Source organism: Pelecanus crispus, chromosome 1 (assembly GCF_030463565.1).
Source record: "Pelecanus crispus isolate bPelCri1 chromosome 1, bPelCri1.pri, whole genome shotgun sequence".
Classification (NCBI taxonomy): Eukaryota; Metazoa; Chordata; class Aves; order Pelecaniformes; family Pelecanidae; genus Pelecanus; species Pelecanus crispus.
In genome coordinates this window covers 62047050-62107997 of record NC_134643.1, presented here as the reverse complement: position 1 = coordinate 62107997, position 60948 = coordinate 62047050, and the positions used below count along the sequence as shown (strand labels likewise).

Below are 60948 nucleotides of genomic sequence, written 5' to 3'. Positions count from 1 at the left end.
GCAGGGAGCTTCGGAGAGGCACGGCTCACCTCCGCTCTGCCACCGCAGGCTCTGCCCGCCCTGCGCCCCGCCGGCTCCCGCACGACACACGGCAGCGGTGCGGCACTGCAATCTCTGCCCTGCACCGCCCTGCTTGCTCACATCAACACCCTCCAGAAAGCCTGTTGACCCCTCTGTGAAAGGATGCGCGGGGGGGTTTTGGGAAGGCAGCCATGATGTCCCTCAGAGACGGAGTTTTGTCTCCAAAGGGAGAATCTTCGTGTACCCCCACCACGCTGGTGGCTTGGACTTGAGAAAAAGGGGTTTGTTTTTTGCTGCCGGACGTTACGGCACAGGCTAACGAGGAGGGCGCGTGTCGAGGGGTGCGTTGCGCCACTGAGCAACCCGAGGGCACTCCCCCGGACGGCGGCGGCCGATCGGGGCTCGAACCCGCTCTTCCCGCCCGCCGTCGGTCCGGGCAGCCCGGCGCGGCCTACAGCACCCATCGTGCCCCGCGGCAGCGCGGCCCGCAGCTCCCGCCGCGCCCGGCAGCGCCGCGTCGCTCGGCATGCTGGGAGTCGTAGTCCTCGCGCCGCATTCTCCTGCCGGCGGGACTGGGCGGGAGGGCAGCCAATAGGAGGGCTCGGGGGTGCACGCGGCCGCCCCTTTCCAGCCAATAGCGCGCCGGCGCTGCCTGCCAATCCGGGCGGTTTCCAAGGGGAGCGTTGCGTCACGTCGCGTCAGGGGGGCGCGGGGTAGGAGGTCAGGGCGCGGCGGGGCGGCGGCTGCAGCCGGCGGAGCGGAGCGGAGCGGGGAAGCGGCGGTCGGCGGGCATGGAGCTGGGCGCGGCGCTGGAGGCCGTGGAGGGGCGCGGCGGCGCCGAGGCCGTGGAGCGGGTCCTGGCGCGGTACAACGAGGAGGTAACGGGCCGATGGGGAGGGCGGGCGTCCTCCCCCTCCCCCCGCAGGCCGAGCCGGCCCCTCCGCCCCCGCTCCCCCCGCCGCTGTCGCCGCCCCGCCCCGCCCTCGGCGGCACCGGCCCGCGGGGGTCCCGCCCCCGCTCCCCCGGCCTGCCGGAGCTCCGCCGGCTGCGGCCCCCCCCGCCCCGCCCCGCCCCGGGCTCGGCTCTGCGGCGGGTGCCCTGCGGTCACCGCTTCTGCCGCCCTTCCCTCAGCTGGCGGCGCCGGCTGGGCGCCGGGGCGGCCCGCCCGGTTTGGCCCGCTCGGTGCGGCCCCGCCGCGTCCCCTGCGCTTCCCCGTGCGCTCTCCGCCCGCTGGCTGTGCGGGCACGGCGGCGGTGCCGGGGGGGTGAGCGAGGGCGGTGCCTGGAGGACGCGGCCTCACGGCAGCGCCAAGCCCGCGGTGTCGCGGGGAGATGAAGCCGGTTGCCAGGCTTGGCCCCCCGCGCCTTCTGTCTTGCCTCTACGTGCCTGACGTGTAGCATAGTGGGTCATCGGTGAGCGAGCTGTAAAAAGACCTATGCCACGGTGTAAGTTTGCCTCGAAAGTCTCTTAACCCGGCTGTACCTCTTGGGAGAAGCCGGGCAGAGCAACACTGAAGTCTCTCGGATAACAAGGTTGCGTACCTGCTCGCCTGCCCGCGGCGCTGCCCTTTGCGAGCAGTCCTTCGTCGCCAGGTCTGGCTGGCCTGTGGCCTTCGTCCCACGTCGGTAGCGACCCTGTCGACTGCAGCGGGAGGGGACGTGTAAAATGGACTGCCAGACCTCAGTTGTTTTTTCTGCGTTTGTGGCCAAGCGAAGGGAAGAGGGGAGACAGCTCAAAGCAGGGTTACAACAGGTTGAGCTTTTCATGCTGATGGGTACCTAGTGTCTACTGCCATTACAGTGTGATATGTGCATGCTAAGTCAGGAAGTGAAGGGATTTCCTGGTGATGTTGGGAAGCAGAAGTTGGAGTGAAACTAGATGTTACGTGGATTTATCCCCCACCCTGATAGGGACGTTTTGACACCTAGATTTCAGTAGAGCAGTATAGTCCACTTCTAAAGATCACATCTCAACCCATCAGGTGTCTGTGCTTTGTGTAGACACTTCTGTGACTGGCACACAAGTCCCTAAAGCTGGTGCTGACTCAGGAGTTTGGCTTTGGATGTAATTTCAATGCAGTTGTGTTGAACTAACTGCTGACATGTAGGAATCTGTTACGGGAACAAACATTCAGGTTTTTAGTTGAAGATTCCTAGCTCTGTGATTAGGAGAAAAGCCAAATGAATGTGGATTGGTGTACAGTTATTCTTCAGCCTCCAAGGGATGACTTGAAGTTTGGTGTCTTGCGTGCGATACGTTTTAAGTCTAACAATGGCAATAACTGATATCTTCACTCAAACTTTTAGAAGAAACTTGAGCAACAGTCTTGATGTAGCCTGCCTTTGTGCACATGAAATCCAAATGTAGAGACTGATGCAGTTGCAGGGCACTTTCTTGGAAGGATTGGTAGGTCTAGAGTTCCTTAGACACATCTAACTATTTTAACTTGCTGACCTCTAAGGTACAGAGGAAGGATTCTGATTGAGGGAACCTTTTATCTCCTGTCTTTACTGTTGAAAATGACCCTTTGTTAAATGCGTTCAGTCAAAAAGCGCGCACAAATGTTATTTCTTAATTTTGCTGTACTGGATTTTATGCCTACTCAGCAGCTTCCCCAGATGAATTATTTAGGCTTAAGTTGAATTCTCAAGGACAGAGTGAGAGCTGTTGTGGTTTCTATTCTGGCATTTCAAGTCTTTGAATGAGGTCTTGGAGGTATGTGTGTAGCTAAATACTTCTTTTGAAGTGGGATGGGAGTCTTAATGCTGTCTCAATATAACATTTCTCTTATTGTTTCTTTCTCTCTACTATTTCTTGTTAAGAAGTTTGCCTTAATGTTTCCTACATCTCTCTTCCTGTGCAATGTGTTACTAACTCAGATAAGTTGCCTGTAGGCCGGCAAAGACTGGACACAGTACTCCAGGTTCCAGATCTTCACACATGCCTTTTCTGGGCTTTAGGTTTCCTTAGATTTGTTATTTGGAAAAACCTAAATGTGCTTTAATTGAAGAGAAAGAATGGATTAAGTGTGGTTAAGGTGCAGGTGGCTATAGAATAACTATAATGAGAGAAATTAATATGTCTGTTCTTGCTCCTCTGTTCTGTCCCATTTGCAATGATTATTCCAAATCTTTGTTCCTGCAGTGCTTAGACTACTTGCTATCACTACATTTCTTCTGGAAATTTCCAAAGATATGCACATGCACATGCAAATGCAAAGATTGCCTTCTCTTTGCTAATTGCTCATCAGTTAATGTTCACCTGCTTTTGGCTGGTGTTTTGCTGGACTTGTCTGGTTCAGTAGTGTTATTGGGAACACTGTAAGAGAAAGGAAAGGAATTATTTTCCTACCATCCTCAGGGATCTAACTGATATTGGTAACCCTTGATGGTAGGGTAGATGTCCAAGACTTTTCTGTGTAATTATGAGCTTGTGTCTTGAGAGGTAAGATGCCCACTAATGTTCTATGGAGGGTTGCTTTTGGTTTTCAGTCACTTGCATGATGTAGCAAGTTGTGTATTAGAAATAATAGAAGTGGAGATTTTTGGTTTTTTAGAAGCTGTTCATCATGCTTAATCATTTAGCTTGGGAGTTTTAAAATGTCATTAAAATAGCTCTCTGGTGTTACTGCTGTTTTCTTTGACTGGCAGAATAAACTTTGTGTCATACAAGTGATATTTCACTAATAACATACTTCAGGATACTAACATAGGACTAGACTCAATTAATATTTGAAGTGTTTAACAGGAAATAAGTACTTGTTGTTAGACCATGTCTATCTGGTGTTTAACTGTACCAGAGAAACAAATACTTTGGTAATATGTTTTGGAAATTGCCACAATACAGAAACTGGTAGTTTTTGTAGTAAGGTTCATTTGATTTGTACTACTTGTTTTCTGGGCAAGATTACACTATGGTTGTTCCAGTTTGGATCACTTTAAAGTGCAGTCAAAAGCTTGTGAACAAGAACTGCTTGGGGAAGAGTCTGAGTAATAAGGTATCTGTAAAACACAAGACTATAGGTAATGTTTTTCACCTTGTAAAGTGCCGTGTGTGAGGCTGTTAACTCGTGTCAGAAACACAGCCCACAGGTCAAGGTTTGCTCTGCACCAGCTGTGAGGTAATTGTGAAATCATTAGTTGGAGCCACGTACTGAAGCTCTTGCTGTTGGGTAGAATGGAAAAGGACACGAGCTGATGTGGTTATGGCCTCGTTATCAGAGGCTGATTTCAACCAGACTCCTAAAGTTTTATAACAGTTTCACAGGTATTACATACTTGGCAGCTGATGTTCATGTAACAAATGCAAACTCTTCTCTTTTTTTACAGAATCGGGCCATGTTCAGGTTTGATCCAGCAGATGAAGACAAAAGAAAGGTAAGTAAAATAGGCTGTTGGGCTGCATACCTGCTGCGGTTCAAAGTATAACAAAGGAAAAGCAGTGTCTTAGCTGCCATTGTGAAAGGGTGCAATCAGTGATTAAAGTTCTGTTTTCAATTTTGTTTCTTTAGTGCAAGAAACATGACAAGTACCCATTCCCCTTTTTTCTGAAAAACAAATCTGCCTAACAAAAAGCCCTGTCTTGAATAAAAGTAGTAACAGAAAAGCTTATAAAGAATTTTGTTGGGTACAGATTTGGGGTGGGGGAATAGAGTAAAGATACTCTTTTCTTCTGGATGAGAGATAAACATTTTGCAATATGCTTTTACATTTTTTTCTCCTCTCAGCAGGTAGCAATTTCTTGTCTATGTTAGATACTTAGAGAATATTAGAGATTAAGATGAAGGGATAAGTACAGAAGAAAGCTATGGAGCTTTAAGGGAGACAAAGCTACAGAAGCCTGTTAATCCAAAGGTAGCTGTAATCAGCAGAATGTGTAATGTGCATGTCAGGTTCCAAAGATGGGAAATGTTTGTGTGTATAGCATAGAGCTCTACAGGTCTGTCAGGGCTTAACAGGTCCCTTGAGATCCATCCACAGCCTCATATTTAAAGCTTGGGATGGCCTTGATTTCCTCCCCTCCCCCCTGTTATTTTTATGGCATAATATGTAATGACAAGACCCTTCCTATCTTTTCTCTAATTAGTTTTTGGGCTGATTTGCATATTTATTCAGAAAAATGTTCATCAGTGAATGAAGCTGCATGTTTCCTCTATTCTGGAAATAAACTCAAAGCTTGAAATCAGAATTGCAACATTCCTGCAAGGATAGCTTGTCTCATATTGGACACACATCAGTTCATTCCATGATTTTGTGTAAAATCTAAATATTTTCAGGTCTTAAGTCTTTTTCTGGTAGAAATGGGTGGGATAAGTCTCTCTGTCCTTTGCATTTACAAAACCATCAGTTATGTGTACAGTAATCTTAAGTGACAATTGTTTATTGCACAGATGACTTGAAGACCTCTTAGCTTGGCTTCACTCTTGTCTGCAAGTATGCAGTTAAGCACAAAAGTAATAGTGAAAGTTACATAAAACTTATGGTATATATTGCTGTTGTGTCTCATAAATCAAACTAAAATAAAACCAGGAATGTGGCCTAGAAGCCTTCTTCAGTCTTCCTGTAGAATAAGTTTGTTTCACAGCCCTGGGAGCTCTCTGAAAACACCTTTCCCTGCTTTGCTTTTTATATCTTACAGAACAGCTGTTACAGACTTCATGAGATTACCCCCCGCCTTGCCCCCAGCTGATATATGTAGCTTTCTTGATTGGGATTTAGCTATGTGTTAAATGCAGAGTTATAACATGATTTTAATGGGAAATACCTTTAATTTATTATAGGATATGGAAATTTGAATCAGCGTTTAAAGCTGTAGTTGAGCAATAGCCAGTGTGGCAAACACTTAAGTATGATTGACAGTTTTGCAAGCTGAATGTTTTAGAGGTGTGCATACAGTTGAATAATGTTTTGTTCAATGTTTTAAGCCTGTTGCTGTAGTTGGTTGTGGCTTCTGTCTTGCTAAGAAGTATTCAGAAAATCCTTGATAGAATTACTACTTGATTGGTTAAGTTTTTGATGCATTTTCTGGGCAAATTGTTGTTCTTTCTGTGACATTAACTTAAAGCTGAATGAAGCTTATCAAGGAGTGTTTAGGACAGTAGACAGACTTAACAATTCTGCTTAACAATTTTTTATTCTAAAAAGAAGTTTCTTTAAATTACATTTTCATAGCGTTACTTCCTTACTGGAAAAGACGTTAATCATATGTGATCAGAGTCACTAATATAAAGGCAGCTTTTGTGTGCACATACTTGCTAATCAACAGCTGTGGGGCTTTTTTGTTCCTGAATCTACCCTCATGGTTATCTGGGAAGTAGGTAAGAAAAATACACCTCTGAACAGATGCCACTGAAAAATTCTACAGTTCCAAAGCCTCAAAAGACCTACATACAATTATTAAATATTTGGCTTTATCTATTGCTTTACTCAAAACTGATGTTCAGTAATGTAGTGACAGGACTATGCATGTCATTTTTAATCTACATATTTGCTAAATACCCTTAGTGTCTGTAAAACATTCAGCATTCTCTTGTTTACACTTCAGTTACGGTAAAAATAAAACTGCTTTAAATTGAAAGGTAAAATGCTACCATGCTCTTGCTAAGAGCAAACTACTGAAATTGTCACCACAATTAATGGGGGTTGCTAGAAGACTTCATGATGTAGGCTTGTGCTAATACAGAAACAAGTTCCGTTTTTTTGTTTAGTAATGCCAAAATACACTTGAGTTGACGGTATGCACAGTTCTGCTGCTATTAGCTTAGAATGATTGCAGTGAAAGAGAGTTCAAAGGATCACAATCCATAATGAAGTCATGTAGTAGAATTGACGTTCAGGTATGGGGGCAAATACAGAGGGACTTCAGGATTTTGTCTTTGGTTTCTGGTGCTATTGGAAACTTGCCATGTAACCCGATGAATGCGATACGTACTTATCAGTCTCTTGCTGCATATTGGGTTTGTTCATGCCTGGGAGTAAATTTTCTTTTAGTTATTTATTCCAGCAAGCCTCACAGACTTTGTCAGTCATTCACGTCTATGCAAGAGTTCAAGTGAAAGATCAACAGTAGCAATACAAGTTTTTTCTCTGCCTCACCACACAGCTTCAGCCATGACCTTAGAATTACAGCAAGGTTGTGTCTATAGTGTAACTGTATTGTAATGTAGGCGTAACTGAGCTTTACACTTTTCTAGATTGGATACTGTTAGGGAGAGGACAACCTGTATAAAACAGTGATACGCTGTAAAATATAAAAGACAGAAAGGTCAAAACTATGGCTTGACTATAGAAGCTGGGTAAATCGGACAGCAAAAGCTGTTCTGCTATAATATGGCTAGCAAATAATGATGCTTTAGCCTGTAAAATAGCTAAATCAACAATCAGTTTGTAATACTGAGCTCTAGGAGGAAAGTAGGTTGTGTCCTCTAGAAGGCAGGAAGAGAGGTAATGTTGTCAGGCTTGTCTATCTGGACAGAGCCACAGGACTTTAATACATCACAGGATGATAAAAACCACAAGATTGTAATGTGAGCTGTTACTTGTCCTGGTTGTTTTGTTTAATGATGGATGTGTCTGCATTGGCCTATGTGATGGGTGCTATGGGTATAAATGAGTTGGCAACCTATGTTGTACTGTAAGATCTACTCGGATACCAGGCAGATCAAGTTGGTGCCATTCCTTCTGAACTTATCATATGCTAACAAAAAAAAAAAAAAAATTCTGAGAGCCTGTTTTCAGTTCGTGTGTGTAAACAGTATAGAAGTTGCCAACCAGAGGTAAATGTGTTCTGGAATAGCAGCTGAAATGAAGGCAATGTAGTTGCTTCGAAGGAGCTTAACCAGCTCTTAGAAATCTAAAATATTTATTTGCCTTGACCAGCCAAGAAGTTCTTGACAAGTGTTTTGCTGGGAAAGGTTGAGTCTTCAGAACTCCAATGCTTCACAGCAGCGTGGCATGGTTGACACAAACAGTTGGTTCTTTAGGTCTGTGCTGGAATCAACTATAGAAAATGAATATCTGGTAACTTGACTGGGCAGTCACCTTGGGGAGAGGTGTCAGGCGTAGTGTCTCCCTCTCGATGTGACACAGCAGGCACTTCAGCTCAAGCCTCACCTGTCCTAGTACAAAAAGGGAAGGTTTTTTTAGAACCACTTTCTCATTATTTAATAGCTTTGTGCTCCGTTATTTATACCTTGACAGGTCCAAATCCTGCTTCTGCAGTAGCAACACATTTGTGCTGGGTACAGACATAGAATGGTAAGAAAATCCCAGCACTGTTTGTGTCCTGGAAACATCTGTCAGTACTGATTCCCTAGTTAGCTGTGGCATTCCACAACTGGGAGGAGCTACAGCACCATTTGCCTAGGGGATATAATGGAAAAAGTAATCTGTCCAAGATAGCAAGCAAGACTGACTTTAAATTGGATGAAGATGCTGAGTTTGGGGGAGGAAGAGGAAAAAAGGAAGCAGCAGCCAAATGTGAGAATTTTGCTCATAAGCCGTATCCTTACCTGAAATGGTAGAGTCTTCATGATTGACCTATTTCCTCTTCAACTCCTTATGTTTTGTCTGCTTCACCTCTTGTAGTACTCATAACATCTGGCTCTGGCTTACTGTGTTGGGTCAGTCCTGTAATATAAATCTTTAAAGTTTGAGATCAGTTTTCTTGATTTATTGTTCTTGATTTATTGTTCAGGTTCAATTTGAACATAATGGATCTAAAATTCAAGGCCTCCTTTAGTGGGAAGAAGATCACCAAAACAGTCTTTTCCCCTGCATTGCTGAATGTTTTAAAGGTGTTGAAATAGATGATGGTAAATCATATCAAATGTATTGTGGGACTTTCTCTCCTAATTAAATTCATGATGTGGGGAGATTCCTTAAGGCTGTGGACTGTACCATATTTGAACTTTGGAAGGATGGAAGCAGTAAAGTATGTTGATGGAGCAAGATGCTGTCATGCTCTAAATCTCAGAAGGACCTCGTTATTAGTGCTGTTGACGCTGCAACACTTCTGGGAGGTCTGAAGGTTCCTGCAGCCACAAAGGCACAGAACTTTTCTCCTCCCAGTAACTTTGTTGCAAGCTTTTAAAGTCTGTTAGTGAGTGTCCTATAAAAATACTAAGCTCAAGGGCTCCTGTGGGCACACTGTGTGGTATCTTAGTATTAATTATTGTTGTTATTGTTCTGACTTTGCTGAAACCACTTAAGGGAGTATCAGTCTGCAAGAGAAGAGAAGTTACTAAGTATCCTTCATTAATACTAAGCATTTGTTCTAATTACTGCTGGTCCTGCCCACTCCCATCCAGCATTTTTTTGTTTTTACATCTCTTAAAGTTTATGTCAAGCCAGTGAAACCCACCTCTCCTTTTAAAACCCATCTTTCACCATAGGGTTACAGAGGTGATAAAGGGTTTTCTCTCTCCCTGTTCAGTGGGGAGGGCAAGGAGGGCTGCTGAGAGTGCAGCTATGCAGCATTTCACCTTTCTGTGACTCTGAACCTGTTGGGGAAATACAGTTTCTTGTGAACTCTGTGTTTGGCACTACAGTTGATTTCATTAACCATTCTCACCACTGAACAGCTGCAGAACTAGGTTGAATTAAATTAAGAACGTACTTCTCTTGAACCCCTAGAGACAATTTAATTAAAATTGAAATTTGAAAATGATGAAAAACATGGGTCAGAAGACAAAGTGACCTAGAGGGACTTGAGCCAGTGCAGGAGAAGGAAAGCATGACCTGGTACCACTTATGATGTTCCCATTCTTCTAAATAAGTGGTGTGCTCTGGCAAGTAATACTTGATGAGGCCAAAGACATGGCAGCTTCTGGTTCACCCATGCTAAGAGAGTGAGCAAGCACTCACTGTTAGGTCTGTGACTTTTCTTCCCCAGCTATTAAAGAAGAGTGGGGAGGACTCATTTGATTTTTGTGGACAGTTCTTTAAAAAGCTTGATTTTTGTTTAAGTTAGGCCTAACAAATGTAGGAAGAATTTCCTAAGTCTGACATACTTGTTTTGCTCCCTGTGTGCTAATATCACTTGCTGTTCCATCAAGATGGGTGTATTTATGCCTTGAAATATACAAAGAAGTCTCAGGAACATTGATCTTGAGAAATGAGTGAAGGTGATACAAAACCAAGCACAGCTCTTGTGTTCTGCTGTTGTAGAATTTCTGTTCTTGATGGACTTTTCTGGCAATTTTGTTACTAATATGCTCTGTCACTGAGGAAAGTGGAAAATAGGAGCAACATGTATTTCCAAGTCATTTTGACAACAGGTTGGGTTTTTTTCCCTTGCTTTAATTAAAACTTGATTGCGAAGAAGCATACCTCTCCTGGTACTTACAACATTTATGGCATAATTCAAAAATAAAGGTGCAGAAAAGAAGAGATAAAGTATGCACTCTGTTTCTGTAATGTTTAGCAGACCTTTTGTTGTTCACCTTTGAATTGCAGCTTCTCTAGCACTGAATAATCTGTGTCTAAATTAAATGCTATATTCAATAAAGCAGTGGTGTTTGCCTGGATTTGACTATTTGCAGAATGGAGACTATATTCTCTTGTTCCTGCTCTAATCCAAAGGCCTGTATAAGTAAAGAGAACGATTTGCCAAAGAGGAAGAAGCAAATAAAGGGAAATCATCTCCTTTTCTCACCAAGACTTTTATTACTCTGGTGTTGAGAAGCTACAGTAAATTCAGCTGACATAATGTAGCCAAAGTTTAGTAGTCTGTGAATTGAAAAAAGTGAATATAGGTCAAGTGTGCTTTCTAAACATCTTCAAACACAAAGAGGGGAGGTGGAAAAGGACCTTACATGCAGGCACCCCTGGACCAAAGAGCAAGATCATGAAGTACCCTATTTTTCACAAGCACCTAGCATCCCCAGCTGAGGCTGAGCCCAGAAAATGTAAGCACCTGCTAATAAGTACTTACAGTGCTCCCCTGTCCTCCCCCCTGCCCCAGTCTAATTAGCCTATAAACAAAGATGGCGAAAGAAAACGGCAGTAAAGAGATGATACCTTTTTGCCCAAAGTCACACAATAAGCAAAATAGGCTGAGCAAGGGAGAAAATGCAGGTCTCTTGTATATCAGGAGATTGCTTTTTCTGTAGGACTGTGTTGCTTCTTAGCATCAAGCGTTTATGCTGTCAAGATAAAGGCCCAAAATGGATTAATATTTTACTTGTCAAGACAAGATGACAAATGAGTAGGTGTTTATGGGCTTCCTGTTTTAACACACAATAAAATTTTAAAATATTTTACCGTTATGCCCACTGCAGCATAGACAAAAGGAATGGTGCGTATTACTCTGTCTTAACCTTATTATTAGCATGAAAGCTGAGAATTCTTGAATTTTAGAGCAGTGAATATATTTTGCAAAAAATTTAAAAACTAGAAAATGCCTTGATTCTGTGGAAAAGTATGAAAAACACTTCTTGCTGTAGCATGACTGATGAAAGTCAAACTCCTTTCTGAACATTGAAAGAATAGAACTCAAAAAAAGAATTGTTAAATTCATACAGTAATTTAGGGGGTAGCAATAAAACCCTGAAACTAGGACAGTCGTATATTTTGTAAAAGGGCAGGTACCTTGATGTCTGAATTCTTTCACTTGCTTTCATTTCCAACCAAATAAATAAACATCTGTGCCCCTTAGTTTATGCCATGCTAATGTCCTACAGGGTGGTAGAAAAAGCACCACCTAAAGAAAATGAAAAGGATAATAATGCTTTTGTGGTCACATCCTTTCCTGTGTCTCTTCTCTCTGCACATCACTTCCCTCACACCGTCAAGGAGAAAGCAGATGATGTGCTGAATGGTATTGGGTTTTAGTTGTCTCCAAGGCAATTTCCTAATAGGATGAATTTTGTTTCATTGCTTCAAAACTTTCCATGCATAACTCTTCAACTATAATCAGATGTTCTATTTTTCCTAAGCTCCTATTGGCACTTGAGATCAGCCAGCGGTGGTTCGCTGTCACAGATTTCAGCAGTATTGCAAATGGCGATATCATAGCAGAATCAAAATTTCTTTAAAATCACTCTTGATGGCTCACCAGGGTCTAACTCCAGAGAACTTTGTCAGCAGTTCCTATGTGTTTTTCACTTATGTGAGTCTTGCATCTTTAAAAAAAAAAGTATTTTGCTGTAATGGCTAGGAAGCTTAGTAACCTGTTCTTAAGTGTGTGGTGGCTTAGTTGTCAATATAGTATGCATAACCGTGTATAATTAATGCTTTTAAAAATAAACTCTAGCCTTGCTTATATTGTGGAATCTTTTGTACAGCCAAGGCTTCAGGATCATGTAGGAAATGAAGCACCTTACAAGCACACCAGTGATTTGTTTTTTTAAAGTTGTAAGTAGGGTGCTAAATCTCAAAAAAAAAAAAAAAGTTTGTGTTCTATTTAGTATCTGTCTTTAGTACAGCTATTCAGAGTTAAGAATCTTCTGTTGCTGCATTTCACTAAGATTTGAAGCTATAAGATGATTTTTTTTATAATCTTTAATTAAATTGTAAGAATAGTCTTCAAATGTATGGAGGGAGGGTTAGGCTTCCACCTCCCATGGCAAGTCAGTGGGAGTTTGGTGCCCTTTGGGATCTCCCCTGCAGAGCTTTTGACATTTTGCAGTGACACTTCCATAGCAGCAGGTGGGTGCAACTTATGGGGGGAAAAAAAATCAGTCTGAATTTGGGAGGATTGGTCTCTTTGTAGTCAAGTGAGTGTTCAGGATTTATCTGACTGAGATTAAAGATCAGAGCAGCAGATGCATAAGCTCTGCTGCTAACAAAAATGAGTGGAAACTCCCCTTAATTTCAGTGGGTATTGATTAGATCAGATAATTAATGAAGTGATCCTTGGTATTTAAAGTCCTAGAAGAAACCTGCAGCAATGTTGTTAAAAATCAGATATGTTTTTGTGTTGTATTTATTTACTGATAAGGCAGTCTGTCTGGCCCAGTATGTCTTTGAAGTGTTCATTCAGCATCTTGGTTTGGGGAAGGCTGGTAACTTGGCTCCTGGTGTTGCCAATACGGTACTGCTACACAGTTCCTGAAGAGAGGGAGAGTCCAGTTGGTGAACCAGCTGTTGAATTTGGGTAAATTATTACAGACCACCTTGTAGCAGCTGATGTCAACAAGGAAGACTATAACTGCTAAGTCTAATAGAAGTGTGCTTAAACAGGGAACAGAATAAAATGGCCTTTTCCTGGAGGTCTCTGAACTGTCCATTCAGTTCTGTGTTACTCCTCAAAACCAAACAGACTTCACAACTGTTGCTTCAGCTTGCAAAGCGAAGTTAAGTGTATGGAAAACTCTCTTAACAATAGAAACAAAATTCTTGTAAGAAGTTGAGCTGTGACCAGGTAATTTGGCTGTGGATCTAGACTGGTCATTTTTTGTTCCCTAGGCATTTTTAAAAAAACACACTTCAAAGATGCCACCTTCAGAAACATATAGTGCAGGTCTAGCATACTATGCTCAAGTCAGGGGGTTGTACAGATCTGTGGGAACAGCATTAGGTTAATGTTGAAGAACTCTGAAAACCTGTACTTGAGTATCTTTTTCCAGGTACTTGTCTATGAAATTCCCACAGTACGTACCTATGTGCCTGTACAGGTGGTCAAATGTGGGGTTTTTACTGTTGCAGTGTTTATAATATTCTGACAAAGATTTCTCATGTTGTGTGTGTGATAGTAAGAGGTGGAGCTCACTCCTTGTTTTCAAACTCTTACTGAAATTAATCTAGTCAGGGCTGTGGAGATGTAGTCAAGATCTTGGTCATCTGGGTGGTGCTTTTGGGTGGGCTTCACCCCAGGAGAAGCACACTAGAAATCATATTGTGAGTTCCTACTGTCTGACTTTGTTTACAGATTGTCTTTTAACATTGTTGAAGACTTTTGTTGTTTTCTCCCTTATTCTTTTGGAGTGTCTGTTCTAGATTTGCTTTAGACTTAACCTTTTTTCTTTATTTTGGCTTTAATTGTAAGTGATCACAGTAACAAAACTTGCTTGGATGTCCCAAGTGGAACTTTTGTTTTGAACTTTGGGTCAGGGTGATGGGCTGCTGTGCTCCCAGCCTTTTTGTTGTGGTGGTGGTGAAACGTGCCATTCCAGACACCGTTCTCCAAGAACTATTTTTTACTTTACTAGTATTCCTATTCTTTTTTTAAGTAACTTTCTTATTGACATATACTGCCTGAGACCACAGTATGAATTTCAGGTCCTAAGCGGACTTCTGCACTAGGGCTAGTCAACTCAGTTGCTACTCTGGCTTCTTTGGTAATTTATTCCTGTCAGTGGTCAAGACACAAAGCTTGCGGGGGGGGGTGAGAAGTGGGGAGGAACTGTGTGTGCTGTGAGGTACAATCCAGTTTGTATTGCCACTTGTCTGGGAACTTCTTTGTAACTATACTTCTGGCTCTGGTACCCACGAGTAGTAGTGTTGTGCTGAGCTTAAGTCATAAAAACCATATGGAGTCCTCCCCATCAAGCAATCTCTTCTGTCCTCTCTTTTCTCCCTTTTGATTGATCACGATTGTCCGTTTCTGTCTTGTAAAAGGTAATTCTTCTGTAATTCAGATGTTACTGTTCTGACCTGCAGATTCTTGGAGTGTTGTATTTTCTCATGCTGCATTTATATGATTAATGTTTACCCCTGCAGTCATGTTGCTATAAAGTATCAGTGAAGTATTTTGAGTTCAAGAACAATCTGTGTTGACAAAGCAGTAGTTTTGCTAGTCTGGTAAAACTGCTACAGCCTAAGTCTTCCAATAAAACTGCATTATGTTTCTATGTCAGAGGTAATATTTCTAAGCATCTTACTTAAGATGGCAGAAGTCTGTAGACTAGGTTGAAGTGACAACACACATTATAGCTGTTACCAAACATGGAGTACTAATTTTTGTATGTCGAGCAGCAGTTATTTTGGTTTGGTTTCTTTTCTCCCAGCCTCCTGACTGAAACAACCTCAACTTATAATTTTGCAGGTGCCATAGGTGTGACTGTTCTACTTTGATGCATTTTTAAAACCTTTCACTCCTCTTTAGCATTGTTACTCTGGCTACTCGAGTTTTTAGTCCTGATACTGAGAAAACTTCATAACTGGCAATGGCAGATAGCATCTGCCATTTTGGCTTAATGCTTTTGCCAGTGTTGATGTATTTGGATTGTATCCATGAAGAAAACTGCTTTTGATGATCTTTGGAGGTCTTTTGCAGTAGTTTATGTTTTGAAGAGCTAATACAGAATACCTAGTTTCTCAAGTCAAGTCAGCTGAAAATTCAGAAGTTATATAGAAGCTTAGCAAAAGTAGTTTCCTATTGCCACCAATATTTTGATGCTAAAACTGTTCCTTTTTTGTTTGTTTGTGTTTGCATAGAAACTGTGTGAGGGAATTCTAAACATCCTTGAAAAAGACACAAAAACTTCATGTCAAGTTGCCTGCCTGGAGGCCCTCCGGATTCTTTCCAGGGACAAGAAGGTTTTAGTGCCTGTAACCACGAAGAGGAACATGCAGATCATTATGAGGCTAGCAAAGCTGGGCGCTGTGGAAGATCCTTTGGAGAGAGTGTCTGAATTTCCTGTTATAGTAGAAGCTTTAAAATGTCTCTGTAACATAATTTTTAATAGTGCTGTTGCACAGAAGCTCAGTTTGGAACTGAATCTTGCAGCTATGCTCTGCAATCTTCTGGAAAAATGCAAGGAGCAACAGTTCGTTGATGACATTAAATGCTTTGATTTGCGTCTCCTCTTCCTCTTGTCGCTTCTGCACACAGATATTAGATCGCAGTTGCGTCAGGAACTACAAGGGGTGCAAGTTTTGACTCAGGCTTTGGAAAGTTCCCTGAGCGTAAGATGGACAGAAGAATATAAAGCAGCAGAAGATCATGACAGGCCTCCTCTATCTTTGCAAGAGACAGATTGCGCCATTGAGGCACTAAAGGCTCTTTTTAATGTAACACTTGACAGTTGGAATGTCCACAGCAAGGTAAGGCTTAGTTAAAGTGTTTTTTAAGTTGGTTTTGTTTAGCCTGCAAGAACCCAGAACCAGCAGGTGGATACACAAGAGGCAGTTGTTATCCAAGCCCCAGAGCAACCATTTAATACTTAACTTTTGCTGCTGTAATTTTGATGGAATATGATTGCATTTTTCAAAATACCAGCTAAGGTAGTCTTGAAATTTTGTATCATAATTTCTCTATGTGCAAAATTAGTCTGAGAAAATTTGTCTGTTTGAATTCTGATTGTGTCATGTATTGATGATCTTGGGCTTTCAAGAGGTGTTGAATCTTTAATACTCATTGCTTTGAATACCAAAATAACTTTTTTGTTCTTGTTACTACTTAGGCAAAAAATCTAATCCATACATTTTCTGTGTAATGGGAGAATAGCTTGGATTATAATAATGCAAGTTAGAACTGTATGTTTTCAAATAAAAAAAGGAAAGAAGACTATTTCATAAGAGTCTTAGATTTCCAAAAGAAAATAAATGCTGTTTGCTAATAATTATCTGGCTAGGAAAAACTTTTTAATGTAAGTGTATCAGATGGCTACATCTCTGGAGATTGTGGGCTATCGCAATAGGGTAATAATTAGAGCTGAGAAGCCTCCCTACTTTTCTTCTGTTTTTCTGGGCATGATGATAAGCGCATCAACTCTGATTTTTAACAAATAACTCTGAAGAAAGAGTGGTACTGTTTTTAATATCTGTATCTCCCATCCTCCCAACACCAGGTTTGGACTTAAACATGATCTTTTAAGATGAGGTCACGTACGAGAACCAAATGCCCTTTCATTGTTATGTCTTATGACTAAGATTTATCTTGGTTTTTTCATTATAATATCAGATCTATTTTTTTTTTTCTTAGACAAAGATGCTTCCTATGTGTTGCATCCCTAAATTTAAAAACATAAATGATAAGGATAAGGTTTTTTTTATTGAATAACCTAAGTCTGTGCTACAGTTAATAGACTTGTATAGGGAATCTTTCTTTTTAGTCCACATCATATTGACTCTAAAACAGTGTTGTTAACTTTTCACTGCGCATTGTAAATACGCAGCATATAAAGCTAAGCAGAAGTTTACTGTAGTTAAAACTGACAGATAATTGTTCTCTTTAGTGTATTGGACTAAACAGCAAATAAGACATTAATCATAACATTAAGGAATGTAAAACTTGAGAAAAGTCTGAAGCTTAGTCTTTGCTTTAATGTCTCAAGGATACACTGAATAAGAAATCCTGAAATTTAAGATTGAGTGAGTGGGGGGAAAAAATCAGAGAAGCTAATACTTTGAATTTCAAGGAAATACAAAGAAAGCAAGGGACTTTTCTCTTGTTTATATTCCTGACTTAGACCTTTACTGAAAATGTCTTTAACTTTGTCAGAGAAAGTTCTTTGTATAGGCAAGTGATTGTTTTGGAGGTAGAAACCTGAGCGGAGAAAAATTACCTGAAGTCAAGCATGTAACACAGCTATATGAATGATATGAATGTTTGCTAGTTCAGAGTTTGAGAAGTACTATCATTGCGATTAAGTTCTGTGTGGAGGAAATTATGTCAGGTGTTAAGTTGGAAAATGAAGCTATATTACATGTTCACCTCTTGAGAAGTGGGCTCTTGAAATCTGGATCTTGAAGTTGGTGTGCTCTTACAAAATACTGGTAATCTTGAGAGATTAAAAGCCCAGTTTACCTCAGATAGGTGGGAGGGAGGTGGCACACAGTTGTGGCGTTGCCTGATGAGGTTTTGTGTGGCTGCTCTCTGTGGAACGAGAGGGGGTTTGTCCCACAAAACTTTTCCTCCCTAAAGGGCGCAAGCATGCAGCTGTCAGAAAAATTTCCTTCAGATTGAAGGAAATTCTGGTGTTAGTAACCTTTTTTTTTTTTCTTCGATGAGAGTTTAAGACATTCTGGGATGGGAGAAGCTTATTTTGTGTTTTGAGATAAAGCTTATGTAATGACTCTTTACTAAAAGTTCCTAAAAGCAAGGAACCTTTAAATTAAAGAGCTCTTCAGTAGTTGTAAACTGTCAGCCAGATATGTTAGGTGACATTCTGCTTAGCAAGTTTCCCTGTGGAAATATTAATGATCTGTAAGAAGAGTAAACAGCATGTTAATGAAGTGGGCTGAAGATGCAGAATTTGAAGAGATTACAAACAGTAGACAGGAAGGAAAATAAAAGGAGAGCAGGGAGGTTAGGCATGTGGGTAGAAAACTGAATGAGATCCATCCTAACGGGGAGAGAACCATTTAAAACACCAGTATTTAATGACTGGAGATGGTTTCAAAGTAGCAAAGCCAGACAAGAGCCGCAGGTGGTACAGTTGGCAGATTTGGATGCTGATGTTACAAAAGATGCATTGGGGTGCTTTGTGCTAGGTCAAACACACCAGAAGATACGATGGATGCCAAGAAGAGCTAATGAAAAAGGATGAGGACAATGATACACACAGGCAAATGATTGCAGCTACGGGTGTACTTTTGTGTGGCTGCTGTCTGGTGGGAGTTTGGAAGGGGGAATTGCTTGGAGAGAGCAAAAGTAGGGCAAATAAGGTTGCTGAGAGTAGAGAAGTTGTTAATGAAATGGAGAAAAGGTATCAAGGGAACAGAAGCAAGTGGATTAGAAAAGGAAACAGACTGGGTGGGGGAATGAAACTGTTGGCAGCAAAAGGTCTAAATGAGGAGGCAAATTAAATGAAGAACATATGTAATCTAAATGGATGAGGAGGCGGCCGGCTGTAAACACAGGAAGGAAGATAGTAGTGGTATGTTAGGAGCAGTGGTATGGAATTGAGCAAATGCTTGTAACAGGGTTTCCTGGTAGTGAAGGCTCATTTAACTGGAAAAAAGCAACTTTTACCAGGCCTAGTTAAAAGGCCAGCATATGACAGTTACGTTGCATTAAGCATTCAGTGAACTCTTAAGGTACAGTCCTTTTATTGATAGGGATGGATGTTATGATCTAATAGGTATTTTCCATCTTTAATTTTTATTATTCTAGTGACCTGAAACCCCCACTTGCAATCTTCAAAATGAAAAAATATCTTCATAATTTATATTTATATAGACTGAATCTCATCAATTTCGTTACATGGCTGCCATCCTTCGACACTGCTTATTAACCACGGGCCCTACTGAAGACAAAACTGAAGAGTTGCACAGGTTGGTAGAATTGCAGAACCAATCTTTTAGAAGGTTATTTATTTTTTAAGAAAATAGGAAAAAAAAATTACTTTGCCTAAAATCTAAAGTGGAAATCTGGGAAACAATGAAAGCTATGAATTTTGAGTAAAATATTATTAATCTTTTTGGTGAAAGCTGTTTGCCTGAAATATTGTTTAAGCATGTCCACTATTCCAGAGGGAAAGTGGCTAGCATGATTGTTATTTTTGATCAATAATAATGAAGCTGACCTTTTTGAAATCTGTTTTGTGTGTGTGTAACTGAGGATGAAAATACATATGGAAGTTCTAGGGGCAGTGCAAATTGGAGTGGAATGCAACTTCTGTTGTTTTGCACAGAAGCTGATGGATAAACTGCATTTTGAGATTTTTGTATGTAACTTTTGCAATTCTGATGGATTGGGATAGAAGTAACAAGTTGATATTTTATCTCCAATAGTTCTAGGCAGCTTTATTAGAAGTACAAATACCAGTTCCCTGGTAATGATGGTTTGGGGTTTTTTGGTTTGGTTTTTTTTTTTTTAAAGATAACTGAATCATCTTGTAGTTTTAGGTGCGTTGGTTCTTTTTCCCTCAGTCCTGCACCCAACTGTTTGTTACGTATTTGCAGCCAATAATTAAATCAAAATTCAGACTATTTTTAGTGAGGTGGTGGTTCTCTGTTCAGTATTACAGTTTTTTTTTTCTGTGACACCCTTACTTTTATCCAAGTAGGTCAGCTGTTCATGGGGCCTGACAGTATGGTAGCTTCAAACACTACCCCATGTTATCTCTCAGCATTGAAAATTAGTGTTGCTGTTTTCTTCTTCAGAGATGTCCGTATATCTAAGTGTAGGATCTTTTGAAGATCTTCTGAACCAGCAGTCTCCAGGAAGAAGGATATAGCTTTTCACACCCAGCAATCTTGAAAGTGTTAAATGAACTTGATTAAAATCTTGCAAAGCTTTTAGAGATCAACAGTCTTAGTAGGTGAACACTGAAATCCTACATCAGAGCCCTTCTCAGTTGGCGCAGACTAGTTTGGAATAATTTAGGATACTGCCACAGTAGTTGCCATGACTAAAGTTAGTGCTGAGTGTGTCCTAAAAGGCAGTCAGTGGTTTCTCTTTGCTGCTGCTTATGGTGGATGTTTTGCACTCTCATCCTCCTTTAAGGGAGGGACTGGTGGGAATACGTTCCCCACTGCTGGGAAAATGGAACAGATTTGGATAAATTCAACAACTAAAGAAGACAGAGATCGGCCTTTAGCATTTAGGTTTGTACATAGCCAGCAAGACTGCCTGATATTTTGGTGAATTATTATACAGCTGATGCTGTTTCTGTGAAAACATGTTCTGTTTCCTTTTCCAGGAATCTGACTAGTCTAATCGCCCTGTAAAATTTAATAATCTTGTGCTACTGCAAAAGGATGCATGTTATGCAGGTTCTTTTGGTTTTAGCTTTTGATGCATGTTATGCAGGTTCTTTTGGTTTTAGCTTTTGCAAACACTTGCAGATGAGATCCAAAAAGGGCTTTACATATAGAAGTAAGCAGCTGTGGAGAATGCGTAGTATCGGTGTGATTTCTGTACTTGCTTTTTTCAGTCAGAAGGGATATTTTGTGTGGAGATCTTGCCCACATGGACCTTATGGAGACACCAAGTCAAGGCAAGGATTCTCCATAATTCTGAGAGGTGGAAGCAGAAAAGAAATAAGGATGGTTATCACTGCCTTGTGTCACTTCAGTTATTTCCCTGTCTCCATCAGCACTGCATCAGTCTTCCTGTTATGCTGGGAAAACAACTTTCTCCCTCTGTTAGCCAACTGTAGCTGGTTTGTTTAGCTCAAGTTGATAGAAGAAAGAATGCAAGTGTAGTATTGCTGCATGTAGTATTCAGTCTTGATTTATGTCATACTCGGGGTTTTTTTGATGTGCTAGAAGAGCACTGCACAGGTTTTGACTTTTGTGATTCAAATATTTCAGCCCGTTTGCAGAACCTAGGTTTTGTCTTTGCTACAGGATGCAATAAAAGCTGAATAATTTAATATGCTTTTCCACCAAGACTATTCATTGGAAGGCAGCTCTGGAATAGAAAAGGTATAGTCAGAAGTAATGGCCCTGCAAATCCTCCGAGGGATCAGGAGCCTGGATCAGAGGGCCCCACTTCAGTCCCCTGATGTATTTGGTCAAGCAAAACCTTCATTCCTGACAGGAGCTTCAATAATGAATGAGTAAACTTGTGTTAGTGGTCTATAGCTAACATAGCATAGCTAAAAACATGAGGCTGTGTCGTCGTTTGGGCTGTTCAGCATGCTGGACTTTGACTGTGCAATCTTTATTGCTAGAGATGAGGTGTGAGTTGGAGAGCAGAGTGCAACTTCTCGCTCTGCTTTCCACATGGAGCCTATCAGTAAGGCAATTACAAAACTAATGTTAAAAAAGGAATAAAATACAAGCAGTGTTGAATGCAGAATAAACTTTATGAAGCATCAGGGAGGCATAAGTATATTTCTTAGAATTGCTCATCACTTGCACTTCTCAAAGTTTGTAAATCTGCAGAATGCGAGATGCTTAAATGAAGGGTTCAGACAGGCTGTTAAAGCACATTGTATGAATGCTTGCGCTCTGAATGTGTAAGCTGAATATTTATTTTATGTGAGCATCAGGTGTTGGATACATGCCCTGAGCTGTGATGTACTGATTGTCAGTGTGACTCTATTTCTAATAAATAAGCTGAAGTTACCTATAAAAATATCTTAACTAATTTAGTACCTGGTATTGTTGTCATTATTGTGGTTCTGTCATGTCATTACTTAACGTTTGAATATGGACAGCTTAAAGCACCACATATTAAGAGTGAGTGCCATTTTTGCCCACTAACAAGGTTTTAATCAAGGCATTCAGCAGCTCTAAATAGGCCTTTGCTTCTGAATTTGCATATCAGGAGGGGGCTGGGAGCATGAGTGGGTGGATGTCATGTCCCAGTGATTAATGATCTCTAGGAAGCCGAAAAGGGGAGAGTAATATACACAGTATTTCTACCCCCTGGAGTAGGAATGCAAACACTATTGTGCAGATCTGTGCATAGTCACTGACTTCCTGGTAGCTGGAGAATTTCATACACTCCTCTACCACAAATAAAACTGTCAGTGGAGTGACAAAGATCAGAAAGCCGGGCTTCATTTATTGAAAAGAATAGCTCAGACACAGTGATCCAGAAAATTAATTTTGTAGGTGTTTGGGAACTTGGTTGTTTAATAAGAAACTGGTAAAAAGAGAACTTTTGATGAAAGGCATGAAGCCACCAAATTTTTGTTGCATTGCAGTCTGTTTTGTTTCTGACTGTTCCTGAATTATTGGAGAGGAATAAGTTCCATGATATAAAAGACATATCTTAAGCAGGAATTAGAAACAAAACAAAGAGAACAAGCTTTCCAAAAAGTAGAAGTTGTCTGAATTTCAATTGCTAAAAGAGCAAAAGGGAGATGGCACAATGTGGAACAGCCACCCAGTCTGATCAGACCAAAACCAGCATGTTTGTTAGAAATCCTGTTACGTTTGATTGCCATGATTTGCTTTCTCTTTTACTGATTCTTGGTTAGAATTGTATTAATAACATAAAGACTGAGGGCAGCTTCTAAGTAGGTATTATTAAAAGTGTTAAATGAAGTTGCTTGAACAGTTTTCTCTATTCTTGGAACACTTCACCAGTCCTTGAAACATCCGTGCTCATAGTTTTGTTGATAGCTTTGAGGTCTGTATATGTAAGCCTAAATAGTTCTGTAGTATTTCTAAATATATCCGTTTATAAGTTTTGTTGGGCATCAGCAGAAATAATGACAGAATTCTAATTTTTGCAGCATCTGTGTAATTTAGCCCCGTATTCAGGAAGATTACAAATGCAAGTCTGTATAATGAGAACAGGATAGGTAGCAAACTCAAGGGATGTGTACCACAAAAGAGACCCTTGCAGAGTAAGTTCCATCTTACTCCATTAAAGAAGAGAGAGGGACCTTGTGGTCTAATTTAAATCACTTAAGGGATATTTGGGAAGCGCTCCTCTTTGTGCTCTGTAGAATGCAAAGACTGCCAGTTATTGAAAGGTAGCGCTTGGTAAATAAGCCTGAATCTTTTTTTAATGTGTTAAAAGCCTTCTGGATTTCCTACATACTGTAAGCTAAGTAAAAATGAAAATATTTCAGGGGACCTGAGAAATTGCCACCACATCCCACTGTTATAGGAGGAGGAAATGTTTTCTGTGGTGCACTTTGTCACATTAATGACGGTAATATGGGTGTGTTGTAAAATGTTTTACGTTTCAAGGAGGAAAAAGCTCTGACAGCTGCAAATCGATGTGAGAGTTCCCCCTGCTGTCCTGCAAGATCAGCTGCTGTAACACACTGCTGGAAGCTGTGCCTTATCTACGGGATAGGGTGCTGTGGGGGCTGGAAGTAATAATGCACTGCTGCAGTGTAGCTTTTGGAGCTTTTGTCTTTCTTTTTCCTTGTTTGTTCCAAGAGCCAGCACTCAGGCGATAATGCATGCCACCTTCTTTAAAACCCAGGGAGTAGAAAATAAAGCATTGTTTGAGTTGCATGGCCTCTTTTTGGTTGCAGTTGTACAAACAGTTTATGGTGAGTTGTACTCTGGTTTTAATTCTTCCTTCCAGACAAATAATTAATTTTTATAATCTGTTTCAGCAATGCAATCAACCTCTTAAGCAATGTTCCCGTTTCTTGCTTGGATGTTCTTATTAGTCCGTCATCCCAAGAGGAAACAGATATAAAATACAATGGTATGAATATGGGAGCAATTCAAATTTTACTGGATTTCATGGAGAAAAGAATAGACAAGGTATGGACTGCAAAGATTCTTCACAACAGGGGCCTCTTTCCTTAAAGCAAAAAGTGCACATATGTAAAGCTTCTTACAAACCTTTCACACAGTATTTAGCACAAATATGGATGTCCTTGCTTCTAGATTGTGAAACACCTCAAAATTGAGAACAAATTCCTGTGACTATCTGAAGTGTACTTGCTTGTGTGTGTGTGAGGTTGAATGTCTGGCTCTTTGTTCTATGTATCTATGTAAAGGTCATGTTCTGGCTGTCATACAGGACTTTATTGAAGGGTTCGTAAGATTTGAAAAGGAAAATTTGCTCTTAAAAATATTTTATTTGTATTTGGTTTTATTTTAGGGAAGCAGCTATAGAGAAGGTCTGACTCCAGTTCTCAGTTTATTAACTGAATGCTGCCGAACTCATAGGAATATCAGGAAGTTTATCAAAGCTCAGGTAAGTAAAACATTCATCAAAATTTGAATATGAAGCTAATGATAAACCTTCTGAGGTTTGTACATCAGTGCAAGACACTGATACTTTAAAAGTATGAATGGTTTTGTATTAAATTACCCACAAAGTTCTCTGCAGTATTTTTTTCTGTTAGGTCTCTGACAACTGTCAGCTATAGAAATATTTTTTTCCGTCATGTAAATCAATAGATATTCTGGCTTAAGTTCCATGATACATTTTGTAGAGCTGTTAAATAACATTAGGGGTATTGTAAAGCTGTGTTAATGTGGGTCACCATGGATCATGTGACACAGGGGCAAAGAACTCAGTGAGGTCTGTCCCCTTACATGCAGCATATCAAAAAAATTTCAGTGCAGTTAATAACTTTGCAAAGCTTTGTGGTAGCCAGTGAGGCTACAGGTGTTTTGAGGGTTTCTGCCTGAGCTTTAGTTTGACCTTCAGCAGGCAGGCGTCATTGGAACTGAAATTTGTGTACCCAGTAGTGTGCATCAGCTGTTCTGTCAGAGTAAAACTCTGTCCCTGAACAGAGGCACACTTCATCACTTGGTCTCTTAAAAGAGCTGTTTAATACAGTACAGACCGTGGGTAGGCTTTTTACAGGAAAAAAGATTTCCATGCCATGCTTAAAGATCTAAAGGATCTCTATGGCTTGGTGGTTGGGTGCGGTGTTTTCTTTTTGTTCTGCTGTTTTCCCTTAAGCTGAGTGGATAAAAGTTAGAAGATCAGCACGGGAGAGACAGCTGAAACCACCTGAGAAATGTTCTTTTTCCTAAGCTGCAGTGATTTTTGGGTTGCAGCTTAGGTGCTGCTCCCAGATCAAAGCTGTGCCTGAATTCATAAACGGAGTTTATAATGGAAAAGAGCACATTTTGTATGCATTTTCTGCTTCTTTCATCTGTACCAGAAAAGTGGTTATGAGAAATTTAAGAAACTCATTCTTGGTGTTTATTGTTTTTGTTTACAGTAGTTCTTTCCTAGGATACTCTTCTAATCTGTTAAGTTAACAAAAAAAAAAAAAAAAAAAAAAAAAAAAGAGCTGCAGAGTCAAATGTTCAGAAGCTAGAAAATGAAGTTTGCATGTTTTTACAACATCACGGTGTCTAGGTGTCAGGATATAATTGCATGCTGTCACTTACCACAGGACCACTGCCTCATATAGTGCACAGAATGGATGGATGCTGCTAACTGCATGACCGGATGTTTGCTATTTTGAGTTATGCTCATTGTTAAGTGTTGTCCTGAGGCTTTATTTTTTGTGCACTATTCAAATTCTGATCTGAAGACAGAATGATTAATTTCCTCATGGACTGTCCTATGGCACTCATCACTGTATTAGTATTAGAATATTCTAAAAACATTAATTCATTCTTACAACACTCTGTGAAATGGCAGTCATGGTACTATCCCCATTGGGGAAAGTAAGCAGGGACAAAGTAAAATATTTTTGCTAATTGTTTGAATAGTTAGTTTGAGAAAGACAGGGTCTGTTTTTTTCAAAGTAGTGAATACTGTAGCATTCATTTGTTTAAGTATCGGTTCCCAGTGAGTCCAATTTCAGTAGTAATTGTGCAGTAATTTTGCACAGAACATGACATTTTTACATTAGCCACCTAGAATACAAAGGACCTGCAATTTCTTATGACAATCAGTGACATCTTTGGTTTCATTCCCTAGTAAAACATTGAAGATCCATAATTCTTATGGGAGTCTTCAGGCTATTAAATATTTCATATTATGGCCCAGATTTGTTTGCAGATCATATGATATCCTGTGAATGTGAAAAAATCAATGTAGGTTTTGAGTCTGAATGCATATGCACAAGGAGGCAGAAGTTAGGTTGCAAAACCAGCCATATTTCAGGCACCTCCTGCCTTTCTTGAGGGTTGAAGTTAACAATATGAGTGACATTTAATGAGAAAATAGTGTTTGAGGAAATGTTAAATAGTGTTTTCTCCACATTCTTTCTGAAACTTAGCTTCAGCTTTTAAAAGAGAGTTTTCTGGGAGAAGTATGCATTTGCTCTATACACATAGAGCCAATTTTTGAAATTCATGGTAGTAGGACTTGCAGTGTGACTTAGTTTCCTTTTTTTCACTGTAAGCATATTCATTGTTCTGTATAAATTACACATCATGTTAATATTGTAAGTTTCCTTAAGCTGGTATTTTTAGTGTTTTTGCCAGATATTTGAGCAAAACAGAAGAAACAAAGAACACCAGGTTACCGCTGCCTGTTAGGCCAATTATTTTGGGACACTCATTTGTGCTCTTAAACTCCTAATAGTTGTCTGGTTTTTTAAAGTCTGTGTTTGGGACTGACTACTATTCTGCCCAGGATGGCAGACCAGAAGGCCTGAGTATGTTAAGAAGCAAGAGTCATTACTAATGCAAGCAAGCATAGTTGGGTTGATTTTATTCCTTTTTTCCAAGGAGCAGAGCTTACAGTATTTTCTTGTTCTGTTGACTGTGTGTGTTTCTGCAAGGACTGGATAGGTATTCCCATGCATTCTATGCTGGTTTTCCTTTTTTTTGTGCTGCTAGGTATTGCCACCGTTAAGAGATGTATCAAATCGTCCAGAAGTTGGCACAACAGTGAGAAACAAGCTTGTGCGCCTTATGACACATGTTGACCTTGGAGTAAAGCAAATTGCAGCAGAATTCCTTTTTGTTCTTTGTAAAGAGAGAGGTAAAAATTACTACTTCTCCCTTTTATATAAGGTCTTGCCGTAATTAATATATTTGCCTCTTGCTGTAACTCTCGATTCTTTTAACACTATGCTGTGTTTTATTTTGTAGCTGAATATAGCTGAATAATTTTCTCTATCACTCTGCAGTTGACAGCTTGTTAAAATATACAGGCTACGGTAACGCGGCAGGGTTGCTGGCAGCAAGGGGACTGCTAGCAGGAGGAAGAGGAGATCATTGGTACTCAGATGATGAAGATACGGATACAGAAGAATACAAATCTGCAAAGCCAAAGTATAGTATTGTTTTCAATTCTGCATATCCTGTTGCAATTTAGATGTTTTGACATAATTTTTTTTGTTTCACCTTTTCTGGAGAGGCCAGTTTTGGGTTTACCTGTGCTTATATTAACTGCTGTATCCTGTTGACTTCATGGTCTAATTATTGAGAAACCAGCCTCTAATAGTGACCATCATATAGTCAGATGGCTGCAAAAAAACCAACCAGCCAAACAAAAAAATCGCTATGAGAATGATTTAACTTCAGTAAGGGGAACTATGTAAAAATGAAAACTTTTCAAAAAGAAATAAGGAACAAAAATGAGAAATGTTTGTGGATGGTCTAGGAGCAGTTTCAAGATGTATATTAGAGATTCAGAGTACATGTGTGTTCTCCATTTAAATGGATACTTAAAAAGCTGGAATTGTTAAATGAGAGTAAAGGAGGCTATTGGAGGCGATACTGTAGAAGAGTAACAAAGCAGGCCAAAAAGGTTTTGAATAGCAGCTTACTGGAGGCATTAAGAATAAAGAGAACCTTCTTCACAGGTTCATCAAAAGCTGGAAGCCTGCAGTATGTATATGGTCATTAGATGGTTGAGACGTAAGTAGGCAGAGAGAGGGGACAAGTCCGTAGCAAAAAAGCTAAACGAATTCTTTGTATCATTGTAACTATGAGGAAGTTTGAGGGAGGTCTCAGCTGGGACCCTTTCTTTACAGACTATGAGTCTGAAAAACTATTTAAAATTAAAGTATGAAAAGAGATTTTTGAACAAATTGAGCAAATTTTAGAAAAAAAAATATAGTAACAAATTTAGCAAGGATGGCTTTTGCCCCAGATTTTCCAGGAACTGGCATGAAGTTGCCAAACTACTAACTATTGTTTGTGGGGTATATCTCTGTAACAGAGAAAATAAAGGTGTCAAATGTGGCTTAAGGTTTTAAGCATGACTTTGTAGAAAAGGAACAAACCAGTAAGTCTAGTTTCAGTCAGATTGCCTGGTACTAAAATTTTCCTAAAGAATCAATTAAGTCATATAGGTAAATGCAGAAGGAGCAAAATAACTTTTGTAGAAGTCACACCTCAGGAATCCAATATACTTGTTTGAAGCATTTAGTGATCATATAGAAGCTCTGTCTGTTGATTTTTATTAACTGTAATTGATTTGGTGTTAAAAGTTTCCATTTGTCATGTTACATCTATGATTTGATGACATTTTAAGTAGGTTCTGAAATTGTTGATAGTGGGCATCTGAAGCATGTTATTTTTCCGCTTTACTCTGTTTTCCTTGAATTACACAGACATGATTAGGTATATGGCAGGGGGTTGCGGCTCACTGGAAGATTCTTATTAAGGAATGCAAATGGAAGACAGGATTAAATGTAGGAGAAGTTACAGGAATTATATTGCTTCTATGTTAAGAAAAGAACTCTAAAACAGGAGGTTTCTTTTTCATTTCTGCACTCAGGATTTTTTTTTTCTTGTTCTTTTGTCTCTGCTCTTCTTTCAAAAGCCTAACATTCAGTTATATTCATATGACATCTATTTAGTTATAAAAGCTGACACTTAAATGAAATATTGAAGGCAATTGTCCGTTGCTTTATGCATCATTTTCTGTATTGCTATTAAATGTTTGTGATTAAACTGCTTGAAAAGGTAACTTGCCCTGAAAGTGTTCTTTAAAAATACTTACCTGCTTTTGTTACTTACCACTTCTGCATTGCCATTCACTTGTTTTAACAGTGAAAATAACTGGCATTGTAAATTCTCAAAGTAACCTTAATTTGGTTTGAGCAAAAGTCGTCATGGGAGGTGAATAGTAAACTAATTCAATGGTTCTTCATGAATAAGAAAATGTAGCTGGGACCTGTCTATATTTTTTTAAATTAAGCCTGTACAGCATTAATTGCAAACACGTATCTGTCATTCTGTTCCCCATCTATGTCATTATTACTAATTACATTGTCATTATTACCATCATTATTCCCTTGCTTTCAAACTGCTTGTGTATGGGTTATAACATAACGAGTACCAGTAGAATGTGCATTTCTGAGTAGCTAACAAGAAATTAATGCAGTGAATCAACAAGATAATATCAAGATTCACGGGGAAAGGCTACAAAAAAGGTATGAATATGAATGTTGGCTATTTATAGTAAAAACTTTCATGTGCAGTTCAGACAGTGTTAGTCTTGGTTTCTGTTAGTGTGTTCCTCTTTCCTCCTATCAAGAAGATAGACAATTTACATACATATTTCTATAGAAATGTAAACTGTATTGTTTTTCCACCTCCAGCATTAACCTTATCACTGGTCACTTAGAAGAACCAATGCCCAATCCGATGGATGAAATGACAGAAGAACAAAAAGAATATGAAGCTATGAAGCTTGTCAACATGTTTGATAAACTTTCCAGGTATTGTATTATAGCTGCTCTTGAAGGAGGCAGCTCATATCCTGGCTCCTTACTAAGGTCTACTGCTTCAAAATAGTGCTATAATCAACTTCTTTGCAGGATTAGGACCACTTTAACTGCAGAGAAAAAAGTTTAGCTCTTCAAAGAAGAGTGATATGTAACAGGACTTCAGAGGAAACCTCTTTTGGAGAGGATTGGACAGAATCAGGAAGATCTGGTGGTGAGGGGACCTGCCTCCTAAATGGATAGGCTGATAATAACGAAAAGAATTTCTCCTTTTAAAGTATGGGACACAACCCAAGCCCAAGGCAAGTGTACTCATTTTCCCCAAGTCAACAAGCAGCATCTTACGGTAACTACTTATGTCTGCTGCTTATATGAAGAATAAATATGGTGTGAAAATAGTTGTCACCAGAAGCAATAGATTATATAATAGAGCAATTAAAAAGGACTTTACAATTAAGAATTATTGTGGATTTATTAGAATAAGTGTGAACTGGATTACAAATGAGCCTTTATAGTTTGTTTTAAATGACTGAGATAATGGCATAAAAGAAAGTGGTACTTACTGTGACATAAAGGTGTACATTATTGATTATTTTTATTTTATAACTTTCTACATACAAAAAGGGAACAGACCTGTGCTGTTAGTGATAGCTTTTTTTGTCTTTCACTCACTATGCCTCGAATTTGCTGGTTTTTCTTCCACCATACTTATAGCCATATTGGAGTGATTGCTTGTAGTTTGTTTTCTGTGTAAGCAAAGTTTTACATTCTTGAGGAACACTTAAGGTAATACTAATTTACCATTGAACTGAGCGGTAATAATTTAGGTAAATATATAAGTGGATCATTCTTCAAAAGTGGGAAAACTCAGCAGCTGGAAGTGCATTTGTGTTTTGTGAGAGTCTGTAGATATTCAAATAACAAGATCTATTGAGAGAAATTCAGCAAACCAAGTATTTTTACATCTCTATTAAAGATTAGGAATACAGCAAAAGATATGGGAGAATCTGGATTTTATATTAGCTGACAAAGACTGAATTTTAAGTGGGAGCGAAAGCAGGGAAGGATCTCGGAACAACTGATCTGAGACTGTCAGTGAAGTAATTGGATACTTTTTCACATTATTTGCATGGAAAGCAAGTGTAGTATTTTACAGTCTTTTTAATAAAGAGAAGAAAATGCAACGCACATGTAATCTGAATTGAACTACTATGTAAAATGGAATGATTGCTATGTAAGCTAGAGAATTAAGATGCTGAGCGTTAGGGGTACCACAACAAAATGACTGAACAGTCTAAAACTTTTTTAAAAGGAGGATTGAGACCGGAGATAGAGTAAGACTGAAGACAAGTCAGTCGCTATCACTGTAGCAGTTACACAAAAAGTCCAAATGGCGTTACTGTAGCATAAGAGCCTTTTCAGTTTGGAGGATTGGAGACACCTGCTGTGTTGCCTGCTAGGAACTGACAATAACTAAGCAGCTGGTGCCCTGCGTCACTACTTATCCTCCTGGCCGGTAGCGTTACTTTTACCTTGGGCTTTCTGTGTCAGTCACATCCACCTGCAGTTTCTTCTATAGTACTTAGACTGCACTCTTCAGGGCTGAGACTCTCTTTTGTTGTAAGGTGTTTGTTTGTTTGGTTTTTAGTATCGTGATTACTGTGGGACAGTGTTATTGATGTGACCCCTTTAGGTGCTGTGATAACATGAATAAAATCACTTGACTGTTCTTCCCACCCTTTTTGTTTTACTGAAAATTGGGGGGGGTGGAATGCTGGCAGGAAGGAAAAAGAAAGTAAGACTCAGTTTTGGGAGGCTGTGGGATGTTTTTAGTGAATGTAATTGAGTGCAATTGTGGGTTTTGCAGATGTTAAATAAGATGGGAAGCTGCCAGTCTTGTATACAAGAAGAGTGAGTTAGTAGCATGCTGATAGTAGTGGGAGTCCCTCCATGTTTTTGGAATTGAACACTTCTGCCTCCAGCTTGAGCCCTTCGGTGCTGGGAGTTTTCAGAGACTTAAATCTACCAGTAGAATGCACTTCTTTCCCCTGGGTTTGTAACCTACAAATTTAAACCAGAGGTTGCTTTGATAGGAGTCTTCAGCTGATTCTGGGTTTTTTAATCTTGCTTTGAGGCAGACTGCTGGTGGCAGGTTTCCTACTTCTGCTGGTCTTTGTTGTTGTCACTGTAGGAGGGGACATGTACCATGAACTGAGCAGTCTCAGTTTGGTGCAGTGCTTTGCTTATAAGAGGGGAGGAAGTTGGACTGGGAACCAACAACTCCTTCTAATCTTGAATGATTTTATGTAACTTTATCTGTGTAACTTGAACAAGAGCTTAGAGTGGACTTGTGGGATGTACAGCAAAACCAGTTTGCTTAGTATACTCGTATTGTCCCAGAAATGGAAGCTAAGCTTTAAAGAGCTAGCATGCTTTTACTGGAGAGAGGTCTGGGAAAAAAAAAAAAAGTTGAAGGACTGACAAACTTGCTTCCCTTTCTGACTGATGAGGATAATCAGGCCAGTCCGTCACTGGGGTGTTCTAGATTTGGCTTTGACTGGCTCTGTATCATTTTTGAAAAGTTAACCTGATGATGGATTGAGCTCAGAAGACAAATTTGCAAAACAATACTACTTCATTGGAAAGCTACAGCCTTCATTAATGGCTGCTAACTGTTTACACTGTACCCTTTGTACAGGTTTATTGAAACTATAAGTAATAAAGTGGCATTTTCTCCCTTGTTCCATAAGATGCCAGTGGATTTTTGCTCTCCAGGTTTCTCTTTATTTTCAGCATTGGCACTGAAGAATTGAAACTGCTTTGAGGTGATGTAAAACTGACCCATGCTTTTGGTCATTTCAGGTCTTACTTCCATAGTTTTTCTATTCTGTTAGGTTGTTGGTGTTTAGGCCTCTTCATGGGGTAATTTACCATCGACAAGGCTAAATTAAAATGAATCACTCAGTTTTGTTTTATCAAAATGTATGGAGGAAAGCTGAATATTGTTTGTGAACCCATTTCCCCTGCTCTAATATTTAACATAGACTTGGGTTCTACAGAAGCTTTTGTAGAAATTAATATTTTCCTCAAATTTGGCTGAATGAGATTACTTTTTAAAATCTTTATATACATTTATATATTAAAAAATATAAAAAAAGTATAAGTGTAAATGAAGATGAAAAATCTTGATTACTGCAGCTCTTGGGAGATGTAGATGTTACTTAGATAGTTTGCTGGATGCCTGAACTTGGCCCTGAAGTAACTCCACAGGCTTCGTCTGCAGTAAGGGTCAATACTATCTTGTTGATTCACTGAGAATTGTTTGGTGACTGTAAATCAGTGTCTTCTATATGTGATGCACACCTTTGATCTTTGAAAAACTCCCCAAATCTGCAAAAAGATTTAACTCAACCTTTCGTTTTTTCAAAATACCAAGTTAGCCACCTTAAATCAGCATTGTATAATATTCTGTCTGTTTATATCATAGAGTATTGGAAATACTCCGTGTTAATTAAAATGTCTGGAAAAAATGCTAACATTTTTTCTATTATAAATGGTAGGTAGAATTGTGTATTAATTGAGTAATTTAAAATGTCAGGATGCTTTTTCCAAGCCAACCTTGCATTAATAGCAAGAATCCTTTTGCTGATGAAATGGTCTCCAATTATCACAGCTTGGGTTTTGTTGTACATTGAACAGAAGTCAGCAAAACGAGTATGTAAGAGAACCTGTCTAAATAAGCAACCATACTCATTAAAAACACAAAATTAATCATAGGATGAATGAAGAAGGCAATGTTACGTAGATTTTTTTTTTTCCTTCCCTTTCTAATCATAGAACAAAGTAATGTTACATGAAAGGATCGGAACTATTATGTGGTACTCAATTATAAGGAGGTGAATAGGTCCCTAACATGCCATTTTATCAAAGGAGCAGACTGGTGTTTACATGATGGCTGTTTCATTACAGACACCGTCATTAATTCCATGTGTCAATACTGCCCTATAGCACATAGAGCAGAAAAGAAAGAGTTACCCTTCAAAACAAGAGAATGATTTTTGAGTCGTTATCAAGCTAAATGGCAAGCAGGAAGCTAGAACTTGTATAGATATATTTGAAGGGACTCTTGGGAGATCTGGAAGTGGAAGAAGAGAATGCATTTTACCAACTGTTTAATTATGGTGTGTTTCTAAGTACACTTGAATAGAATGCTTTGTTTGCATTAGAAAAATGAATGTTGCAGGGAGGTGTATTTGAGTATATGAGAGGTCACATAAGGATGTTCAAATATCTATAAATATGCACACTGTGTACTTGTATATGTCTTCATGGATGCAGAAGTATTCCCGCTGCCACCTACTGGGCTGAAGCGATCGCTGTTCTGCCCTGTAGATGTACCATAAACATCTGGTTTCTGGATAGTGAGCTGTCTTCTGAGGCTATACGTGCCAGTTTCTGGTGCTTCCCTTGCCACCTTGTATCTCACCTTAAACAGGAAGCACATCCTCAGCTGACCCAACTTGTCAAAGCTGTGTAGGTCTCTAAGCAGCCAGAGCTAAATGGGCAAATAGCTGAGGCTGGCAGAGCTGCGACCGTTCATACCAGGTGAGGATCAGCTCTGTGGGCTCTTGTGTGCTACTGAAGTTAGCTGAGTGATGCCTCTTGCACTTCTACCCAAAATTCTGTTATTTAGCAGATAGTTGTTCCAAAATTCTGAAGCTAGGTTTGTAGGCAGCCCAGATCTTTTCATTTGTCTCCCTCTGTATTTGTCCTCTTTGAAAAACAGCAGTAAGCTTGTGTAGTGTTCAGAGCTTGCAATCAAGTATTCACTGATGAAAGGATGCCATGTTTTATACCATTTTAGGACTAGATTATGGTTAGGAGAAAAATAGGCTGATCCCTGCTTCTCCTCCTCCATCTTCTTTTGGTGGCCTAGAATACTTCTGTCTTCATACAGTTCAGTTTTACTGGGTAGCATTTGTCTGAGGAAGGATGTATGGAGTTCAGCCTCCTAATACAGAGAAAGAACAAGTTCTGGAGTATATGTAGCAGGATGTAAAAATGAAGCATGAAGAGGAAGTTGAAGAGAAAGAGCTATTTCTTTATAAGTGACAAATGATGAAATAGAACTTCTTGCCAATATTCACAGATATCTTATAAGTATTCTTATGTGCGGAGAGGGAGATCCCCATAGAAGGGGACCTTGGGACCTTGTTTTCCCATGTTTCTCTTTCCTTTTTCTTCAACTGTTTCTTTATCCTTTACTAGCCATTATAATTTATTTATTACCAATAATAGATTGTAAATTACTAGTAAATGATGTGATTCTATGATTTCTGGCTGCAATGTTAAATGTTGCAACCTAAGAGTATGCGGTCTGTTTTTTGAAACAAAATCTAAGATCCTCTCAGCTTAGAAGGCAAGCAAAGGTGATTTTGTTCTTTGTGGCTATGTTTTTACTTCTAGGACTTAAAAAATATGAGCAAGGACTTACTCTTCAGGTTATTCTTCTCCAAAAGTAAGTGTATTAGATGACTACTGAGGCTTGAACTTGAGTAAGTGGCACTGAAGAATTGTTGCAAGACTGATTACAAATTTCGAAGGACACTTGTTTTGTATTACAGTGTTTAAAGTTTAAAAGCCAAAAAAACCCTTAGATGTATAGGGGGGTTTCCTGTGAAAAAAGTCTTTGCTATTAGATGCAACTCCAAAGCACTCTGGCTTTGCCTTTGGAGGACCCCTGCAGCAGGCAGGGAAGGTTCTGGTCCTGTTCAGACACTACATCTGCAGTCTTCATTTTTTGAGCCCTTTCGAATCTGGTTTCAAGTATTCTTTTGATCTCTTCTCGCATGCAGCTCCAGCAGGTACTTGAAAACTTAAGAGTGCTCTCGTTTGGGCAGAATCTGCATACTATAGATCACATTGCCTGAAGGAAGAGGACTTGCTGTCAGTCCTCAAGTATGGCAAGCTATCTCCAGTCTATTTAAAGATAGATCCTACTCTTACACACACACACAGGGGCAGAGTCTGGCCCGTGCTCTTCAACTGTGGTCATTACAAACCTCCTTCCCTGGCTGCCAGCTCCCCACCCAGAGCTGGTTAGCCAAACTGCAGCAGTTTCGCCAGGTCCAGTTTCTCATGTTTTGAAATGCCACAGGCAGTGGGATCTATGAGCTCATCACTGTATTATCTGATTGCCACATCTGCGCAAATAGCTGCATTTCTCTTGCTGGTCTCTGCTCTTCCTGAGCAGAAAGACTCTTGGAGACTTAATTCAGCTGCTGCTTGACTGTACAATGCGGAGCATACGCATGCCATATAATTCACATGTTGCCTTTCTTGCTGTTCCTATGGTTGTATTAAGGTTAGATTGCCAGCTGCGTACAAGCAATTCCTGTCCCTTTTTTCAGCAAAGGTAGTAGCGCAGACCAGGCAGAGAGCTGGTGAAATGCCACATCATTGAGTGATGAGTGTTTTATTGTCTGTGGCTTGGGAGGGTAGTATATGTGTGTTAAATCAGCAGTTTTACTGGGCTTCCTTTAAAGTGAGGGGTAAATTGACATCAAGCCTTGGCTCCTTTATTTAAGGTGACTCCTGAATATTTAGAGGTATTCCCCATTATTTTTTTTTCAACAGAAAATCAAAATGTTATCTTTGCCCTTACAGCTTTTGCCATAATCCACGTATAAATGAGGTGATAAAAAGTAAGGATTAAATAAATCTTTGCTAATACTTTTTGATTGGCTTAATCAATAATTAATCATCTCTTAGATGAGGCTGTAGCTTGTGGAGTAGATATAATTGGATTAGCTGCTGAGAGGCCTGTGGAGCTTTGAAGAGATTAAAATGGCTGTCAATCCTGTAATTAAACTGCCACAAACAAAAGCAATAGTATTAGAATCAGTCAGCTTTTTTTAAATGAATCAACAAGTACTTACACACCCCTAGTAGTGGTGTAGGCAGAGTCTGTTCTCGTAACCGACTTATTTCCTTCAACAAGATGAATATCTATCAAATCATTGTTTTAATTGCCTGGGCATATATTGGCCAGCATGGCAGGTGAAATTTTAGGAAGAAACGGCAGTCAGAGAACTCTTAGAAGGAAAGCTAGTTTGTGTATCTAAAACAGTGAACCTGCTCCTTGTCTTGAGCCTATTAGGCACTGACTTTTCATGGTGTCTTTAATTGCCTAAGTAGGTTTGGCCTACATGAATGAAGTCTTTATCTGTCTGGCTCTTCCCCTCCCACCTATTTTGGAAGGTTTTTTGTTCCTCTTTCTTCAAAACAGAGGGCTTTAGCAGAAATAACTTCCTTTTAAAGGCTCATTATGTATTAAAGCATGTACTGTATGTGACTGTATTATACACATGTGAATTGATATGTGTGCATATGCTAATATATATTCTTTTTTTTTAAATCTCTTACAGAGATGAGCTTATAAAACCAATGGGAGTGCGGCCGGATGGCACAATGGCTCCTTTGGAAGAAGCAGTCAGCCAGTACCATACCAACAAGCAAGACAGTTCAGATTCAGACTAAAGCATCACCTGCTTCACTCTCAATTCTCCTCTAATCCACACTTTTACTTAGAGCCACGACATCTTTTATGTAGGCATTTTATCCTCACATTAGCCAGCATCACTTTAACTGTTCTATTATTGGGATATTTAAATGATGGATCCTGTGGTATAATGTCTGAATTTTTATTATGTCTGTTTAAAGAACATAGCAGTTTATTAGTTTATGATCTTTATTAATTTAAAATTAAACATATTTCAAAGGGATAAAACGTGAAAGCCCACAATGTAAAATAAAATACAAACACTTTAATTTTCCAGAATCCTGTTTTCTGAACTCTGTAGCTTTTCCCATTCTTGATATTTTACTTTTTTGTATTGTCTTGCCAGTCCCTCCCTTTATATAATTGTAATTGAAGAAGAGTGTTTGCTTAATGGCATTAGGAGCAGAGGGTGTTTAAACTTAGAAGTCTGACTGACCTCATGAAGCTGCTTTAATTGGCATTCAGCAGTGATTTCAGAGCTACCCTTTTTAAAATGTCACTGGATTTCTTACTGCTACACACTTCTGTGGTTAAGCTGCTGCTTAAGATTTTACCAATGCGTCAGTCCCTGACTGCTGCTAAAATTACCTTTAAATTGGGAACAAGATGATGTATGTTCTGTGTCCTCCCCGCCTCCCTCCCCTCCCCCGTTAAGACCACATGAATATACACCCCTCCCCACCCCCATCTTTGGTTAAGTAAAAACGTCCCTATTCAAAACAGCATTCAAGTATGTACACTTAAATGTTGCCATGAATGGGAGTGGACTAAAGTGAAGTGTATGTGCAAGTGTTTTTACTGAATTGGGGCCTACTTTTGGAGATTAACAGGTATGCCTTACTTGAAGGGAAGTCAAACTAATCAACAAAGAAATATTTCCTTTTAGGGAGAACTTAGGAAGCGATGGGATAGAGAATGGGAAGGTGGGAAGGAGAATAAAGTGTCACTTTCAACTCTGTACTCTTTCAAAACAAAGATTAAAGTTTTAGGCGTGCTGCACTGCTGTTGTCTCTTTGTCTGCTTGGTTTCTTTCTCTGTGTGTTTCTCCCAGCATGAATTACATGAAGAATGATCCATGTCCTAGTTTGTAATTCCTTTTTTTTTTTTTTTTTTTTTTCCTCAAAAGCATACACATGCCATTCCTTGTGAACCTTTTGGAGGTTGGTGAAGGTTCTCCAGTTTGTTTCCGGTGACTTGATGCTGGTTCCTTGAACTAAGGAAGATGGTGTTCAATGTCCTTGTAAAGGGAGGACTTGGTATGGAATCATACTCTGGTTTCCCATGTGAGGAGCTTCCACAGATCTCCTTAGTCTTCTGGAAAGACTAAAAAGAAATAATGCACTGCTGTCCTCTCAGCAGTAAATTTGTTTTCCCAAAGGACAGTGCCCAGCCATAGCAATGCCCTTTTTTTTTTTTTTTTTTCTTCCCCTAAAGGGAACTTATGGACATTAATTCTATACATCTCTGTAAACAGGGACCTTTCTGAATGTTAAAATCATCGATGTTTTGGGTTATGACTTGACTTGGGCTACATTGTCTGCTGCATCCACATGGAGCATCACAATTTGCATAGGGGGAAAAGGAAACCAGCTACTGTTTCCACACAGCAATAGCTAAAGCAAAACCCATCAATGTATTGATAATACAGTAATCATACCTGTTACGTATGAATCCAAAAGGGGGAGGGAGGAGTTGTCCAGGAGCAAAAAATATGCTTAGCTGCATCTAAGCTGGGTCTCAAAAATGTAATTCTGGGTTTAGCATCATCCACTAACTACTCTGAGCCCAGCACAGGCCAGTATTAAATGCACTGCAAGTGCAAAGAATTTATGAACCCTCCCTGAGGAGCAAAACTTAACGAGCTCTGTTAATGAGGAATTGAGTCCTGTCTGGGTATCGGCTGAGGCTGTTTCCTGGGGCAAGAGAAGCAGTTATTTCGGTAATAGGCATCTATAAGGGTTGCTATAGAGGGATGAGTACAGAGCATGAAAAAGAGCAAAATCTCAATTTGTTGCTTTACAAGTTGTAGAATGTGCTCCTACAATTAGCTGGCTAAAGAGATTAATAAAACAATGATGGCTCCAGGGACCTCGTTACAAATGGTATAGCATGAGGCTTTTGTGGTCTGGCTCCTGCCAATTGCAACAGGGTAATGATAGTTGCAATAAACAGTTCTTCTCTTTAGTTTATCTTGGAAAATACATGCTTGTAGTAGGTTTTACAGACATGAGATGCTGTTTCAATTAAAAAGAAAAAAAAAAAAAATGAAGACCAAGCGTAAGAAGGTTCTGCCTGAATCCTCTAGCTCAAGAGTGATTTTCATAATTAAGGTGCCTGTAGTGGGAGTGCAGGTTGATCTAGTTAGTAACTTCCACTAGTGCATATCCCAAAGCATCTCTTGTTCCAAGATGATAGTTTGTGGAAGGGGTGCTGCAAGATTTTTGGCTTATCTTTGAAATGTAACATAGGTCCATCCTTAGCTGCACCAGCTGGAGATCTGGGAAAGTCTTAGAACAAAGTTCCTCCAACACGACAGTGCATCTGCTTCCTTGTGTGCTGTATGATGTTTGTTTTCTTTTCAAAGTAACCATGCCTGTGTTAGGATTTCTCTTAACAGGAGAAAAGTAAAGTGAGTATTTGGTGGGTTAAAAAAAACATAAAACACCTCCCTGGAATTGTTTCTTTACTGTGAAATTAGGATTTGCTCCCGAGTTTATTTTCAAAGCTGAACCTCCAAAATTGGAGGCTTGGGCAACTGAACTTTATTTAAACCGGCAAACTGGTCAGCGAGCCCAGCCAGTTTGAGGAATGCTCTGTCCTTCCTGCCCAACAGAGCACAGAGGTGCCACATCTGCGTTTGAACAAGCGTCTGAAGTTCCTGTTCAGACGTGACCATGAGAATCTGCTGCTGCCTACAGCGTTTTGATACCTGGTAGTCTGAAGCCTGGAGAATCATAGAATCATAGAATGCTTTGGGTTGGAAGGGACCTTTAGAGACCATCTGGCCCAACTCCCTGCAGTGAGCAGGGACAGCTTTAACCAGATCAGGGTGCTCAGAGCCCCGTCCAACCTGACCTTGAATGTTTCTAGGGATGGGGCCTCCACTACCTCTCTGGGCAACCTGTTCCAGTGCCTCACCACCCTCAGTGTAAAAAATCTCTTCCTTATATCCAGTCTAAATCTACCCTCCTTTAGTTTAAATCCATTATTCCTTGTCCTGCCACAACAGGCCTTGCTAAAAAGATTCTCCCCATCGATGAAAGGTTTGCTGCCTCTGCAAACAGGAGCTCTGATAGAGTCATTATATATGGATTTGACTGATGCATTACCTCCCATATGGTATGAGCTATTCTGTATTATATGAAATAACGGTATTTGCTTATATAAGTACATGCTTTCATTTTTCCTCCAAAACATTTGAGTATAGCTGACACAGAAAATACCGTAATTGGAAAATGGAACTCTTCTGAGTAAAATGTCAATAGATATTCTGGTGGCGATTGTAAAGGTGTTAGCCAGCGAGTTTCAGAGATGTGTACCTTTCATTCACAAAAAGCCTTTCACGGTCAGTCCCAAATACAAAAATTTGTGTTTCAATCTTTATTTTGGCATCCACAGTCCGAAGTAACACAGTTCTCAAGCTCGTCAATGATTTGGAAGCTTTGCATTTCTTTGTTTCCCATTAGAGTTATGAAACAAAAGATGATGGGAAATTGCTGAAATTTGTCAGAATACTTTGTTCTTTTGCAAAATAGCTCAGACATATTTGTTTAAATGTTCATGAAGACTTCCTGGCAGGTATTCTTAAACGTTAATTGCAACTTTCTGTGCCCCAAAAGTGGTTTTCAGGAAAAAGGGATGTTTGCAATCAGTTAAAAACATTGTTGTGAGAAAATTACCAGAACTTTGAAGAAATTTGCCAAAAACCACATTAGCTTCCATGTTTTGAATATACAACATTGCTGTGTGTTGCCAGTGGCCAAAATATTTTTCACCCTATATCTGGACTTTTTCCAAGTACCTGAAAATCTGCAATGGCTTAAAATTTTTTTTTAAAAAAAAAATAGAACAACTGGGCAATAGTATACTTTTCTTACAGTTCTTCAAGCAATAATTTTCCTCTACATGGGTGAAAAATTGGTTGTCAAAGGTGACTTTAAGGAAGAGAATATTACAATGTAGCCATCGTATTAGTTGGTTGCCAAGCATCCTAATCCAAAAGAGGAAAGTAAACCCCAAAGTATACAAGGTCCCAAATCTCCTGAAGGAGCATTCCACAACATTGTCCTTCACCTTATTACCACAAAACAGCTCATAAAATCCTGTGCTTTAATAAGGCTGGCTGTAAAAAGACTGTTCCACTGTTCAAACAGTTGAGAGCCAGACTTTGCCGGTCTTTGATGAGCAGCAAGTTAAACAGCTGCCCAGGTCAGATTCTTTTCTGGCCAAGCATCAAAAAATGATGATTTTAGTGGTAGTACAAAGATGTAGCTCACTTTCAGGCAAAAAAAAAAAAAAAGAGAGCACAATTTAAACTGGCAAAGGAAAATCTTTGTTATGTTAACATCTTAGTTACTTGGATGGCTCTGGCTCTTAGGAGAAGTGATAGGGAACGTTTCCTGGTTTCTTCACCCAAAACCTTTTGCTCATCCTGAAGCTGGTTCTCTCCAAAATCCGTGTGCTCGCTCTGGTGATGCAATATTTATAGCGGGAATTTTGGGGGGAAGTGACCTTTTTTTTTAACTTTGCCATGTATGGTCCTGCTGGGTGTGCCTGGGAGTGCGGAAGCGGCTCTAGCACAGGCGGCTCGGTGCTGGCTGAAGAGCAGGCAGAAGAGCCTGGAAAGGTATTGCTGTCACTCCTTCCTGACCTCTGCTGCCAGGCAGCTGCCTGGGGGTGACCTGCGGGCAGCGGAGGCCCTGCCCGGCGGAGGTGGGACCTGGGAGGCCACCCTGCCCATCTCCTACTGCCTGTGGGTCACCAGGGCAGGCACAGGCCGCAGGGCTGCTAGGCGGATGGGGGAGATGCAGGTGGCTGCACGGCACGGAAAATGGTGGTAATTGCCTACTTGCGGTAAAGCTGAGTGTTTTTCAGGGCTCCTCCTCTCGCCACCAGCACCACTGTCTGCAGGTGAATCTGGTTAATCCTCTGCTTTTACCTGTTTCTTGGCCCCGTGGAAGGCCGTGCCTTTGCTTGCAAGAATCGGTAACACTTTGGCTGTTGTATGTCTGTCCCTCATTTTGGAGGTGCACCATACCTCCATGACTTACTTTCCTTCTTGAGAGCGAGCCCCCATTCCTCATTCTGTACAAGCGAGGATGGGGAAGAGGGGGGTCCCACAAGAAGGGACCAAACTCGTTTGTCGGGAAGGAGGTAGGAGCAGCCATGTCTCTTGTCTATCCAGCACCGGAGTCACTTTCAGTTCTACCATTAGACACCTCTAAGGGCCAGGCTGTCCTGCAGCTACTCCCATCTCAGTGGCCTCTGGCCAGGCTTGAGGACAGCAGATGCAGTCTGACAGGTGAGGAAAAAAATCCCCCAAAGCTGAGCATCACCACAACCGGTCCAACATCACCGTATGACAGCATGTGGGCTCGGGTCAGCTCCCTGGCTGGGAGCTACAGGGTCCAACAGGATCAAGTAAGCTCCTCGAGCATCCCAGCTTTCTCTAGAGCAGGCATGAGCGCAGATTACTGAACTGCTGACGTGCTTGGGAATCGCTCCCTCCGACGGCATGCCAATCTCTGTGGGGTACCTAGGCAGGCTTTTAGAGGTTGGCGGGGAAGGAATTATTCAGACCACCCATCTTAGCTGGCTAAATTACCCGGGTAGTCTCTTCAAACTCCTTCGCCAGTCATGGATGAGAGAGGACAATTCAGAGTAAGGCTAATTTGGGTGCACTGAATGACCCTCTGCAGGAGCTTTGCTTTCCCTCCCTCGACTACAGAGGGAGCCTGGGGAGACCAGCTGGTTACATTTAACTGCTAAATTGGTTGCCAAAAGATGGGTGGTGAGAATTCCTTCCCATTTCCCCTTTGCCATGGACCACACTCTTCCCAGAGCAGGATGCTCGCTTGCTCTCTCCTGCAAATTCGGAGAGTGCTCAGTGCAGTGGGATACGGGCCCCCGGGAACCACCACCAAGACAAATGCTGCATTGCAACAGTTGATAGGTACTGTCTATTGTGTGGAATTCATGGACTTTTGCTTAAATGGATCCTTTAAAGTAGCTTTGCTTTGGGGAGCCTGTTTAACAACTTGCCTTGGTATAAGCCAAGTTTTACATATGTTCTGAAATTTAAAAAGCAAAGTGAAACCTTGAGCAAAAATTGTGATTGGGGAGGCACAGATAAGAGAGAGAAAAGACTTCTAAGTTCTTTCCAGATGTTACAAATGGAGAGGAAGGTGAAGCCATTCAAAATAAACTCTGCTGGGACTGCCCCTTCCTCTTTGCCTGATAAACCCATTACAAATTAAAACAAAAGCAGCCAATATCCACAGGCTTCAGGGCATCTGTAAGCCCTGGTTCACCTTTCAGAGCTTGTAACAGATGCTGACTGTGGGCATTAGTTCTTGTCTAATCAAAAAGGCCAATTCCTTATTCTGGAAGCCTAAAATACAAGTTTCTCCAATATAAGAACCAGCAAGAGTGAGAATCCAAACCTGAACCTAAACTGCCAGGATTCTAAGGCTTCAGGATTATTTTATCCTCAAGAAGTGATCTTTCCTGGTAAATCAGTGCTGCGGCACATCACACTTCCAAAAGCATTTGAAAAAACAGTAGGGTTTGGGGTTTGTTTTTTCCTTTTTAAGGAGAGAGGAGTGACTGCCTGGATTCCCTCCTGTTTTCTTAGTCCCTAAATGTTCATAACACCCTGTTGGGGAGGAATAATTCCCGTCCAAGTTGTAAAACACACTTATAAGTAGATGGGAAAAGCATGAACAGAGCTGTACGGAAAACAAAACCGCCAGGAATGAGATCTTATTTTGCATGCTTCTCACTGTTGTATTTTTGCCCCAATTAGCATATTTTAAAGACAAGCCTTTTTAAAAAAAAATTCTGCTATCTGCCTGAACTGTTCTCAAGCTTTGAACTTTTCCATCCTTTCTATTGATTATGGCCAAGTGACCCATATTTAAAAAGCATTTACAATAAAATTATAGCACTTTCTTTTGTGCTGCCAGCTTTCCCAGTGAAAAGCTAAAATGTTTTAAAATTGTCACTTTTTGACAGAGGTAATGGCTGTAATATATTTAGTCTCTTCCCCCTTGTTGTGCTTAAAATGGCTATGCTAATAAAGGGCACAGCTGTCGATACTTTATGGCCTGCTGGGGGGAAGAGGGGGAATGAAGGCAAAAAACAGATTGACTGTGTGTCAACAAATGCAGCTGGGAAAGAAAAAAAGAAGCCCCTTGAAGGCCCCTGCAACTTAAAGTCCAAGATAAATGATGTCCCTATGCTTAAAAAAAAAAAAAAAAAAAAAATGGAGGTTGGAATTCAATAAAGGGGGACTGAAAAGGAAACTGCTTAAAACTGAAAGCCTTTTCTCTGCCTCTAGACAGCTTACAAGAGAAATGAGCAAAACTGACCACAGAAAGAGGGTGAGCGGCCAAGAAAGAAAACAAAAGCCTATCCTGGAAAATATATTGCGTCAACGAATTATCTGAAGTGCATTACTGCCGGCGGGCGGAGAGCGTACAGTTTAATGGAGATGCGACAACAAACTTTTACATGCCGCTGCCTTTTGGGGAGCGGGCTGCTTTGTGCCCAGGCCGGAGGGGAGGGGAAAGGGGAGCTGTAATTATTCATAACAAATAAATAAGGCCGGGACAAAACGGCCGTCGGGGTGCTGGTGAACACTGCTCCTTGGGGAGCCGGGCCGGGCTGCCCCCGCCGCTCCTGCCCAGCACAGCGCTGCCCTGCGGCCTCGCTCCCTGCACGCCCCGCTTTAAGGGTTTGGGTTTTTTTTCCCCAGGGACACTCTGGTACGAGCCTCTCTGGCCTTTGGGAGGCACCGTGGAAAAAAAATGATGCTTTTCCCCTTCCTGGGGACAGCAGCCATAGGAGGAAATGTCATTTTGTGTCCTGGCAGCCCTGCAAGGCCTCCCGCCCTTCACTGTGGTGAGCCAGGCCCAGGCGGCCAACGCAACATGGCAGACAGGGCCCTTCACGGGCCCACCTGTACAAGCAAAGAACGAGGCTGGCAGAGACCAGCTGCTGTACCAGGCCCTGGGGTTGGGAAAGCCGGTGGGAGCCATGCCCCAGCAGGTCGGGGATGGTGGAGGGAGAAGGACCATCGCCATTGGGAAGCCCCACAGGTAATTGCTGGCCTGTCCTCACCACCCTGGCAGTGCTGCAGCTGGGTTGACAACGAGACTCGTCCTCTCCAGAGACGATACACCCCAAGGATGTAAGCAGATGTTTTGATTGTGGTGGTTTTGTTATTTGTTAACTAGTGGCCTGTCTTTTTTTATTTATAGCAATGTTTGTTCGGACCTAGTCCTATGCTTCAGATAGAAATGACCCCTCAAATGGCCGCCTGGGAGGCGGAAACCCTCGTTGTCCCCATGAGGGGCTGCAGCAGGTCCTGCCCGCCCGGCCATGGGGGACCTGGGCACACCATGGAAAGGCTTGGGGTCCTTCTTGAGGCACGGTGAGAGGAGCGACAGGGTTCTAAGAGGCATAGGGATGGGGAGCTTGAATTACTGCAGTGAGGAAATGGCAATATTGTGTGCAAACCTGCCAGAATCGGGCAGTTTTCATTCTCTAGGTCATGACGCAGCTTGTTTGCACGGAGGCAAGCCCATGATAAAAGAATGAGTGACAGGGAGCCATTTGTTCATTGTCATTTCTTGGACAACTATGGAAGATGAGGACAGTTTTTCCCAGCTTAAGGCAAAATGCCTTTTTAAGTATGTCTTTTGTTTCCCAGAGGCATGTGGAGAGTGTGCCATCACAGCTCCTGCATCCAATGAGAACCAGGGTCCAGACACTCCTGTTACCTGTTTTGGGCCTGGAAAGAGGCTTTCTGGGAAATAAAGATTTGGTAGGAGGTGTGGCCAGGAGAGCCGGTCAGCCTGCAATTAACTTCTGCTTCTGCAGTTGGAGGGTGAGGAGGTGCAGTCTGGGGTGGGATGTCCTGCTCTTAGGAACCGTCTTCTCTTCTTTTCACCTTCCCACTTCTGTCACTCCCTGCCCCCACTGATTGTTTTTTAAATTTAGCATTCAAGGCCTTTTTTGCCTGGTTGGTTGTCCCCATTCAAAAACATCTGGAAAAGGTAGTCAGATGGAAAAAAGGGTTATCTATTTTCTGTTTCCAAATTTTTGTGTGCGTGTGTTCTTTTTAACCTCTGCAAATTCTCTAAGAATGGGAGGAAGGAAAAATAAGTAAACAAAGACAAGGCAAAATCAGGAAAACAGAAAAAATGCTGAAACAAAATAAAACAGTCATGTCACATTTTTACTAAAACAGTGGGACATTAAAATGGCACAAGAAAGTTCTCATTTCCTTCTGTAATTGTTTGGAAGAGTTTAAAAAAGGTCATAATTTTTACTATTCCTGCTAGATTTTGCTCAGTAAAGCCCTTGCACCAGTAGAGGTCAATACCTCCCAGAGCTTCCATGGCTGTGGGATGAGCGGTTTGGCTTTGCTTTTCTTTAGAGAAGAGTGGAGTTTGGTGTGGCTGATGTGCAAGAGGAAAAACTGAAAGGTAGCTCTGCCCAAGGACAGAAGAGGTAAGAGATTCCCTACCCACACTTTGGTTTCTCTGATGCTGCCCTGTTTTAACTTTGGGAAGCAAACTTCCTTGCCTGTGATGGTGACTTACTGTGTGAGTCCTGCTGCCTCTTTGTAGTTGACAGTTGGAAAAAGTGGAGAAAAACAAGAGAAAAATACCTGAACTGTGACTGTGTGATACAACCGAGACGTTCACTGATGTGGGCTGATAGGATTTTACAGAAAAAGGTTCTCCTGAAGCTGGGTTAAAGGTGGAAATGCATGGTCCCTGCTTAAGTAAGAGGTAATGTTATGAGAAAAAGTAATGCTAAAGTTGGTGCAGTGCATACAGCGTGACCGTAAGTAGCTCAGCAGCATCTGAGCTGTAACTGCTGTTGGAGAACATTATCCAAAGGAAAATGTCCAACAGGTTCCTGGAAGACCTGTGGCCCTGGGGGACTTGATGCCTATATCCGTGATTTGGAAAACAACCTGAATGTGCTGGAGATGGCGTGTAATGGTCAAATCCAATGAGTTACACAGAGGCTCCATAATCCCTGCACAGGGAATGCAGGAAAGGGCCGTTAGCCATAAGGAGTTGATCCCCCCTGTACAGTGCTGGTGAGACCATGACTGTGGCCAGCTTCAGTGCCCGTAACCCACGTATCTGCCGAGACCTGAAAAACCCAGTGAGATGATTAACGATCATGCTGCTTAGCACACTCAGGGGAAGGCTAAGGGGAGGCTGTGTGGGAGCCAGAGCAGATGTTTTTTGTAATTTTTGCTTTACAGACCACCACAATTTTCCAGGGGAGGTGCAAACCCAGGATAGTGGCTGTTGAGCTTGTAGACTTGGCTTTGTTTAATTGTCATTCACAGACTGTTTAATAGCGGCCTGGAGACCCTAGGAACCACCAAGAGCCAGAAGTTGACAACCACCAAATATTTCCATAGGAAGAAGGTATTTAAAATTTTGTTTTATTTAATGAAGCTGAAAAAAACCAAAATAATATTGTATGTGCATAATTAGGCATTGAAGCAACAGACTGTGAGGTCTGGTGGGCTTGCTGTCACCTGAGGCTCTTCGGTTGGTCAACTTGCCTTCGAATCTGGACAGCCAGGCTTGCTGCTGCCATTGGTATTTCATGTGCTATTGCAGGGCTGCAGGCCTTCAAAACGTCTGTGCTTTGTACCAGTTACTTGTAATGCAGGTCTTCATGTCAAAGCCTTTTAGGTATAGTGTCTCCCATAGTCCTTTTAAACAAAAATTTCCCAGCAAGCAACAGGTCAAATTTTACATCTTGTTTTTAATATCTTTTTAAAATTCAGGCACCTTTGCACATTGTCCTCATTGCTTGGTCTATCAGTTTTAATGGTTAATGTCTTAAATATCTTGTGTCTCAGCCAGAGCCTGGTCTTTGGGACTGGTGTTAATTCTCTTATTTTCACCCCACCTAGTGTGTGGGTCCCTGTGCCTCCCTCCCAGGCTCTTGTAGTCTCTGCTGGTCTCCTTCCACTGACTGTGGGCGATGGGTAGATTTCTCAGAGGTATCAAGTCACCTAAAATTTAACTAAAGGATGCAGAGAGAGTAGAGAGGGAAGGGTTCAAGTGTGTCCTTAGCCTTTACAAAACACCAGAGGATCCACATGAAAAAGAAATTAATAAATACCTTACTGCATGTAGGGTCTTGAGCCAAGCTGGCAGCTTCTCAGGTGCTGTCAGCAACTAGGCATAGGTCTGCAGGAAATGGGTTTTGCTGGTTCTTTTGTGCATGAGCAGAGGGTCTTTCTCAACAATTTCTTTGATAATCATTTCATCCTTCTAACAACCTGCTTTCTGATCACACCGTAGGTACATGTGTATTTCTGTCCTTTCCCTGTGCCCCCTCTGGTAGCTTTTAAAGCTGCTGGCCAGTTCAAAATCTATCTGTCAGCATAGTAAAGGTGTCAGAGTATGACACTCCTACATGTTTAATGAAAATCCATGCCCTGGAAGAAAAGAGGTGCAAAATGGGCCCCGGCGGAGGGTAAGGCTGCAGTACATGCTTGCAGTTTGCTGGAGAATTTCCCATGTAAATACCCCAGCTCAGCCAGCCCCAGGTCCCCATCAGACGCACATCTGCAGGAGGCCAGATGTTAACCCTTCCAACACACTGCAGTAGTTTTGCCGTACTGCCTCCCTGCTCCCTCTCCCTCTCCCTCCACCTTCTCTCCCGGAAAGACAGCCCCTGGCTTTACCTTGCCAGCTGATGTTTAGAGGTGAGTTTAGGGATGCTTAGAAGACATTTAGGGGATGTGCTAGAGCTCAAGACTGCATCTAAGGTAGGCGTCTCCTTGCTTCTCCGCTCCAGAAACCAGCTCATCCCACCCGTGAGAGCCATGTCGGGAGGCATCACTCGCTCTCCAGGGGTGCCCGTCTCTCCACTGACTCCAGAGCAACCTGCAGCGGATCAGGCACCTATTTTTCAGACAGTTAAATCCTTGAGTTTAATTTTAATATTGCCTTTAATTCAGGCAGTTAAATCCTGAGACCTGCTCTCAACAGACATGGTTTTCTGAGGGGACGAGGAGGGCTGTTTTCCCTCCCTGCCGTCCCTGAGCTGTCTGGTGAGGTGTGAGATGCTACAGCCCTGAAGCCTGGAGTGGCTGTGCTGTCCTTGCCCATGCCATGACTGCAGCCACCCCGTATTTCTGACTCGGAAGGGGCACAGCAACTTGCCAGCTGAGTGACATGCACGCCCACGTGCATGTGCCCATGTGTATTTTTAGCTCTGCTGCCAGCACTTCAGAGTGAGTTATAAGACGGCTGGAAGAGATGGATTTGGTCCAGGTTTGTGCCTCTACCACAAAACCAGGCTGTGGTTCAGCACCAGGCAGGCTCTTCAGCCTTTGGCTTGCCCTTAGGTGGGGATGCAGCAGCTGCTGGAGCAATTTGCGGTGTGAGTAACTGCAGAGTGCAGCCTCCAAATTACCTTCTGCTTGCGGACCCTTGTATTACCCCAAACGAATCTGAGCAGATTTGCAGAGGGGGACATTACAGTGCAGGATCCGGGCACTGTGAAAGGATTTAATCCAAACATTTGAAAGAGTCAGAAAGCCAGTTGGATCCTGACAGGAGGGACATTGGTGCAAAGCCTTTGCTGGGTTTCTGACGCTCAGAAATCTTCCTAGCAATCCCCATGTGATGAGTGCTTTGGTGAGGAACTATATAAAAATTCCGAAGTATAAGTTACACAATAAGGTGTTCGAGATCACAAGGGAGACCTTGCAAATCTAGCCGCAAGACATTTGCACATAAAAAAAAAAAACTGCAGCTTCTTTCAGCTGCAACCTAAACTTTGTGCTGAGTTAAATCTCCCCAGCCCTGGGCCGATCCCCGCAGCCCCTCCCGGGTTTTCAATGCATCCAACAATGAAAGTGAAATCCAATCCCATCCAATTAGAGGAAAATGAATGGCTCATCTACAATAAATGGGCTCTGAATAACAATAAGCCAACAAGAGAGCAATGAACTGGAGACAGAGTACAATCTTCCTGAATGTTAATCGGCAACTAACTCCACAAGCTTCTTAGAGGTGGAAAGAATTGGAGGAAAATAGATTAGGGAAGCTTTAGAGCACATTGCCTTTTAACTGCTTAGGCCTCACATTTTTACCTAAATACACGAATGTTTCTAATGCTGCCTTTTGCGGGGTGAAGGGGGGCAGTGTGTGTGATGGGGGTGTTTGTTCTCAAAGTTAAATGTTTTCAGTTTATTTATAATTTGACATGGTAGGTCCTACTGTATACCCTCTAGTGTTATTTCATGGTTTTATTTATTCGAAAGTCCCTTTTTAAAATTACAAAGTAAAAGGGCAGAAGCCTTGGAAAATGTTTTCTGTAGATCTGAGGATCTGGGGAATGAGGCTGCATGAATCCAGAAGTCAGCCTGAGACTGAAAAGAAGCTGGAGAGGCAAAAGAGGAAGGATAAGGAAAACTGCAATTCAGCAGCTGAAGTGCTGTCCATACCCAGCAGGCTCCCCCAGTGCTGCCTGCTCTCTGGTCCCACATAGACACTTTTTCACACTCTCAAGGCTAATAGTACCTGAAATACCTGCAGAGCAGCCCAGCTGCAGCTTTCCACTGCCCTCAGCCCCACAGGTAATTTTTGTAAACCCAGGGAAGATGCAGGATTCCTGATCCAACACTAAAAGAAGCCCCCCCCAGCCACACAGGCTCCATATTCAAGGCAACCAGGTCTCACCAAGCTGAGCTGGGTTGCCCACCCTCTCCATTCACCCTATTAATTTCCTAACCCCCTTTTTTTTTTTTCTGCCCCCCTCCAGGGAGGCAGAGAGGTTATTCAGCTGGGCCAGCACTGCCATCCCCTCTTGCCTACCTTCATCCACAGGAGCCCAATTCAAAGACCATGGAGTCCTTTGGAGACTGGCCAGTGTGGGCTTCTGATCAGGCTCCGTTAGGTGAGGGCAGGTTAACCTCACTGCAGCCTGGGCACCTACCTCAGCCATGGAGGCAGAAGGTGAAGAAGCACGTTGGTCCTCCAGGAAGACAAGTGCTCCTGTGCTGGTGATGTGCAGTCATGGTGCTGTGGCAAAAGAGACCATACAGCAAGGTCTGGCAGCTCACAGTGCTCCTTGCCGTGGAGAGCCTGCACCTTCCTGGTTTTCAGCAAAAATGTCAGTTTTGACAATCCTAGTAGCTATAACAACAGATATAATATACATATACATATATATATACACACACACAAGCTATCCCTCCTTGCTCCTGAAGAAATCTGTCAAGAAATTAAAGTACATTTTTCTCTGTATGACAAGATGGGAATGAAGAGAGCAGCCATATCTCCCTTTCCCTCTCCTAATCTGCTGTACAAGCAAAGGGTTGCCCATTGTATTCTTTCAGAGGAGCAAGAATTTGATAGGCGTATAGATAAGCTATTAAGTAATATACATGCAGAGCTAAAGGGGATTTGGAAAGGAGAATTATTCATTTGTTAAATTAAATAACAATTTGGTCTCGGCAGCATTAAAATAAATTTCCAAAGGCCATTGTTTGTTTGAACAAAGAGGGGAAAGGAGCTGTTAGAAGCCGTTTACATAGTTCAAATATGAGGGGTTGTGTGCATTAATAAGACCAGCGTTGATGCTCAGCATGTAGCACGGAAAACACATTTTCTGTAGTGTGCTGGACACGCTCTGGCCAGCACTTGGGAATGGGATCACACCCTGCCAAAACTTTGCATTGAGCGCAAGAACTGCCGAGGGGAATTTCAAATTCCACAAATATATTTTTTCTAAAAACTGACTTAGACTGTTGGACCAGCACATGGCAGTGGCAGTGGTCAGTAGAAGCCCCTGGCTTTGACTATCTGGGGGCAAAATACTGTTCCTTTCCCTTCCAGCAGCCGTGGAGCACCATCATCCTTCCCCCATCTTCCCTCATCCCCTCAGCCATAAACATGGAGCATTTGCTGGAGCCTCGCACCTTGTTTGGTTTCTTGGCTTTGGTGGTCACTAACTGCAACAGCAATTCTTTGGTTAGTCTGAGATTTGTTCTGCACCTCCTGGGAAGAGTTAGGAGTGCTTTACTCCCCAGGTAAGGTGCAGTATCACACTTAGCCCAGGCCCAAGCATCTTAAAAATATTAGCAGTCTTAGCACTCTAGCCTTATTATGCAAGAACTGCATGGTTATATGCTCATTGTATGACAAAAAGAGCATGGCACCAACCGGTTAAATTGTTGGTTTATAAAGCCAGATTCTGGTAACTCAATTTACCCAAAATAGCACCATCTGTTCCTCATGGTTATACCTGTGGAGACAGTGGTACTGCTTATGTAACAACTTCCTACTCATCGGGGGGGTGTCACAGTGACGGTACTAGGTAGGGTGCCGTGAACAACCTTGATGAAAAAACAATTTTCTGTGAGAGTTTCAAAGTGGGCATTTTCAATTAGAAGAGCAATATCCTGTGAAACAAATTCCCTTTTCATAGCTGCTCATCATGTTTTCATTTTTTGGCAGAAAGGGGAACCATCTCCACTTGCCTCTGTGACTGTAACGCCTCTGGAGAACTGTGGTCCAAGGGCTGATGTCCCATTTTCTTTTGGTGCTGGACCACCTCTCCCATGAGGACCCGCACCAGGAGCTCCTAGGATGCTCCTGCCCCTGCTTCACACAGTGGGCAGCCGAGATGCCCAACAGAAGGATGACCTTCTCCCAGGCAGGAGAGCTTCCTCACTGGGGACCTCAACAACAGTGCTCACACATCAACCCTCAGGTAAGGTGGCTGTAATTTGGAGACTTAGGGCTGCCCTCACCCCTCTCCCTCATCCCAGGTCCCAATCTCCCTGTGCCCTCTGAGTGGCAGCCTGGCCTGCAGCAAGCTGGCTGTGACATTGGCAGAAAAGCACTTCAAGAATTTGCTTACGGCATAAAGCTAAGCCTTGCCAGGTTACAGGGAGGGCTTGCTGCCGAAATCTTTGCTCATGGCAAAAATCTCAGTGCCTTGGACAAGGTCTGATCTCCTTGCTCCAGTGGCCATGGTGGGCTCCCCCGGATCCAAAGCCTTTTGGCCTGGGGATCTTCCATGTACCCTCAGGTCACTTAGAAAACTGAGGAGCCCCATGTCCACATGTGACCCAACCCTGGCTGCCCTCACCACAACTGCATAAAATGCTTGAAAAGTCTCTTTTGGGTGCCTGCATCTCTATTTGGAAACTAAGAGCCAAAAACCTGTGACTTTAACCTCATCTGGTCTTAGCCTCTTACTTTTATCTTCTTTACTTGTGTTAGATTTGCGCTGTCATATTTTGTATTCCCAGTCTGCCGAAGAGGCTGATCCCCAGAGCAGACAGCAAAGCCAGAGCTGCCCTGGCACTCTCACAGGGCTGCTCCCGCCAGGGCCGCCTGAACAAAGTGCCATTTGAGATCTGCTTTGGCGGCCCATGGCTCCCTACGGGGATCTCTTCCATTTCTGAGAAAAATCTGGCAAATTTTTGCTTTTTCTGTCCTGATGTTTGTGACTGTTCCCATGTGAGAAGGGGTAGGTTGGAGACTGAACGAGTCGGGTCCTTGCAGGCTCCCGGACACCTTTCCCTTGAGAAGTTTTATGGACATTGCATAATTTGTGGGTTGATGATTAATGACTAACTCCTGCTATGTTAATCTACTTCTGCTCTCCTCTCTGTGTGTCTACTGTCTGGGAAATCAAGCTGGGGGAAAGAGCATTATAAATAAGATAAAAATTGTGCCCAGGTAGTTCTTGGAGGGGAAGGTTGCTCAGATGACTTTTCTAATTATTGACACGAACATCTTTACTGACTCCAGGAGTATCAGTTGTCTGAAAAGGAGTGCTTACTAAGGAGTGTTTTATTCATTAAGTAACATTTTGAAAGCAAAGCACCTGTTTTAGGAGAATACCTGACTGGATGGAGACTTGTTCTAGCAGTGCTGAACTACATCATACACATGGGGACAAAAGTGGCCTCATGAGGATGGGTAACACCGCTCTAGCATGAGATGTACTTGTCAGAGCACCTATGCCCAGGAGAGGGTGGGATTTAACACAGCTTTCCCACTTCAGTTATCCTGCTGAAAAATGTAGGCAGATCCCCGTTTTTTTGTGACTCCCAGTGGCTTTACAAAAGGCTTTACTCAGGCCAGAGCTGCAGGTGGCACTTGGGGCTGAGGTGTCCAGCAGTCATTGCAGTATCCAGCTCCTTTTCTAGCTTTGGGCACTCACCATCTCCCACATTTATAAAAACCCATCTTGTTTAGATTCAGATTTATTCCTGATACTGCTTTTCACAGCCTCTTGATAAACCTTTCTGCATTCAGCTTGCTTTTACTTGAGTGACTGACTCTATTGTTAGTGACAGATACTTTGTTCCCTTGGATCTCGTAGGGGAGCTCAGCTCTCTGGCCCAGGATCTACATCCAGTATGTCCATCCCCACCCCAAAACTCAGGAACTACTACATGGTGTAGCACTCCTACAGCACCACCATCAGCAGGAAGTCCAAACTGAGACCCACCTTTTCTAACACGCAGCCCTCTGCCGCATCATTATTAGCTGTAGCACTGCAGGAAGGACCGTCTCAGGTCTTCATGTGCACCTTTGCTCCGCTCAACTTGCCTGAAAAGAGAGATTTTTAGAATATCTTTGCCCTGGGGCAGCCAGGATTTAGGCTGCAAGCTCCTGCTCCACTTTCCACTTTCTGAGGGGTTGCAGGCCTCCCACATCCTTAGAGGCTGCCAGAGCGTAGCACAGTTCATTTGAATTTGAATAAAGTACTGAACTTTATTTTGAGTCCTAAAATTCAAATCAGAGTGCGATGAACACACGCCTGCAGGATGTGAATTTAAAAAAGAGCCACTGAGCTCTTTTATAGAGCTGCCCATGTTTCCCTTCTCTGGTTTTATCATCTGGAGAGCAAACACCAAAAAAAAAGCCTCTGCATTGAAACATCTCCCAAAACATGGACCTCACTGAAAGATTTTCACTGACATTTTTCTGTGAGAGGGAAAAAGTGACTCCTTAGGCAATATATCCTTGTTTCTTTTTCATCGGAATAAAATTTTGGTTAACACAAAGTGGTGCTACCCTAACTGTCTTATGTCAAAAAAAAAAAAAAAAAAGGAAAAAATTAACTAAAACACTAAGGTTTAATCCCAACTCAGATTTTGGCAATTTGGGCAGAGTTATGTTGTTTTGGAAACATGGTCAAAACTGAAATTTATCTCAAAGTTTGCTATAGGAAAACAGCTGCCATGATTAGTGGGTCTAGCAAAAAATCCTCAATAGTTTGTTAGAGAGAAAGAAAAACAGCCAGCCTGTCCCTGGAGTTATACAGGGCTTCAAATTGGCAAGACTCACCAGGTAATTCTTTTTCAGCAGAGGCTTGCAGAGAAACTATCAAGCCAATCCAAGAATAATAAAAACGTTAATTATAGGCTTTCTCTCCCTACAGAACACATGGATTTTAATGCCTCTTGCAGTCATTTATCATACGTGAGAATGTGGTATTTTTACTGCTCCTTCTTGCTCTTCTACTCGTGAAATACTAGAGTTTTCCAAACATGATGCTCCACTCTCAAAGACTAAATCCTTAGCTGGTAGAAAATGGGATAACGCAGCTAATTCCCTCTGCAGCTATTATGATTTGCACCAGCTGCAGATCAGCCCCGTTATATTACCTAGGCGCAGAGTGGAGCTGCTTTAATTCTTTATTCTTGTTTGATTTCAGTTTCAAAAATAAAACTGTCTTATAAAGTGCATGTTTACAGATGAATCAAAACCCATTACACCGAAACTATTTAATTGTAAGCAGGTTAGATCAGCTTTCTTGTGATAAGAGCTTCTGATATTGGTGTGTCTTTCTTGTGCAGGCTTAAAACTTTACTTGCAAAATCTCCTTGTATGCCTTTGAAATCCCTTGGGAGATTAAAAAAAAAAAAATACTCCAGTTAACACTCCCTCATTTCATTTTTAAAGGTCATGCTTAGAGCTGGCAGTTGTTATAGGAGCTGTCGTCTGTAAAGAAAAGTCTTAACTAGCCAGGCACAGACTTAACCTCACCATCGAAAAACTAACATTGTCACTAGGATATGGAGAAACCATGGTGAAGAACTAGCAACAGCTAGACCACGGCAGAATGAGCAGTCGGCATCTGCTCGGTGGGCCTTTATCATGCAGTGTTGTATGTACGATTCAAAATGCACAGAACGATTGTTGAAATGATGTAGACAAATTGACTCAAATTAGTTTAGCATGGGCCATGCAAAGTTTAAGCTTGTTGAGCCCAGACACATAGCAACAGCCGCCGCTGTACTTCGGAAGACCGTGTGTTTGAAGCGCTAGCAGAAAAGCGGTATTCCAGCCCACGTTCGCGGGGTTTGCTTTTGTGCCTGCTTGCTTCTTTTCTTTTAATTTTGCCTGGCTCTAGAAAGTCTTGGCAGAAATGATCCCTGCTGAAGACTACACTAGCACTGATAATTTTATAGAAGTACTTGTGAGCTTTAATGTCATTTTATACTTCCTTAATCTTTTGACTGTTACTTAATGACAAACAAATCCCCAAAGAACTGGGGGGAAAAAAAGATTAAAAGGATTTTGAGATTGTGTTCTCTGCTTTCAGTCAAACTGTCCCAAATCCTGCCAACACAATTCTCCAGTGCCCTATGACACCCCTCCCCAGACCACCAGGAGTGAGTTTCTTATTGTATTTACAGTAATCTAATTACAACAGTTCTTCAATTCACAGCCAGCTTTGGTATACAGACTTTAGCAAGAACTCTCCTCTCAGTGCAGATTGCAAACTTTAATCTTTTAAACTAACACACGGACAGACCCCCCCCAAAAAAAGTTCTGAAATGCCTGTGTAAGCTACTAAGATGTGTTCCCCATCCCACGCCCGCCAACGCTTCTCTCATCTTTTTGTTAAGTTTTCTTTTGTGCCAATTTACTGCCTAAAGGTAATGCGAGAGTTCCTAACAGATAATATTCTGTAAGGTTATAAAATGATGGCAAAACCAGGTTGCCTGCCAGAAGATGTCTTTTAAAAAAGGTATTTTTCTAAATATCATAGAATATGTGTAGTTCCCTTAATTTTTTTTTAACATCTCTCTGTATTTCTGTAGCTGAAGAAAAAGCTATGTAGAGGAAATAAAGACTGAATATTTTACTTAAAAATGCAATACAGTCTCAGCTTAAAATTGTCATTGCTCAAAATCATTTGATGCAGATCTTAAAGCTGGTTAACTTTATTTAGAAGAATTGGATGACAAAAGTAGACAGAGTTTGTACATAATAAAAATGTCAAGAAAATGAAGACAGAAAAGATTGGTTTATATGAAGCAAAATATAAAACAAAAGTAGATTCCGCAAGGAATTAGCAAATCTGGACATTCTTAGTGTGTCATTGCAGCCATCTAGCTATATACACAAGTATTGCACTATTCAGTTTCATTTCTATCACAGGTTTTCCACTTAAAGCTTTTACAATAATACTGGGTTTATCAATACACATCTTCTGGAAGTTTGAGGGAGCTTTTCTCTTCTTCCAATGTGGCATTTGACTCTCTGAGCTGTGCTCACATAAAGTCTAATCCCGAACTCACTAAAGTTAATAAAATCTTCACTCCCAAAGACATCAGGAATAATTTAGGTCTAATATTACTATACAACTTAGGTCTCCCCCATTACCATGTCCTTTAGAAGATGTACAGAAGGCAGAAATACATGTATGCTCATATTTCATTTATGAGTATTTCAAATCCTCAGTTTGGACTGTGGTATCCATCTGGTTGGTTTCTGTGAGGCTCATCGATCATTTTGCTTTCTAGTATGTACCAGCATTCCATGTCATGTCAGAATTGTTTTAATACTTAAATCCTCCTGGAGATTCATTGCTAAGCAAGCTGCAATGAGCTGGGCAGTGAAATCTAAGCTATTTCCTACTGTTTTCTGTGAACCTTGAAAAACTGGGAACATAGTAGTGTCTTTTCCGGTGTCTCATTCACTCTTGAAAAACTACTTCTAATGCACCTCTGTGCTGTTTCCCTCTGAGCTAACTGGCCATGGTAAGACTTGATAAATGAAGCAATTATTCAGTTTGTAAAATCTTTAGGTTTCTAGATAATGTGTATGCTCTGCTCAGTCCAAAGAACTCAGAATAATGAAATGGCTTTGAAAAGGTAATATGAAAGAGTAAGAGACTGCAGCTGCTTGGAAACCTCCCAACTTTCATCAAAGCGTTTTGGAAATGACAGATTGTATGTAGTAGTTTACTTCTGTGAGATCTAATTTAAATTTTAATCTCTGGGTTAATATATGTAATCCTCACAGTCCAGTAATTTATCAGGTTGGACAAAGTACAGGAAATACTCCAACCCTTATAAAAACAAAGTTCTTTACCAATTTGGGAGATACTCTCATGTGATGGACTCAGTCTCCCCTAATAAAAGGGAAAACATATTGTGTTGCTGCAAAGGGAGGTGTGGAGCAGGGAAGCCTGAAGTGTACGAATGCCATCTGCTGGCTTGATTAAAAAATATGACCCTCCAGCAACCGCTGCTGCTATCTTTGAAGAAGGATGTGGAGGGCCAGATACCATTTCATGTATCAGTATGAGCCAGTCACATTATTCCATATCTAAACTCATGTCAATAGAAGAATCAAGCTGAGATTATATAAACCAAACCTGCCTTAATGTGTATGTCTGTGCTCAAGCACTACGTTTGTTTAATGCCTTATGTCATCGGGGCTCAGTTAGATTAGGAAAAAAAGGCATCTGTGCTTGCAGTTTTGCTGAATATTGTGTTTAGATGTACTAATCCTCATGTTAAGTTTATACCCATTAGGCTATTGTTTTACATGTGATGCTGCATAGAAAGGGTTCTGCACAGCAAAGCCAGCTTTAGCCCAGGTGATTTAATCTGTCTGGGTTCATAACCAGCTTTCCTTTTCAGGGCAACAATCTGGCTTGCTCCGGAAGGGATTCTGGAGAAATTGAGCTGCTCAGGAGAGCCTGGGGGTAAAACACAGAGCAACCCAATCAGCATAGTGGAACCCACACCTCTACAGGAGCTTGTAGCCTCTGTGAACTTCTCCTTAGGGTTCAAAGTGCAAACAACAGCAAAAAATGTGTATTTTTAAATTAAACCATAGGCTAGAGTCCAGCCATTTGCAGGGGTTAAATCATTATGAATTTTAGAAATATTTCATGAGTACTTCGGGGTCTGTCTTGTCAGCACACTCCTACAGAAACTGGTAATTCAGCCTGGAGTATGATGCTAAAAGGCAATCTCTTCCTGAATACAGTCAAGCCCATGCCTTGTATAAGTCCTGGCAGAAACCCGTAACCCATCTATCCTTATAGTGACGGGCCAAAGAATCAGGAAATAAACCCTAAACTTTTATTTTTCCTCACCATGGCTTGTCCTTCTCTCCTGGGCTGAACTCAAAGTCCAGGTGGGGAGGAGAAGGGTTCTTTGTTAGGCTCACCCCTATGTTTTGGCAGAGCCAACTGAGTGTGGGCCCTGCTTTTCCTGAGCTGCTCACGTCTGGCAGAAAAGCTGGCAAGAGATAGACCCAACATGTCCTCTCATTTCTTTTTTGTGAGACTAAACCAGAGAAGCAGCTGCTGCTTTGGGACTTTCCAGCTCACACATCAAATTCTTTGAGGAAACACCAGACCACAGTTGGAGACAGTGCCCTTTATTGCAGCAGTGCAAGGCACAACCTTTCCAAATTTGTCACAGACCTCCAAATTCACAGGACTTAAAAAATACCAAACTGTAGTGGGTTTAGCTTGCCCTTACTTGCCTTCTGACTCCTGAGCTGTTAAGATTTACAGTCAACTCATTCTCTTTCCATAGCATTGCTCCAGACACCGTAAGACGTCAGCATGGATGGAACAGCACTGACCAGGGTGTGTGATTTTATCTGTATAGAGATGGGACTGATTTGGGTGGTTTTGCTTAGAATATTAGGGTGTTTTTAGAGAGTACATTTGCAGTTTATAATCAAAATTATCATATTGTCATTTTATAATCAGTGAGTAGTCAGAACATTCCGTTTCTACATGTTTGATTAATTCCCTTGGGTCCATATATTAACAAATGACACCACCTCCCTCATACTCCCCATAATGCACAGTGAATATGATGCACTATAGTTTTCTAAGGATGATCCATTCTTGTGAGGCTTTACCTGTTACACAGTTCTACTCAGAAAAAATTCTTTTTTTTTAAATTTTGTATTCTAGGTACTTCTTGTTGTTCAGAAATGACCCACAG

At 41.4% G+C, this 60948-nt stretch overlaps 1 protein-coding gene across 2 annotated transcripts; it reads left to right on the top strand.

The window, feature by feature from the left end:
* Positions 1 to 859: 859 nt before the first annotated feature.
* RIC8B (RIC8 guanine nucleotide exchange factor B) lies at positions 860 to 38416 on the top strand. 2 transcript variants are annotated; one of them, XR_012830909.1, is made up of 11 exons: positions 879 to 899; positions 4350 to 4397; positions 15399 to 16007; positions 19087 to 19181; positions 23882 to 24035; positions 24379 to 24474; positions 27033 to 27177; positions 27326 to 27470; positions 29750 to 29869; positions 29969 to 30177; positions 37303 to 37340. XR_012830909.1 is itself a non-coding variant. In XM_075706870.1 (10 exons), the coding sequence occupies exons 2-10, from the start codon at positions 4359 to 4361 to the stop codon at positions 37412 to 37414; spliced, it is 1515 nt and encodes a 504-aa protein (XP_075562985.1). In that variant the 5' UTR covers positions 860 to 899; positions 4350 to 4358; the 3' UTR covers positions 37415 to 38416. The 2 variants fall into 2 exon arrangements, 1 of the variants encoding a protein (XP_075562985.1); XM_075706870.1 differs by lacking the exon at positions 29969 to 30177 and having other exon boundaries at positions 860 to 899; positions 37303 to 38416.
* Positions 38417 to 60948: the final 22532 nt, after the last annotated feature.

Coding starts and splice junctions, on each gene's coding strand:
- RIC8B (XM_075706870.1), top strand. CDS start 4,359: ATGTTCAGGTTTGATCCAGCAGATGAAGACAAAAGAAAG. Junction 4,398..15,398: donor CAGATGAAGACAAAAGAAAG/GTAAGTAAAATA, acceptor GTGTTTGCATAG/AAACTGTGTGAGGGAATTCT. Junction 16,008..19,086: donor GTTGGAATGTCCACAGCAAG/GTAAGGCTTAGT, acceptor ATATTTATATAG/ACTGAATCTCATCAATTTCG.